A 70,790-nucleotide genomic window follows, 5' to 3' on the forward strand; every position below is an offset into this window, starting at 1 on the left:
TTTCCCCTTAGAACAGGCTGGGACAGGGCAGAAAAGGGACAGTTGATATCCTTCAGTTGCCAGGGTTCCCCTCCAGTTCAGGGTCTAAGTGGGTGGGGTTTCAGCAGCAGGGCCTGGGATGGAAGGAGGAGGGTCTCGGCCCTAAATAGTAGAAGTCGGGTGGTGGGGCCCTGGTGCAGCAGCTGGACCTGGCAGGTAGATGGGGCTCAGAGAGGCTACGGGACTTGCCTGGGGCCATTCAGGATGCACTGACAGAGCTGCTACCTGAAGCCAGGTCTCTGTGGTTCCTCAATCATGTTAAAGCATCCCCTTAGTGGGAGAAGTAACAGGCCTCGGCCTGCTATCCAGAATCTTGTTCTAGACCATTCCACGTGAGCCCTCCATCAGAACTTACTTTTCCTGTGATCATCTTGGGGTTCCCCCAGCCACACCCTCACATATGTGTGGCTGAGTCAGAAGCTTTGTTTTGTTTTATTTTATTTTATTTATTTATTTTTGGTTTTTTGAGGTAGGGTCTCACTCTGGTCCAGGCTGACCTGGAATTAACTCTGTCATCTCAGGGTGGCCTTGAACTCATGGCAATCCTCCTACTGTGCCTCCCGAGTGCTGGGATTAAAGGCGTGCACCACCACGCCCAGCTTGTTTTATTTTATTTAAACTTTAGGGCTGGAGAGATGGCTTAGCAGTTAAAGGTACTTGCTTGCAAAGCCTGACAGCCTGGGTTCAATTTCCCAGGACCCCGGATGCTCAAAATCATGCCTGTGTCTGGAGTTTGTTTGCAGTGGCGAGAGGCCCTGAAGTGCTTGCTCTCTTTCTCTCCTCCCAAATAAGTAAAAATACTCTTAGATTTTATTTTACAGGGTCTTATGAATCCCAGGCTGGCTTCAAACTCTTACCTTTGCATCTGGCTTACATGGGTACTAGGGAATCGAACCTGGTTCTTAGGCTTACAGGCAAGTGCCTTAACCACTAAGCAGTATCTCCAACCCCTCAAACTTCCTATGTAGCTGAGGATGACCTTGGACTCCTGATCCTCGGGTATATGCCATGACACCCAGTTTCTTCACTGCTAGGGATTGAACCCAAGGATTTGTGCATGCTAAGCAAGCTTTCTACCAATTGAGCTACATCCTAGCCCAGGAATCACATTTTAGAGTAAGGTAGCATTGGCGGGGGAGGGGAGGTACAAAGTGACAGAAGGTTCCTGGGACTGGCTGCAGGGCCAGGTGGTGCAGCCCCTGCCCTGCTCAGGCTAAAGGCTGTGCAGTGTGGTGGACCAGCAGGCTTAAGAAACAAGAAAGGGGCTGGAGAGAGGGCTCAACAGTTAAGGTGCTTGCCTGCAAAGCCTAACAATCCTGGTTTGATCCCCAGTACCCATGTAAAACCAGATGCACAAAGTGGCACATGCAGCTGGAGTTTGTTTGTAGAGGCTGGAGGTCCTGGTGTGCCCATTCCCTTTTCTCTCTCTCTCTGCTTATAAATCAATAAAATATTTTGAAAAAAAGCAACAGGAGAGCCAGGCATGGTGGTGCACATCTTTAATGCCAGCACTCAGAAAGCAAAGATAGGGGGGTCACTGGCGGTTCAAGGCGTGCCCTAAAGAAAACAGTAGCTGCGGGTGGTGATACATGGTGTCTGCGATGTCGGCACTCGGGAGGCGGAAGTGGGAGGACTAGGAGCTGGAGTTCAATGTCATCCTCAGCTACGTGGTGACTTTAAGGCCATCCAGGGATCCTGGAGACGCTGTTTGAAAAAGAATTAGCCAGATGTGGTGGCATACACCTTTAATCCCAGCACTTAGAAGGCAGAGGCAGGAGGATCGCTATGAGTTCGAGGCCACCCTGAGATTACATAATGAATTCCATGTCAGCCTGGGCTAGAATGAGACCCTACCTTGAAAACCACACACACACACACAAAAATTAAAAATGCAGGGGGTGAATAGAAAAGCACTTTCCCTGAGGGGCACAGCCCTCCTCCTCCCCCTCCCCCACAGGGGCTAAAGCCGGGCATCCGCAGTAGCTGTTAATAAAGGGCTGGGGAGCCCCAGACTCCCTTGGGAGGCTTTAGCTTCTGGGACAAAGACAAGAGCAGAGTCCCCCTTTGTGATGGAAGTGGGCGGCAAAGGAAGCAAGACAGCAGTAGCAAGCATCTGAGAGCTAGGTACTGTCCTCAGACCTCAGGCACCCAGACATGGCCAAGTCTGATGTGGGAACGTGGGCTATCTTTGAGGCCTAGGGAGCCATTCTCAGTTTGGGGTTGGGCCAAACCCAGGGGTTAGGGTGCCAGGCAGTCACAGTCACACAAAACTACTACTGAGTCAGTGGCCTCCAGGTTCTTGTCTTAACACAGAGGATGAAATTTAGAAAGTTTTTTTTTTTTTTTTTTTTTTTTTTTTTTTGAGGTAGGGTCTCACTCTAGCTCAGACTGACCTGGAGGCCTCGAACTCATGGTGATCCTCCTACCTCTGCCTCCCGGGTGCTGGAATTAAAGTCATGTGCCACCACACCTGGTTTAGAAAGATGTTTTTGAATTTATTTACTTGCAAGCAGAGAGAAAGAGAGAGAAAGAGGAAAGAGAAGACAGAGAGAATGGACATGCCAAGGCCTAATGTATGTGTACTGGTGGATCAAGAGAAAATCTGGGGGCTAGTCAGCTTGCCCCAAGGGTCTGCCTACCTTTGTCCCCAGTCCCCAAGTGCTGGGATTACAGACACACACCACCACAGCTGGCATAAAGGTGGGGGGCGTTCTGGGGATCCAAACTCAGGGCCTCATGCTTGCATGGCAAGTGAGTTACTGACTGAGCCATCTCCCCAGCCTCTCCTCCCCAGGGACTTATGCTTTAGGTACCTGGGAGGCCGCAAAGTACCTTTCCCTTTGGCGAGAGCTCAGCACAGACTTTTTTTTTTTTCCCTGAGGTAGGGTCTCACTCTAGCCCAGGCTGCCCTGGAATTCACTATGTAGTCTCAGACTGGCCTCAAACTTACAATGATCCTCCCACTTCTGCCTCCTGAGTGCTGGGGTTAAAGGTATGCACCACCACATCTGGTCTATAGACTCTTTAAATTTTTTTTTTAATTTCTATTCATTTGCTAGAGAGAAGAGAGAGTATGGGTGTGCCCGGGCCTCTTGGCACTGCAAAATCCATATGCATGCACCACTTTGTGCATCTGCCTTTATGTGGGTACAGGGAAATTGAATCCAGATTAGCAGACTTTACAAACAAGTACCCTTAACTGAAGAGCCATTTCTCCAACCCTCAGTGTAGAGTCTTTTTTTGTGTGTGTCTATCTGTATATGTGTGAGTGTGTGTGCTAGGGTGTGTGTGTGTGTGTGTGTGTGTGTGTGTGTGTGCAGACGCGTGTATGAATGGAGGCCAGAGGAAAACCCTGGGCCATCCTCAGGATCACTGTCCACCTTTTTTTTTTGAGACAGGGTTTCTCACTGGTCTAAAGCTCTCCAATTCGGTTAGAATAACTGACCAGCAAGTCCCGGGGGATCTGCTATCGCCACCTCTCCAGATCTGGGATTACAAGCATGGGCCACCACACCCAGCTTTTTATGTGTTCTGAGGATCAAGCTCAGGTCCTCACGCTTGCAAGGCAGGAACTTTATGACTCTGCCACCTCCCCAGCCCTGGCACGGACAGCGATGCGGCTATTCCCCTGCATCTGGGAACCTAGAGTCTGTGGCCAGTGTGTGGCGGCTGGTTAGGAGCCAGAGCACGGCTTTATGTGAGGCAGGCAGGGAGATGAGAGCAGCCCTGCAGTGCAGATCAAAAACGTGATGAACGCTCACTCAATTCCAGGCCAGACTTCATTTCCGGGAGGTGACACTATGGAAAGCTGTGATGGCAAGCAAGACAAGTCCATAATGTGATCACTTAAAGTAGAAATGAACCGGTGCTTTTCTCGCGGTTTTCCAAATAGATTCGTTCTGTCTGCAGGATGGGAACCCATGCTCCAGCTAATTACCTGGACTGTTGACTTTCTGACAGAACAGTTCCCAGTCATATCTGGTTAGCTCCTGTTGGCTTGCTGGGGCTGCAGGAACCATGGGGAAAGAAAGACAGTCATGGAGGGAGAACAGCTCCCACAAAAGCACTTAGGGAAAAGTACTTTAACCCCTCTCCCCTGCTCAGTAACCAGAACAGCTCCTCAAGTGAGTAATCAAGTAAAAAAAAAATTGAGCATATGTGTTTGTGTAAACCAGATGCACAAGCATGTATCTGGAGTTTATTTGCAGTGGCTGAAGGCCCTGGCATGCCCATTCTCCCTCCCTGTCTCTCAAATTCATAAAATAAATAAAAATTAAATAGATGTGTTTGTATATGGGGAGACACTGGAGGGGATGGCTCAGTGGATAAAGTGCTTGCCATAAAAACTGAGTCTCTTGGCTTAGCGGTTAAGCGCTTGCCTGTGAAGCCTAAGGACCCCAGTTCGAGGCTTGGTTCCCCAGGTCCCACGTTAGCCAGATGCACAAGGGGGCGCACGCGTCTGGAGTTCGTTTGCAGAGGCTGGAAGCCCTGGCGCGCCCATTCTCTCTCTCTCCCTCTATCTGTCTTTCTCTCTGTGTCTGTCACTCTCAAATAAATAAATAAAAAATTAAAAAAAAAACAAAACTGAGTCTCTGAGTTCAGATCCCTGGAACCCATGCAAAACAAAAGTTGGAGCCTGGGCTGGAGAGATGATTTAGTGGTTAAGAAGCTTGCAAAGCCCAAGGACACATATTTGACTCCCCAGATCCCATGTAAGCCAGATGCACAAGGTAACACATGCGCAAGGTCGCACATGTGCACAAGGTGGTGCATGTGTCTGGAGTTTGGTTACAATGGTTGGAGGCCCTGGCACGCCAATTTTCTCTCTATCTCTCTCGTTTAAAAAAAAAAAAAAGCTGGGCATGGTGGTGCACACCTTTCATTCCAGCACTTGGGAGGCAGAGGTAGGAGGATCACCATGAGTTTGAGGCCACCCTGAGACTACAGAGTGAATTCTAGGTCAGCCTGATCTAGAGTGAGACACTACCTCGAAAAACCAAAAAGAAAACGAAGCTGGAGGCTGCGGCAGCAGGAGCGTGGGGCAGCTGGTCACGTTGCCTCTACAGATAGGAAGCAGTGAGCGTGAACAGGAAGTGGGGTCTTGCTATAAAACCTCAAGGCCTGCCCTCAGTGACTCACTTCCTCAGCAAAGCTCTGCTTCCTAAAGGTTCCACAACCTTCCCACAGGGCCACCAGCTGGGAAACAAGCATTTGAACACATGACCCTGTGAGGGACATTCAAACCACAACAGGAGCCTGGAGGGAAGTTCCGAGGTCAGTGTGGGCATGCCTGTGGAAGTCATTGTGGGCCTGTTTTCTGTTTGCCGTCATCCACTGCAAACCATTGCTCCTTCAACCTGATCTTGGGCTTTGAACCTCCAAAATTATGAGCTGAACCAACTTTTTTTTTTCTTTTTAAATTAGCTGTCTCAGGTATTTCACTACAGTAACCCAAAACTGACAGCTATACTTAGTATCTTCAAGCCAAAAAGGCTCATTTCTTGGTCAGGGTGGATGTCCATCTGAGGTTAGGAGAATACTCATTGTAGCAGCCCAGGCTGATAGCGCTGTCCCCAACCCCAAACATTCCAAGTTGGCTATACCAGGAGCAACAGATGTTGGAGGGTTTTGTATTGACAATTCAATTCTTCAGCCCAGAGATTTTTTTTTCAAGGTAGGGTCTCACTCTGGCTCAGGCTGACATGGAATTCACTTTGTAGTCTCAGGGTGGCCTTGAACTCACAGTGATCCTCCTTCCTACCTCTGCCTCCTGAGTGCTGAGATTAAAGGCGTGCACCATCATGCCTGGCTCAAAGATGAATTTTTTTTTGAGACAGAGTTTCATGTAACCCAGGTTGGCTATGAACTCTTCGTAACCAAGGATGGACTTTGAGCTTCTGATCCTCTTACCTCCACTTACCAAGTGCTGAGATTACTGGTATGCGCTGCCATGCCCAGTTTATGCAGTGCCCAGGTCCACCCAGAGCACGCTAGCCGAGTGTTCTACCAACCGAGCTACATTTGCAGCCCCAGAAATGATCTGTGTGTCATTTCTGCTTCACACCTCATTGCTGGACCTCTCTACCCAGCCAGGTCCCATTCCTAGCATCACATAAACCAGGAGTGGGGGAACACGCCTGTAATCCCAGAACTCCACTCAAGAGGTGGAGGCAGGAGGATCATGAATTCAAAGTCAGTCTCAGCTACATGGCGAGTATGAGGCTCTACCCAGCTACAAGTAGCCAAGCAGTTCAATACGAGTGCCCAAGTAGTACCCTAGTGCCCAAGGGAGGAAGTAGAACTATGTGTTAAGACATTACAACAGGCTCCCATGCAACAAATATTTTTGGAGGAGAAAGTGTCTAGAATATTCTTTCCCTAGCTGCAGTGAATTAGATGGGCCTTACAGAGTCTTCCTAGGGCTCTTGTATTTCTGCTGCCCAGGCCCCCAGCTCTTCCATAAGGCACTGACAAGAACTGACAAGAGTCCACCTGGGACCTGGCAGGGGTCACCTCAGAGGCAGCTGAGTCAGTGGCCTCTCAGTGTCCTTACATGGTGGGACATACTTCTGGACCCGTGTCCTATGTGAGAGAGCCCCTCCACAGGGTACTTACTCCTTGTCTCTGTACTTCCTATTCTCAACTGGGGTCCTGACATCCTGTTGGTGGGGTCCCCCAGGCAGAGTGTGAAGCAGCCTTTCTGGGACAACCTAGTGCATTCTGGTTCTAAGAATTGACAGTCGCATCCTCCAGGAAAGGTGGGACCAATGGGGTGGGGGATGGAGGCAGATTCTGGCCAGATCCCTGACTCTGTCCAGTGAATGACTCATTTCACCTTCAGACAACTCTACTGTCTGAACTTGCATTTGATCCAAAGGTCCAGCTTGGGGAAGAAAGGCTGTACACATTGGTTGTAACACTCCAGAGAGGACATGGTCACCCCTCCTGCCAACACCATGGAAGGTCACATTTATGAGCACAGTACATTAGTCCACTTAAATTTGCACACCTACAGCTCAGACGTACTGCTCCCATTGGCCAGCCAGGAAGTTACTTCCTAATTAAGTCAGGCTAGTTATATGAGGGGCTGTCCTTTGAGCCTACGCTTCCTGACTCCAGACTATCATTAATGCCCAGGAATAGCTGGTGTGATTCCCCTCCTAGGTTATGAACCCTGCTGAAGCTCCCCTTTGGGAAGACTCCTCCCTCTTCCACCTTTAAGCACCATCAGGGTCCATCTGACAATCACCACCCAGTAAACAGTAAATCCCTTTCTTAAAAAAAAAAATTAGCTGGGCGTGGTGGTGCATACCTTTGATCCCAGTACTCAGGAGGCAGAGGTAGGAGGATTGTTATGAGTTTAAGGCAACTCTGAGACTACATAGTGAATTCCAGGTCATCCTGGGCTAGAGCGAGACCCTACCCTGAAAAAACAAACGAACAAAACCAAAATTGAGACAGGGTATCATGTTGGTTGGGCTGGCCTCAAACTCACTATGTAACCGAGGCTGACTTTGAACTCCTGATCCTCCTGCCTCCACTTCTCGAGTGGAGTACTAGGATTACAGTCGTGTTCCCCCACTCCTGGCTTATGTGGTACTGGGGATGAGACCTAGGGCTTTGTGCATGCTAGCCAAGCACTCTACCAACTGAGCTACATCCCATTTTCTGTTTATTTGCTTGCTTTTGAGGTAGAGTCTCACTCTAGCCCAGGCTGACCTGGAACTCATTCTGTAGTTCCAGGCTAGTCTTGAACTCACAGCAATGCACCTACGTCTGCCTCCCAAGTGCTGGAAACACTTGTTTTTGAGACCAGGTCTCATGTAGCCCAGGATAGCCTTTAACTGAGACTATGTAGCTGAGGTTGACCTTGCACTCCTGATACTGTTGCCACCACCTGGGATTACACTTCTGATCCTCCTGCCTCCACTTCCTGAGTGCTAGGATTATAGGTGTGTATTAGCACACTCGGCTGCGCCAGACTAGCATTAGGGTAGTCTATCCCATAGCAAAAAGGATGGAGGCTTTACCTATGCTAGGGGAGTCAGCGTGTGTCTGGGTCTGTTAGCTGCAGATACAAAGCCGTTTAATCAGCGTACAAAGCCTCTGATATAGTAATACATGTGTATCCTAATGTATAAATTATCCACAAGAGCTACACAACTTGGACTACTCTAAACACACTGAATAAGAGATGTTTCCCTTCCTTAGAGAATAGAACATTTAAACTATTCGTTGGCATACTGTGTATGGTGCAACAAGGTTTATTTATATCGAGGTGAGGATGGTCAGAAAACTTGTGGGGTGAGGTCACTAGTATTCAGTTCTAGAATGTGACAACTACGGGCTGGGGATGTGGCTCAGTGATCAATCGAGAGCTGGCCTAGCATGCGGGAGGCCCTGGATTCCATCCCTAATACCACAAAAATGTGTGGGTGAGGACTGGACATGATGGTCCACGCCTTCAGTCACCGCTTTTGGGAGACTGAGGTAGGATTGCTGTGAGTTCGAGGGCAGCCTGAGACTCCATAATGAATTCCAGGACAGTTTGGGCTAGGGTGAGACCCTACCAAAAAAAGGGGGGTGGGTGGGGGGAGAAGGAATTGCAGATAGGAAAATCAATCCTAGTTTAAGCCCTATTTGGATAGAAAATGACGTTTTTGGCCTTGTAGCATGATGGCAGTAGGGCACTTTGTGGATGATAACCTATGGGCTTGTGCTTGTCCACAGCCTCAGGCTATGTATGGCTGGGTTAGGGTTCTGGCCCTTGAATGTGTGACCTGGGTCAAGTGACAGCTAGGCATCGGTTGAATTACCCCATTACTGTTAGTAGGATGTCATTAGCTAAGACAGTGGCAGCATAATGTGGAAGCCCTTTGCCCGGGTCTCGCGAGCTGCCTGGCTCCTGGCACACGCGCACAGCAAGCATCCTGGGCCACGGCCACCTCTTCCTTTCCTACGGCTTCTGTACATCAGCTCTGTCCCTCCCTTTTGCTTTTCACTACTTTGGCCTGGCCTTGACTCACGCTGCACGCCCTGCCGCGCCGCTCCTCCCGCCCACGCCCGGCGTCCCCAGACTAGTCGGAGCTCCTCCACTGCAGCAGCGGTCACGTGCAGCGCGCCCAGCCCGGCTGGGAAAAGGAGGAACTGGAGGCGGGCGGGGCAGGCCCTCTGGCCACGCCCCTTGACCGGAGGTAGCTTCTTATTGGCCAGAATTCCTTAGATGGGGGCGTGGCCTCTGAGAGGAGGCGGGGGTAGCGGAAGGGAGGGCGCGCTCTCGAGAGGCGGGGTTGCCTGGACGACGCCGGGGGCGCGCTCCGGGGGGTGGGGAAGCGAGCTGGGGCTGCTCAATGACAAATCGGCTGGGGAAGGCTGGGGTCCGGCCCCGGGAGGGGGCGGGGCGCGCTTAAGAGCGGCGGGGCCGGGTGCGGACAGCCGAGGCTGCGCGCGCCGTGCCGGGTTCCCAGGTAAGGAGGGGTGCTGCGCCCCGCAGGGACCCGGGGGCCCGGGATGCACCCCGGCCGGGGAAGTGGGTGCGCTGGCTCGCAGGCCTCCTGTCCCCGTGCGCCCCACGCCAGGGACTCGTCGATCGCTCGCTCTCCGAGGCCGGAGGAGGGCGACACCCGGGCTGCGTCCCCACTTGGCTGGGAGGTGCCCCCCGGGAGGGCCCGGGGCCTCTCCCAGTTCGGCCTGGAACCGAGGAAATGGGGGCGGCGCCCCAGCCTCTCCCTTGTCGCCTCTCCTTCCCTTTTCCTACAAATGGCCACTTCCTGCCTGAAAATTCGGGCCTCCAGCCCGAGATGGTCCACTTCCTTGAGTCCCTTCGGACGGCGAAGAGCTCTAAAATGTTGCGAAAACTTCTTTTAACCGTAGCAACTTGTACCTGGGGTGGCTTGGGGTCGGGTTCCAAGAGTTTGGGTGTTTCGTTTGGGTGTAGTTTGTTGCTTATTTCTTCTGATCCCGTTTTGCACTGTGCCTTCCGCCTGCCGTTCTGGAAGGGGCTTGGCTGTAACCCACGCTGGCCGACCCGGCGTCTCGGTCGCCCTCGTGTCGTGCAGGGGCTGTTCCTGTGCAGTTCAGAGCCGCGGGCCCCGAGTGCTCGCTGGAGCCGGCGTCCTTCCTCTCTGCTCATTTTCCAGTGGGTACTAGAAACCTTGGAATTCTGATCTTATCCGGTGGTGTCTTCTAAGGAGAAGTGCCACTGGCCGCTGGTGGACTGATTGTTCATTGGAGTTTCCCATGACTTGCCTGCTCCGTCCCATTTCCCTAACTTCTTTTAAGTTTCGGGGATGGCTTGGTAGGCACCGATGGTCACAGCGGGCAGTGTATCTGGGTGACGTTCTAAGAAGAGCAAGATTCTTGGATGGAAACCTCAGGTGGTGTTGCTTAAGCCAGAAACACAGTATCAAAGATGTGAGAAGTGGTGTGACCAGGAGAGGCGTGGCTCAGTACTGAGAAGAAGGGGAGTGAGTGTTCAGTTGAAGGCCTAATTTGGATGCTGGTTTTTGAACTTTTCGTGCTGTGGTCTGGAGTATGTTTCTTCCAGGTCTCATATAGCCCAGGCTGGTCTAGAACCTGTTGGGTAAGCTCAGGATGACCTTAAACTTCTTCTGATACTCCTGCCTCCAAGTCCCAAGGGCCGGGGATTATAGGTTTGCACCACCACAGCCCAGTGATGCCATGCTGAGGATCAAACTCAGGGATTTGTACATGTTAGGCAGGCATCCTATCCACGGAGCCACATCCCCAGCCCTGGGAGCATAGTTTATTTGTTCTCTGAACTCCAGCATCAATAACTGTAAGAAGGTGATGATAGTTGTCTACACTGCATGGAGCTAATGCAGTAGGGAATAATTAAAGGGGCTCTGTGTGAGTGGGATTGGTGGGGTAAAGTGGTCCCATGATGTAAAAGGCTGTGGCATGCTGGGTGAGGCGGCACATGCCTTTAATCCCAGCACTTCTACCCAGAGGTAGAAGGATTGCCGTGAGTTCGAGGCCACCATGAGAAACAGAATTAATTCCAGGTCAGCCAGAGCTAGAGTGAGACTCTACCTTGAAAAGAAAAAAAAAAAAAAAAAAAAAAAAAAAGGCTGTGGCACTGTTGGGAGTTGGTGGGGCCTAATGGGAGGATTAAATCTCTGGAGCATGCCCCCGAAGAATATTTGGGGACCATGGCCTTTTCCTGCCTGTACTTCCTAGCCACCATGAGGTGAAAGCCTGCCTTTGTGGTGCACTCCCACCATGAAGTAGACACCTTCCTTCCCCTGTGGTGCACTCCCACCTTGATGTATTATGGCCTTGCCTCAGGTCCAGAAGCACCATGCCAATGGACCATGGACTGAAACTTTAAGCAAAACCCTTTTGTTTTTGATTGGTTTGAAAGAATGAGGCCGGGTGTGATGGCACTCACCTTTAATCCCAGCACTTGGGAGGCCTAGGTAGGAGGATCATCATGAGTTTGAGGTCACTCTGAGACTACAGAGTGAATTCCAGGTCCGCTTGAGCTAAAGCAAGACCCTACCTTGAATCCCTCCCCCCTCCAAAAAAATACTAAAGAACGAAGAGAATGGGCACACGCTGCAAACTCCAAACACGGCACATGGGTCGCTGTGTACATCCGGCATCATACAGGTACTTGGGAATCAAACCTGGGTCCTTAGGCTTTTCAGGCAAGTTTCTTAATCACTGAGCCATTTCTCCAGCCCGAAACTTGAAAAAAAAATATTTATTTGTTTGTTTGATAGAAAGAGTGAGGAGGCAAAAACCTTTTGAAGTGAAATGTCTCAGGTCTGTGTTACAGTAGCAACTAGGAAGAAGCCAGGGCACGCTCCTTTGTGTGTAGTTTTAGTTACATGAGCCAAGCTGCTTTATCCTGACCACATCTGAGTTTTTACTTTTTTTTGTTCTAGAAGTTGAACTTAGGGTCTGTACAGCTAAGCACACATTCTACTTCTGAGCTGCATTCCCAGCCCTTTTCCTTCCATTCTATTCACATTATTTCCTACTGGAAACCGTGGCTGCTCTTATCTGAGTTCCCAGCAAGGTTTTCCTGTGCCTGAGGAGATGTTTTTCCAGGATTCTGTGTGGAAAATGTGTGGGTGTAATTACTAGATACCTTTTTCTTTTGAAAATGGGACCTAGCTATGTAAAGATAAGAAAACAAGGAGCCTCAAGTGGAATCTGAAGAGGTCTTGTTAGAAGGTAGAGTAGAAGAAAATTTCGCAATTCTTTCCTGCTTCTTTTTCCTTTTTTGTCTATTTTATGTGGTGCTGTGGATGGAATCCAAAAGTTCTCAATTCTTGCCTTGAAGTTCTTGTTAAGTCTCTCCCTCTCTCTGTATATGTGGTTCATGTGTGGAGATCAGAGACAGCCTCAGAAGTCAGTCTCTCCTTCCACCTTGTTTGAGGTGGGGTCTCCTGTGTGCCTCTGGGTACATCACACTTGCTGGCCTGTGAGCTTGTGAGGATTCTCCTGACTCCGCCTCCTACTCCGCTGTAAGAATTTGAGCATTAGACCTGATACTGTGTCTCACTTTACCTGGGTGCTAGGGATCTGAACTCTGGACATCATGCTTGTGAAACAAATGCTTTGCCCACTGAGCCATCTCTGCAGTCCCTGCCTTGAAGCTCTTCAGGGTTCTTTCTCTGGCTGAAGATGGCTTGAGACTCCATGAAAAGTTTTAACTCTTGCTGGGCGTGGTGGCACAGGCCCTTAATCCCAGCACTTGGGAGGCAGAGGTAGGAGGATTGCTGTGAGTTCAAGGCCACCCTGAGACTACATAGTGAATTCCAGGTCAGCCTGGGCCAGAGTAAGACCCTACCTCAAAAAGACAAAAAAAAAAAATAAATAAAAAAATTCAACTCTTGAGAGCTGAAATAATCCTTTGTGTCAAGTCACTCAACCCCACACTAAACCTCTGGATTCAGGAACTAAATTCTTCCTCACTCATTTCCCTAAGTCCTATCATTGGATTGGCTTTTTTGAAAGCTAAATTTGGACATTGTAACAACTTAGAACTATACTATTGAAAAATACCATCAGGGCTGGAGAGATAGTTCAGCAGTTAAGGTGCTTGCCTGCCATGCCTAATGACCTGAGTTTGATTCCCCAGTTCCCATGTAAAGCCAAGTGCACAAAGTGGCACATGCAACTGGAGTCCATTTGTGGCAGCTGGAGGCCCAGCATGCCCACTGTCTCTGCCTGTCTCTCTTCTGTCTATCTCTCTGCTTGCAAATAAATAAATAAATCTATCTCTATGAACTGCAAGGCAGTTTCCAGTAAGATCACATATAACAGCATCACTTTTTCCTTTTGTTGTGCTGAGGATTGAATCCAGGACCTCGTGTTTACAAATGCTCTGCCACTGAGCTACATCTACATCCCTCTCCCCAGCCCAAGAGCCTGACTCCCACTTCTTTTTTAAAAAATATTTTTTAATATTTAGAAATATATTTAACATTTAAAAAATATTTTATTTATTTAAGAGAGAGAGAATGGACATGCCAGGGCCTCTAGCCACTGCAAATGAACTCCAGACGTGTGCGCCACTTTGTGCATCTGGCTTACGTGGGCTCTGGGGAATTGAACCAAGCTCCTTTTGGCTTTGCAGGCAAACGCCTTAACTGCTAAGCCATCTCTCCAGCCCTTAAATTTTTTTTATTTGTTTACTTCACACACACACACACACACACACACACACACACACACACACGGCATCCCAGGGCCCCTTGCTGCTACAAATGAACCCCACATACACCACATGTGCACCTGGCTTTATGTAGGTAGTAAGGAATTGAACCTGGATGGCAGGCTTTGCAAGCAAGTGCCTTTAACTGCTGTGCCATCTCCCCAGCTCAACTTTTTAGCATCTATATATGTGTGTGGTGTGCATGTTCATGTGGTAACATAACAGAAGTCGATACTGGGTCTCTTCCTCAATTGCTGTCCACTTTATTCTTTGAGTCAGGGTCTCACTGAAGCTCACTGATTCAGTTAGACTAGGTTGTCAGTAAGCCCTAGGAATCCTCCTGTCTCTACCTCCCCAGCACTGTGTTTGCAAGTGTGTGCTGACACCTGGCATTTTTACGTGGGTACTGGAGATTTGAACCTTGGTTCGTGGCAAGCCCTTAACCCATTGAACTATCTCCTCAGCCCGAGTCCCTCTTTTTTATTGACTCCAATTATTTCTTCTCCCACACCTCTGCCCCACTGCTGGGGCCTGAAGCTGGGGCCTTCTGCATGTTAGGCACGCTCTCTGCCACTGGTCTCCACTACCAACACGGCTGTGGCTGCTTTAAACAGCACCTCCTGGGCCATGTGCAAGAAAGACACTTGGTGACTGAAGTTCAGGAATCTGGGAAAAGTTGACTGGGTGGCTCGGGCTCGAGATTGCTCCTGAAGTTGCAGTCATTTGAAGGTTTGGTGGGAGAGTCTGCTTCTAAGATGGCACACTCCGTGGCTGTTGGCTGGGGTCCTCGGTTCTCAGTTCCACACCCAAGGGTGCTCTGTCATCCAGTTACCTCACAAGGTGGCAGTGTACATTCTCCCCAGAACTAGAGAGAGAACATGTGAGAATAAATATGATACCGGTCAAGATGGAAGCTGCGATTTCTTGGCATTTAATCTTGGAAGTGACCATCATTCAAAGTACCAGTACATAGACCAAGCTGGTGTAATGGGGATGGGACAGCGCGAGTGACGTGAGTGGAGGGCTGTTGGCAGTCTGTGTGTGTATGTATGCTTGTGTGTTGAGATGGGGTCTCGTGGTCCAGGCTGACCCCAAGCTATCTATGTAGCCCAGGATGATCTTGAACTTCTGATTCTCCTGCTTGCATCTCCTGAGTGGTAGGACTGCAAACATGTGCTACCACACCAGGTTGATATAGTGCTGGGGTCCAACCCAGAGCTTCGTGCATGCTAGGCAAACATTCAGCCAAGCCCCGAGTAATCTGTTCAACACACATGTCTAATCTTGTCACCCAGTTTTTTTCTGGGAGCTCTCCATTGCCTTTGCAGCAGAGCACTCCAATATATGACATGGCTCTTACTCCAGTCTTATCTCACACTGACTCCACCTCTCTCTCTGCTACATGGCCTCAAAGGTCGGTGCAGAAAATCTTGTCTGGACTTTGTTTCCTTTTGTTGTTTTGCATGTGTATGTATGCATGTTCATATGTGTGTGAGCAGACATGCGTGCTGGTGCACACAGATGTGTGTGGATGAGTGTGTGGCGGCCAGAGGTTGATGTCAGATGTCTTCCTCTATCACTTCTCCACTTTATTTAATTATTTATTTTTATAAAAATATTTTATTGATTTGAAAGGGATGGGGGAAGAGAGAGAAAATAAGTGTGCCAGGGCCTCCAGCCACTGCAAATGAACTCCAGACACATGCACCACCTTGTGCATCTGAGGAATTGAACCTGGGCCCTTTGGCTTTGCAGGCAAGTGCCTTAACCACTAAGCTATCTCTCCAGCCCTATTTTTTTTTTTTTTTTTTGAGACATGGTCTTTTATCACGAAATCCAGAACTTATCAATTCGGCTAGACTAGTTAGCCAGAAAGCCCTGGAGCTCCCCTGTGTCTTCCTCCCCAGCAGTGGGATTACAGGCACATGCTGCCACTCCTGCCTTTTCCGCGTGTGCTGGAGATCCAAACTCAAACTCAGGTCTTCATGCTTGTGTGACAAGCACTTTACCCACTGAGCCATCTCCCCAGGCCTTGCTTTTTATTTTTTTTCCTTTTCCTTTTCCTTTTTTAGAGGCAGGGTCTCACTGTAGCCCAGGCTGACCTAGAACTCACTTTGTAGTCTCAGGTTGGCCTTGAACTCACAGCGATCCTCGTACCTCAGCCTCCTGAGTGCTGGGATTAAAGGCGTGCACCACCATACTTGAATTGCTTTGCTTTTGGAGACAAGATCTTACTGTGTAGTCCTGAGTGGATTTGAACTATGTAGATAAGGCTAGCTTTGAACTTGCAGTGATTCTCCTGTCTCTATATCTTGAGTGCTGGGGTTAGAGGCAGGACCCACCATGCCCTGCTGAGACGCCGAATTCAAGGGGATGAATGAAGAGATCCATTTCAGGACCGCTGAGTCTGAGGTTCTTGTGAGGCAGCCAGAAGGCCCACTCCAGCAGGAAGGCCGAGGCGTTTGGGCTCTGTCCTCCAGGTTGACAGTGCAAGGGAATGCACTGGAATGGATGTGCTGCCCTGGGAAGGGCGCTGAGGGCTAAGAAGGTTGCCAGCCTGAGCTTTAAAGCCTGGCAAAGGACAAAGAGCCTGCAAGCCCAGAGAGCTGCGGAGGATTGAGCTGAGGGGAGAGGAGCTCCCAAATCTAGAAGGGCAGGCATTGCCAAGAGGCTTTCACAGTGGGATCTGGGGCCCCTGCTCTCACAATTGCTGCGCATGCTGTTTAAAGGGGAGGGGCTTGGCATATAGCTCAGTTGGTAGCATGCTTGCTTGGCATGCACAAAGCCTGCTTGGGATGCATGAGATCCCATCTCAATAAGTGAATGAATGAATGAGTGCAGACAAAAAGGGCCTTCATTGGAGCTAATCTCATGAAGTTTGTCAGTGACACTGATGTGATCAGTTTCTGGGAAGTTTTGTGCAGTCTGAAGATCTGAACTCAGGTCCTCATGTTTGCATGGCAAACCCTTTAGTGAATGAGCCATCTCCACAGCTCATAAGTACATAAAAAAAAAAAAAAAATCTGAGCTTTCAGATTCCAGATTCCTTCCACTATTTCTTCTTGCTTTGTAGTCCAGATTACCAGGTAGTGAACAGATCAGAGCTGGCCTGTCACTCAGTCTCCCGAGGCCTCAAACCAGAGGGAGAAGCTGGCTCTTTTTTTTTTGTTGTTGTTGTTTGTTTGTTTTTAATGGTTCTGGTTTTTATCTATCCAGTATTGAGCACCCCTAGGCAGCAGGGGGTCAGGAGCTCACAAAGATGAATGGGGGTGAGAGACAGGCCCTGTCTGGGAAGAAATTCTCCACTTCCTGTCGGCATGGTGTCTTGGGGATGTGTCTCAGCAGAGTGTGAATTTTCAGATGCTCCTGTGGAGGAAGGGAGTCCTGGCGGCCGGATGCGTGTGCAGAGATCCAGAGTGGAAAAAGTACTTTGTTGTTTTACCTTTTTGTATTTTGAGTGTCTGTGGGTGTTTACATGTTATATGTGTGGGTGACTTTGAGTGTGTGCATGTGTGCATGCGTGTATGGGTGTGTGTGTTTGAAAACAAGAGGTAGACCTTGGGTGTTATCCTCAGTCCATCTTTACCTTATTCTTTGAGACTGGCTCTCTCACTGATCGGGCTTGACTAGCCAGTGAGCCCAGGGATCCCCTGTCTCCACCTCCCCAGTGCTGGAATTCCAGGTGTTCACGACCATGCTTGGCATTTTTATGTGGGTTCTGGGGGTCAGAACTCTGGTCTTCATGCTTGTGCAGCAAGCACTTTACCATACCCCCGTAGCCATCTCCCCAGCTCTTGCTTATTTCCACACCCAAGACAGGGTCTCACTTTGTAGCCTAGGCTGACCTTGACTTCCTGATCCTGCTGCCTCAGCCTCCAAGTGCTGGCATTAATAGGCATGCGTCACCTACACCAGTCAGAGTGCTTACAAGATGAGGCTTCAAAGTTTGTGTTCTGGTTTTGTTAATCTAGGTATTTGGGGGTGGGTATTAGTTGTGGAGCAGAAACCCCTAAAACAAATTTCCTCAGCAACATAGCAGTGCTGATTTGTTGCAGATCTAATTTTAGGGGACATTTTTATTTGAGAGCAACAGAAAGAGAATGAGACAGAGAGAATGGGCTTACCAGGGCCTCCAGCCTCTGCAAATGAACTCCAGATGCATGTGCCACCTTGTGCATCTGGCTTACATGGGTACTGGGGAATTGAGCCTCAAGTGGGGATCCTTAGGTTTCATAAGCAAGCATTTAACCACTAAGCTATCTCTCCAGCCCCTAAGGGAATTTTTGTGTTTCAAGGCAGGGTTTCACTCTAGTCCAGGCTGACATGGAATTCACTATGTAGTCTCAGGGTGGCCTTGAACTCATGGTGATCCTCTTACATTTGCCTTCCAAGTGCTGGAATTAAAGGTGTGTGCCACCATGCCCGGCCCATAGGGGAATTTTTTTTTTCTAGGTAGGGTCTCACTGTAGCCCAGGCTAACCTGGAATTTACTATGTAGTCTCACGGTGGTCTTGAACTCATGGCTATCCTCCTACCTCTGCCTCCTGAGTGCTGGATTGCCGGGGAAGGTTTTTTTTTTTTTTTTTTCGAGGTAGGGTCTCACTCTAGCCCAGGCTGACCTGGAATTCACTCTGTATTCTCAGGGTGGCCTCGAACTCATGGCGATTCCCCCTACCTCTGCCTCCTGAGTGCTGGGATTAAAGGCGTGCACCACCACGCCCGACTGGAATTTTTTTTTTTTTTTTTGTATTGTTTTGTTTTGTTTTTCGAGGTAGGTTCTCACTCTGGTCCAGGCTGACTTGGAATTAACTATGTAATCTCAGGGTGGCCTCAAACTCTTGGTGATCCTCCTGCCTCTGCCTCCTGAGTGCTGGGATTAAAGGCATGTGCCACCACACCCAGTAGTTTATGTAGTCCTGGGGATCAAACCCAGCACTTGATGCTAGGCAAGCACTTTACCAAAAGAGCTACATCTTATCCCTGTTTTGTCTTTTAATGTGAGAGGAAGAGAGAGAGAGAATTGGTGTGCAAGAGCCTCTAGCCACTATAATCAAACTCTAGACACCTGCGCTCCCTTGTGCACCTGTGTGCTTGCATCATTGCGCATCTGGCTTATGTGGGACTTGGAGAGTCGAACATGAGTCCGTAGGCTTTACAGGCAAGCGCCTTAACAGATAAGCCACCTCTCAAGCCTCTCAGGCCCTATTTTGGATATTGGAAGGTGTATTAACCTTCTATTAATATTGAATAACCATTATTATTGATTATTTCTTTCAGAGAAGCATCGGATGTGTGCTTGTGTTTAAAAGGACTTCCCACCCTCAGCCTGAACAAACCTTTGTCTAATTTCCCAAAGTTCACAGAAACAAGACTTTCTCCAAGGAGGTAGGGGACATGTTGATGGCCTGGGGCTGCAGTGCCATTGCCAGTCCCAGCTCCATAGGAAATGCCTAGTAGCCAGAATCGAGGACAGCGTAGCTTCTCATTCCTACCCCGAAGCCTTAGGGTCAGACCTATTCCTCGTTCCACATACTCTATTTTTGTCCCCATTCAAATGCACTTAATTATCCAATTAATTGCTTAGCTCACTCATTAAAAGGTACATAATTAGCAGCGGAGGAGAGGGGCGAGTGTTTGGTGAAGGCAAAGGTGGGAGCAGATGGACAGACCTACAGCCTTGGCTCCCGCAGGCCGAGCTGTTGGGTGAGTGTGAGGATCGTTGTGCCTCATCAAGAAAAGGATGAGCTACATCCAGCTCTCCTGCTTCAGAAAAAAGACCTATTTTTTTCTGTACATTTGGTTTTGCTTTTCAAGGTAGGACCTCATTTTATCCCAGGTTGACCTGGAATCACTCAGTAGCCCCGGGCTGGTCTCAAATTCATAGCCATCCTCATTCCTCGGCCGCCTGAGTGCTGAAAGTTCAGGCGTGCGCCACCACATCTGGCTTTTATACATTTTTATATAGTGAAGGAGATTTAACATACAATCTCAAATAGTTTTTAAATATAGGGATATCTAAATGGAAATACCTGCAAGGAACACACACAATGAATGATGACTATTGGGGCCAGGCCTGGTGGCCCATGCCTGTAATGCCAGTGCTTGGGGAGCTGAGGCAAGAGCACTGTGCGTTCAAAGCTAGCCTGGGCTACAGAGCAGGTTCCAGGCTCACTTTAGTGGTACATTGAGACCCTGTATCAAAAAAGAACAAATTCAACATCAGAATACAGTGACAATCTTGGGGTGGCAGGATCATAGGTTTTTTAAAAACCTATGATGTATGTGTTCGTGTGTGGGCACGTGTGTCACGGGGCATGTCTAGAGGGAAGAGGACAATTCTCAGATGTTGGTCCTTGTTTGACGTGGGGTCTCTTGTTTACCACTCTATTCTCAAGCTTCTAGAAAGGCTCCTGTTTCCTCTCTTCTCATTGTATATGTGCCCTGAGATGACAGAAGCCCACTACAGTGTTTACATACAGTTTGGGAGTATAAACTCTGCTGTTCAGAGTTGCATAGCAAGCACTTTACCCACCAAGCTATCTCTCCAGCCCTTGTCTTTCTGTCGGTCTGTCTTTCCTAAATTATTTATTTATTTATTTGGGAGTGACAGACAGAGAAAAAGACAGAGAAGGCCGAGAGAGAGAGAGAGAGAGAGAGAGAGAGAGAGAGAGAGAGAGAGAGAGAGAAAGAGAAAGAAAGAAAGAATGGGCACATCAGGGCCTCCAGCCACTGCAAACGAACTCTGGGTGCATGTACCATCTTGTGCATCTGGCTTACGTGGGTGCTGGGGAATCACGCCTCAAACCGGGATCCTTAGGTCTCAAAGGCAAACGCTTAATTACTAAGCCATCTCTCCAGTCCCCCCTTTTTTTGAGATGGGGGGGTCTCATAACTGTATAGGCTAGCCTTGAACTCACTGTCCTCCTACCTCAGCTCCCTGAGTGTGGGGATTACTGATGTGTGCCACCATGCCCAGTTCATAGGTGCTTTTCTTTTTTAAAAAATTATTTGTTTAATTTCAGATATTTATATTTATTATATTATTTGGAGGAGAGAGATCTATCGGGCTCACTGGTGAGCTAGTCTATCTTCTTTGGCATGCCACTGAGAGATTCTATCTCAGCAAAGGTAGATGGTGTCTAAGGGTGATGCCCAAGGTGTCTAGCCGCCACACATACACACAAAGGAAAGAGAGTTCCCTCTTAAAAGTAGACAGATGCACAACCCTTTCATCCCGTTCCTCTTGTGTGCAAGGCCCATGCTGGGCCTTTCACATGTTCTCAGAACTGTCCCTCATGGTGGGTGGTGTTCGATCTTTGCAGATAAGAAAACAGACTTGGGCCCATGAGACACACGAATGCACTGGCCTTTCTTCTTTGGGTGAGGTGTATGGGAGATAGCCCCACCCCCTAAATTGGTTAAAGGATTACATGTGGGTTAGAACAGGGTCCAAGTTCTGTTATATTTACCTCCTGGGAACGCTTGGTCTCCCAGAAGGCTCAGTTGTGCTACTCATTTCATTCTACTGAGGAGGCCAAGCTGACTTGGACTAATAAGTTGTTCCTTATCTTTTTTCCAAACTAATTTTAGTGTATTTCCTTAAATATATCTGGAGTAGTAATTATGTGTCTTTTAATTCTGTCCTTTGTCACAAAGTGATACTTACTATAAAAAAAACTCAGCTGGGCGTGGTGGTGCACGCCTTTAATCCCAGCACTCGGGAAGCAGAGGTAGGAGGATCGCCGTGAGTTCAAAGCCACCCTGAGACTACGTAGTGAATTCCAGGTCAGTCTGAACTAGAGTGAGACTCTACCTTGAACAACCAACCAACCAACAAACAAACAAAAAAACCTCATTGTGTGTTCCTCTTCACTTTACCTCCTCCATCTACATGGAGTATGTGAGTGAGGGAGAGACAGAGGGAGGGAGGGAGAACAAGAAGGGGTGAGGATCCAGAGCCAGGGGTGGCGGGCTTCAAACTGCGCCTCCTGTGGCAGTTGATTTGGAAGTAGTAGGGAATGAATGGGACTATGCCAGTTACTTTCCTCACACTGTGACCAGTACCTGCTAAGAAGCAGCTTAAGGAAGAAGAGCTTATTTTAACTTTCATGTTCAGAGGGAGACAGTCTATCTTGGCAGAGAAGGTGTGGTGATAGCAGGAGCTGGAGGTTGGCCAGCCACGCATACTCAGGAAGCAGGGGGCCAACAAGAAGTTGGGTCAGGCTATTAAACCTCAAGGCTAGCCCCCAGTGACCACTTCCTTTAGCAGAGCTCTCCTATCCAGATACCACCACAGCTGGGGAACAAGGGTGCTTACATACGTGAGCCCATGGGGAAGTTTCACATTCAAACCGCAGCAGGGCCCGGGAGGTGGCACAGTGGTTAAAGGCACTTGCTTGCACAACCTGCCTGCCCAGGTTCAGACCCCCAGTACTCACGTAAAGCCAGGTGCACAACTTGGCACTTGGGTCTGGAGCTTCCAAAAGTAATTTTTAAAAGCACACGGCATGTAATTTGCAGTTTGGTCCCTCTGCTTCTAAGAGACTGTGTGGTGGAAGAATAGACTTTTAGTAACAGGGTCCTCACATGACCCCCCCCCCCAGTGATATAGGCGTAGGAGGAATACTCCCATTTCTCCTTTAAAAAATTAATTTATTAGTTTGACAGAGAGAGAGAGAGAGAGAGAAAGAAAGAAGAGAGAAAACGAAAGAAAATAGGCAAACCAGGGCTTCTAGCCACTGCAAATGAACTCTAGATGCATGTGCCACCTGGTGCATCCAGTTTTATGTGGGTACTGGGGAATCAAGCCTGGGTCCTTTGGCTTTGCTGGCAAGTGCCTTAACCATTAAGCCATCTCCCTTGTCCCCGTTTCCCCCTTTTTCATCTCTGCTTCACTCTGACCTAGATTCTGCTTGAGTAAGTGACTTCTGGAGGGTTCTGAGGATCAGAGGGTCTTTCTGTCACCTGCAGCCTAAGCGGATTCCTTTTCTGTTGGAATGTCTGGGCTGGGCTTTCCCAAAGTGCAGGGATGTCATTGGATTTCATTTGGGTGGAAGGCACACCACCTCTAACTTTCTGTGTGTCACCAGCAGCTCTCCGTCCGGGTCTTTTTTTCTGTGTCACCTCCTCCGAGGACCAGCAGGATGGCTGCAAACAAGAGCAAGAGCCAGAGCTCCTTGGCGCTTCACAAGGTCATCATGGTGGGCAGCGGAGGCGTCGGCAAGTCAGCCCTGACGCTGCAGTTCATGTACGACGAGGTAAGATGCACCAGTGGGGACTGCCAGCGTGACCGCATCTGCAGTGTCCATGGTCCCTCCCCACCTGTACTGTGTCCCGTGTCTTCCCCGCACGGTCAAGTGACTTTACAAATAGCTGCTGGGGAGACGTCTCAGCAGCATAAGGTTTATGTTGCTGGTTTCAGCAATAACTTCAGCTGTGGTACTGATGCAAGGCATCTCTGCTCGTGTTATTCCATTGTTATTTACACGTTTCTGGTAGGAAGGAGAAAGAGGCCTCTTAATAGGATCTTCAGTGTCACCAAAAACCCATGTGTTGAAGGTTTGGTCCCAGTCTCTGATGCCTTAGGCGCTAGGGCCCAGCGAGAGGAAGTTAGGCTGTTGGGCGCTAGAGGAAGATATGATTGGAGCCCCAGGCCCTTTCTGTTTCTTGACTTGCTTCAGGCTGCCTATACTCCTGCCTGTGCTGCCTCCCCATGGGCCTGAAGCCATAGAGATTACTGACCCTGGCCTTGAAACCATGAACCAAAAATCAACCTTTCCTCTTTTTGCGTGGGCCTGTGTGCGCGCACGCGTGCGCACGTGCATGTGTGTGTACAGGTGTGCCTTTATATATGTGAATATGTGTGTGGAGGTCAGAGGATAACCTTGGGTGTCATCCTCAGGAACAATATCCATCTTTTTGAGACAGGATCTCTCTTTTCTTTTTTTTTTTCGAGGTAGGGTCTCACTCTGGCTCAGGCTGACCTGGAATTCACTATGTAGTCTCAGGGTAGCCTCGAACTCTTGGCGGTCCTCCTACCTCTGCCTCCCGAGTGCTGGGATTAAAGGCGTGCGCCACCACACCCGGCATTGAGACAGGATCTCTCATTGGCTTAGAGCTCACTAAGCAGGCTAGACTGACCATGGAGCCCCAGGGACTGCCTATCTCTACATTGCCAGCATTGGAATTACAGGCATGTCACCACATTCCGCATTTTACATGGGTACTGGGGATCAAACTCAGGTCCTCATGTTTGTGTGGTAAGCAGACTGAGTTACCACAAACTGACTGAGCTATCTCCCCTGCCCCTTTTAACCCTTTCTTCTTGTTTTATTTTTTGGTCGTGTGTATGTATGAGTGGTGTGTGTATGTGTTCATATGTGTGTGGCTGCTCGTGCACATGTATATTCATGTGCATGTGGAGACCAGAGGTCAACATCAGGTATCCTCCTTTGTTGCTTCCCGCTTTTGGGGGGTGGGGGTTGAAGTAGAGTCTGGCTGTAGCCCAGGCTGACCTGAAATTCACTATGTACTCTCAGGGTGGCCTCGAACTCTCAGAGATCCTCCTACCTCCTTCCTCTGCTGGGATTGAAGGTGTGCACCACCAGGCCGAGATGCTTCCCACATTTTTTTGAGAATGAAGTCTGTCACTGAGCCTAGAGATGGAGGGTTGAGCAGACTAGCTTGGCAGTTAGCCTTAGGGATTCCCTGTCTCCGCCTCCCCAGCACTGGATTTCATCCATGCATCACCACATCTGGTTTTTTTTTTTTTTGAGGTAAGGTTTTACTCTAGCTCAGGCTGACCTGGAATTCACTATGTAGTCTCATGGTGGCCTCGAACTCATGGTGATCCTCCTACCTCTGCCTCCCAGGTGCTGGAATTAAAGGTGTGCCACCATGCCTAGCTGGTATTTTATTATTTTTTTTTAATGTGGGTGCTGGGGATACAAATTAGGTCCTCATGCATGCATGCATGGTAAGCACCTAACCCACTGAGCCAGGCCCTGCGTCTTTCCTCTTTTAAGCTAATTGTCTTAGGTGTTTTGTCACAGTAATGGACCAACACTGATAACAGCAGGCATTTCTAAAGCTGCCAGATGCTGGCCTTATGAGGACAGGGAGCTGAGTTGTCATAAGAGCCTCATCTTTTCCCATCGATAGACATCGAGTTCTCACTGACTCTCCAGGCAGCCAGGTAAAGCTTGCGCCACCCTGGCCCCAAATTGCCATTACTCAGTGTGGAAAATGTTACCGGCTTTGAGTCCAGGTGACACACAGCTTCCATTCCTGTGGCGACTAACGTCCCTGTCACACAGCTACTTGCTTTGGCTCTCAGCTGAGGGAGTGTTCAGAGAGGCATTTCTGCCTCAGGGCCACACTGCCACTTCCCAGAAGAGCACCAGTCTTAAACCTTCCATTGCTAGTTGTGTAATGTAGCTATAAGAGAAGTTTCTATACCTATGCCCCGCTTATCATTACAGTGGGTGCTGCTTGGGTGGCTACGGGCATCTTGGCACCTAGTTGTGGCAGTAGTGGTGTGTATCTGTGTGCATATGGGTGTGGGGATTGGAGTCACCGTGCTGTGGAGGAAGTTTTTGCCAGCTGTAGGAATATTCCTCCCGCCCACTGCACTCGCAGTGACAGGGCTGGGGGCGTCCCCGTGTGACGGTCCTGTGGAAGCTGGCATTGCCCGTGTGGGGGTGGTGGAGGAGAACCGTGTGGAGCTAGAAGTCAGCATACAGTGACATTTGATGGAGGATTCCTAATGTGACAGCATGGCCTCTGTCCCTTTGTGTCTGTGAGGAATTGGGCCCATGCCCCGCCGATACCAAATCCAAGGATTGTACAGCTCTCATGTAAAATGGCGTGACGTTTGCACATTCCCTCCTATAACTTACCTCTACTTGCAATATGTAATGTACTGTAAATAGCATGGAGTAGTTATGTTGTGGTGCTTGAGGGATAACAAAGAAAAAGACGGAATATTCATGTTCAGTGTAGGTTTTTTTCCTAGACATTTTCAACTATGGCTGGTTGAATCCACAGGTGTCATACTCATGGATATTCATGGAGAACCAAGTAGAGTCCTAACATTTGCATTATTAGAAATGTCATGTGGTTGTGAAATTTTTCTTCTAGAGGAAAGGATATTATTATGTTTTGTTTTATTTTCTCTCTCTCTCTCTCTTTTTTTTTTTTTTGAGGACGGATCTCACTCTAGCCCAGGCTGACCTGGAATTCACTATGTAGTCTCAGGGTGCCCTTGAGCTCACAGTGATCCTCCTACCTCTGCCTCCCGAGTGCTGGGATTCAAGGAGTGTGCCACCACGCCCCCCCATGCTTTGTTTCTATAGAAGCTATTTCAAAGTCATCGGTCATGACAAGAGTATACACAGCATGTCTGGGCTGTAGCCCAGTTGGTAGACTGCTTGCTTGGCATGCACAAAGCCCTGGGCTCCATCTCCAGCACAGAATGAAGTGGATACAGTGACCTGAAACAAGTGTGGTAGGCATACTGGTCATCCTGGCGTTTGGGAGGTAGAGGCAGAGTTTGATGTCAGCATGGGCTACATTAAGACCCTGCCCCAAAAACAAGGTGGTGGGGCCGGGTGTGGTGGTAGACACCTTTAATCCCAGCACTCGGGAGGCAGAGGTAGGAGGAGCGCTGTGAGTTCGAGGTCACCCTGAGACTACATAGTGTGTTCCAGGTCAGCCTGGGCTAGAGCGAGACCCTACCTTGAAAAAAAAACATAATAAATAATTAGATAAAGTATCTTAGGCTGATGTTGTAGTCAGTCAGCTCCATGTTGCTGAGATGATCATCCATCCAGACCCAGCTTATGGGTCTCATTCTAGCCCAGGCTGACATGGAACTACCAATCCTCCTCCCTTAGTCTGAGATTGAATGTGTGAGCCACAATGTCAACTAAGAGCATGCATTTCTTATCTCATAGTTTGCATGGGCAGTTCTGCTGCTGTAGGGCACAGGTCTTTGGGGATTTCAGGTTGCCTATAGTTCCTTGCCCCGTGGCCCTGTGCGTGGACAGTTCAGACCATGGCAGCTTGCTTCTTCAAGCTAATAGGATTCTGGGCTCTCAGCAAAGGCAGAGTTTGATATAGTTGTCTCTTGGTATCTGCAGGGGAGGCTCTCCCACCAAAATTCATGGGTGCCAATGTCCCTTATAAAAAAATGGCATGGGTTTTTCTGGGGGCATAGCTCAGTAGTGGAGCTCTTGCCTACCATACGTAAGGCTCTAGATTCAATTCCCAAAGTTGAAAGGGAAGGAGGGAGGGTAAAAGGAGAAAGGGAAGGAAAAAGGGAAGGAAGGTTGGAAAGAAAGAGCAGGACAGAAGGAAAGACAAGAAAAGAAGAATCAGGAGACATGGCTAGATGGCTCCATGGATAAGAGCATTTGTTGCACAAACTTGAGAACCTGAATTTAACCCCCAGCACCCATGTAACAAGCTGGACGTGGCCACACATGCCAGTGAGCCCAGTGTGACAGCTTGCAGGTCTGCCAGCCCAGCTGGAAGGCAGTGCAAGACTGAGCAGAAGAGAGGTAGAGGAGGACCCCGAGGTGCTTTGACTCCACACATGGACACATGGGACACGTGCGTCAGCTCACATGCATGCACCACATACACACCTCAGAGAAAACGATTTTGCATATACCCTTCACAATTCTATTGAAATCATCTCTAGTGACTTAAAATTCCTGATACAAAGTCACTGCGATGTAACGTAGTGCCGTGTGGTTGAAGGAATAATAAATAATACGGAAGGGAAAGTGTGTGTTTACAGTTGCAACCACGGGGGTTGTAGCTCTACTTCGCATCTGTGGTTGGTTAACTTGGGAAGGTGTCCATGGATACAGAAGGTTGACTGTATAAGAAAATGTCACCATTGCCATATTCTGTGCTTAGAAGCTAATCCTGGTCTGTTTGCCTTCAGGAAGAGGTCATGACAAGGACATGGCTCACTGAGGGTTGGCTAAGCATGTGTGTCTTCCACAGTGACTGTGTGTGTCTTTGAAAACTTAAGATGGCCATGACCTCACAGTGACTGTTGTTGCCTGCACAAGATTGAGCTCATTGCCATTCTATCATGGAAGGTAGAGGACGGCATGAAGCTCTAACCCCTTCCTAAGGAGTTGTAGACAGTGAATGGTTACTGAGTGAGGAAGAGTCATGTTCTTTCGTAATTAAAAAAAAAAAAATATATATATATATATATATATATATATATATATATATATATATATATATATATATTTGAGAGAGAGTAGAGAGAATAGTGCACCAGGGCCTTTAGTCACTGCAAACGAACTCCAGATGCATGTGCCCCTTCTGAATCTGGCTTAGGTGGATCCTGGGGAATTGAGCTGGGGTCCTTAGGTTTCACAGGCAAACGCCTTACCTGCTAAGCCATTTCACCAGTCCCTTTTTTATGATTAAAAAAAAACTTATTTACTTGAGAGAGAGAAAGAAAAAAAGAGGCAGATAGAGAGAATGGCCATGCCAGGGCCTCTAGTCACTGTAAACAAACTCCAGATCTGTGCACCACATTGTGCATCTCACTTTACATGGCTACTGGAGAATCAAACCCGAGTCTCTAGGCCTTGCAGGCAGCCCAGAAGTCATGTTCTTCAATGGTGTAGTCACTGGTAATTTGCCCGTTCTCCAGCAAATCGCCCATTGCCCATGCTTATGCAAGCAACCCTAATTTAAATCAGTGGGTCACCAAAAAAGATGGGGCACAAGAGAAGGCCACGGGGTCTGACTATGATAAAAATACATCATATACGCGTACGTGACTGATATATTAGGAAGTGAATTTACACACAGTGTGCAAGACAGTAGGCATGCGTATGAGTCATGTTCCCAGAAACAAAGACTCAGGTGTTTCCTGTTTCTACCTGAGAAGCTGGAACCCTCAGGGCTGCGGCGGAGTGTTCTGTTAGTGAGCTCGGTATTCACTTGGCACGGAGCTACACCGGTTTACCAGATCCAGGGACTCAGTGGGGCTCCGGCCAGCTTTCCTTGTGGAAACCCTAACACATGGTTAAGATGCTGTACAAGGGTGGACAGTTTAAACCATGGGGCCGAGGAAGCAACCCAGTCGATACTGTGCTTGCCCTGTAAGCATGGACACCTGAGTCCAATCTCCAGAACCCACTCTAAAAAGCCACGTGTGGTGGCACACACCTAGAAACCCATCCCAGGGGAGGTGGAGACAGGCGAACCCCTACGGCTGACTGGCCCGCCCTAGCCTAGCCTATTGGGTGAGCTCCAGGCCGCTGAGAGCCCCTTATTAAAATCAGAGGTGGACGGTGTTCCTGAGGATGACACCTGAGGTTGTCCTCTAGCCTTCACAGGTGCACACGTGCCTGCACCCCCCCACATGAATGCACACACACAAACACACAAAGGTACTGGGGAGGTAGCTCAGTTGCTAAAGCGCTTAGCTTGCCAGAAGTCTGAGTCCCCAGACCCTGCATCACAACAGCCCCGTGTCTAGCCGGGAATGGTGGCGCACGCCTGTAATTGTGGTAGTGCGGCCTTTTGTCCCAGCACGAGGGAGGCAAAGGTAGAAGGATCATCATGATCCTGGGAGTACAGAGTGAGTTCTCGGTCAGCCTGGGTTAGAGTAAGACCCTGCCTCAGAACACCAAAAAAAGAAGTGATTCATATAAAGTTTACCTTCTTTTTGCCTGTGCATGTGTGGAGGCTAGAAGTTAAGGCTGAGAGGCTTCCTCAGTCACTTTCCGCCTTATTTCAGGAACCTAGAGCCCATGGTTTGGCTTAGACTAGCTGGTCAGCTTGACCCCCAGCCTCCTTAGTGCTGGGATTACAGGTGGGCACCAGTGCGCCTGGCCTTTCCATGGGTTCTGAGGGTTCAACTTTATATCCTCCTGTGCTTGTGTGAGAAGCACTGGGTTGACTGAGCCATCCTTCCAGCCCCCAAATTTACTTTAAAGTTGACAGTTTGGTGTTTTTCTCGAATATCCATAGAGTGGCACAATGTCATGTTATGTAATTCCAGAACCATGACATCACCCAAACAGAAGCCAAGTACCCCTCATCACCCACTGCTGACTGGATGTCCCTCCAGCCAATTCAGATGCACTTTCTGAGAGCAGACGAGACTGGGCATGTTTGCGGTGTATGGCTTTAGACTCAGTACAAAGCTATTTTCTCTCCGTAGAATCATCTTTCAGACTTCATACAAATAGGTTCACACAGCATATGGCCTTTTGTGTTTGCTTTCTTTTACTTATTCTAGTTTGGCAAGGTTCACCAGTGTTGTGGAATGCCTCTGCTCTTTATTCCTTTTCATGACAGAATAGCGTTCCGCTGTCTCGGCAGACCAGTGTGTCCGCTCGTGAGGTGGTAGACGCTTAGGTTTGTCACTGTTCTTTGGCTGCTATGAGTAAGTTGCTAGAAATGCTTGTGCAGATGGCTGTCTTATGTCTCCTGGGGGATAAACCTAGGCATGTGAGTGATAGATAAGTCCTATGGTAGCTTGTTTTTTTTTGTTGTTGTTGTTTATTTGTTTATTTTTATTTATTTGAGAGTGACAGACAGAGAGAGAAAGAGGCAGAGAGAGAGAAGGAGAATATGGGCGCGCCAGGGCTTCCAGCCACTGTAAACGAACTCCAGACGCATTCACCCCGTTGTGCATCTGGCTAACATGGGTCCTGGGGAATCGAGCCTCGAACTGGGGTCCTAAGGCCTCATAGGCAAGCGCTTAACCACTAAGCCATCTCTCCAGCCCGGTAGCTTGGTTTTAAACCCTTCGAGGAACTCCCAGACTTTGCTGTAGCAGCTGCACCATTTACCCTTGAACTGGTTGTATTGGATCATTCCAGTCTCTCTATATCCTATCAACACTTGGCATTATCTATTTTTTTCAAGGACGGGTCTCACTCTAGTCCAGGCTGACCTGGAATTTACTATGTAGTCTCAGGGTGGCCTCAAACTCACAGTGCTCCTCCTACATCTGTCTACCAAGTGTTGGGATTGAAGGCATGTGCCATCATGCCTGGCTTTTTTGGTTTGTTATTGTTCTTTAAAAAATTAAAAAAATTAAAAAATTCAAAGGGGAAAGTGTGGGGGGTGGGGAGGGAGGGAATTACCATGGGATTTTTTTTTATATAATCATGGAAAATGCTAATAAAATTTTAAAAATTAAAAAAAAAATAAAGACACAAAAAAAATTAAAAAATTTTTTTTTGCCCATTTAAAAAATATTTTATTTATTTCTTTGAGAGAGAGAGAAAGAGAGAGAATGGGTATCGCAGGGTCTCTAGCCACTGCAAACGAACATCAGACACATACACCACCTTGTGCATCTGGCTTACATGGATACTGGGGAATCAAACCTGGGTTCTCTGGCAAGCTCCTTGACCACTAAGCCATATCTCCAGCCCTAATGTCCACATTTAAAAAAAAAAAAAAATTGTTTTTTTACTCAAGCTCAGGCTGACTTGGAATTCACTATGTAATCTCAGGGTGGTCTCGAACTCATGGCGATCCACCTACCTCTGCCTCCTGAGCTCTGGAATTAAAGGCGTGCGCTACTATGCCTGGCTCTAATGTCTATTTTTTATTTTATTTTATTTTTAAAAATATATATCATTTTTATTTATTTATTTATTTGACAGAGAAAGAGGGAGAGAGAGTGAATGGGCATGCTAGGACTTCCTGCCACTGCAGATGAACTCCAGATGCTTGTGCCCCCTTGTGCATCTGGCTAACATGGGTCCTGGGGAATTGAATCTGGGTCCTTGGGCTTTGCAGGCAAACATCTTAATAGCTAAGCCATCCCTCCAGCCCTAATGTCCATTTTTTAATTGGTAGTCATCCTTGTGGTTGTGACTTGCATTTCACCAATAATGAATGCTATTATTTCTCTGTATATATGTTTATAGGCTGTTCATATGTCTTCCTTAGAGGATTGTCTGTTTAGATTTCTCTGTCCTTTGTTCTTCTGTTTCTTTTTCCTTTTTTTTTGGTCCTGGAAATTGAACCCAGGACCTCACACATGCTAAGCACCTGGTACACTGTTGAGGTTTGTTCCTGGGCCTCTTTTCACATATTGAATTGGATTACTTCTCTTTATTGTTGAGTTTTGTGGAATGAACTCTAAGAAGTTCGTTCTGATAGTTCAATCTTACAAAGGTTTACAAATTATTATTTAAATTTTTAAAAATTCATTTGAGGGCTGGAGAGATGGCTTAGCGGTTAAGCGCTTGCTTGTGAAACCTAAGGACTCCAGTTCGAGGCTGATTCCCCAGGACCCATGTTAGCCAGATGCACAAGGGGCCGCACGTGTCTGGAGTTTGCAGTGCGTGCCCATTCTCTCTCTCTTTCTCTCTCTCTCTGCCTTTCTCCCTGTGTCTGTCACTCTCAAATAAATAAATAAAATAAAGAACAAAAATATTAAAACATTTTTATTTGAGAGAGATTGGGAGGGAAAGAGAATATGAGAATATGGTATGGGTGCTCCAGGGCCTCTAGCTACTGCAAATGAACTCCAGATGGATGGCCACCTTGTACATCTGGATTATGTGAGTGCTGGGGAATCATACCCATGTCCTTAGCCTTCTCAGGCAAGAGCCTTAACCACTAAGCTATCTCTGCAACCCCCACAAGTTCTTTATATATTTTGTAAATAAGTCCTTACTAGCTGTGTAATGTATAAACATTCTGTCCTATTCTCTTAGTTAACTTTTTCACTTGTTTTGATATTGCCCTTTGAATTGTGAAGCTTTTATTTTATTTTATTTTTATTTATTTATTTGAAAGAGGAGCTGTCCAACCCTTGTGAAGCTTTTAAATGTCAGTAAAGCCCAATGTATTTTTCTTTTGTCGCTTGTGTATTTGTTACCATACTTTCATTCATACATTCATTGCCAAATTCAAGGTCATGAAGGTTACTTAAGCGTATAGCTTTAATTATTGTCAGTGTCTATGATCTGTTTTGTTGGCTGTTGTGTTTTTACACGTGGTATGAAAGAAAAGTTAAGTTATACCAACAAATTTATTTTCAAATGTACGCTGTTGTTACTAGTTTAGGTCTTTTTCTGTTTCTTTTTTATTCTTCTTTTCCTCTACCCCACTGTTCTCTCTGTCTCTGTGATTTCTCTGATTAAACCCAGGAGCTCACACATGCCAGGCCAGCACTGAAGCACTGAGCTGCCTCCCCAGCCCTTTTTAAATTTTGTACTTTGAAACAGGTATCACTATGTCACCCAGAGTGATCTTTGAGCTTGCCCTGTAGCCCAAGCAGGTTTCGAACTTATTTCTTCTGCCTCAGCCTCTGAAGTGCTAGGATTACAGGCCTGTGCTTCCCCACTAGGTCTGGGTAAATTTCTGATTTTAGCATTGTTAAGATTGTAATCCCAGCACTGGGAGGCATGTAGGAGGATCACTTTGAGTTCAAAGCCACCTTGAGAGTACATAGTTTATTCTGAGTCAGAGAGAGACCCTACCTCGAGAAAAGAAAACAAAAACGATTATGAATGGGGCTGGAGAGATGGCTCAGTGGTGAAGTGTGCTTATTGCCCAAGCATGGGGACATTTGGAGGATGGGGCAGAGACTGCTGAGTCTGATTCCCCATGATACCATGTAGGGTGCGGGTTTTTTTTTCTCTCCCAGTTAAATACGTAAAAGATTGGAAAGTGTTAAAAGAATAAAGTTAGCCGGCATGGTGGCACACACCTTTAATCCCAGAGCAGAGGTAGGAGGATCGCCTTTAGTTCAAGGTCACCCTGAGTCTACATAGTGAATTCTAGGTCATCCTGGGCTAGAGTGAGACCCTACCTCAAAAACAAACAAACAAAAAAGAATAAAGTTGGGGGCTGGAGAGGTGCCTCAGTGGTTAAAAGCACTTGCTTGCAAAACCTGATGGCCTGGGTTCAGTTCCCCAGTACTCACAAAAATCCAGATACACAAAGTGGTGCATGCATGGGGGGAAGCCCTGACACACCCATATTCGTCCTCTCTCAAGTAAGTAAATTAAAAAAAATTAAACAAAAATAAAGTTTATTTCATAATAAAAGAATAAAGCTTATTTCAGAGTAAGAAGGAAAGAAAGCAGACTCCTCTGGGAGGGGATTTCCAGGGCTGGAAAATCCATAATCCCAAGGGGAACTGACCTTTTGTTGAATGGGGGAAACCAGCCCATCCAGGGTCCGTGATTGGTCAGTACATGAAGGGGAAGGCGCTGGTTGGTCCATGATGCAGCCAGTTCTGTGCAGTTCTCAGTGTAGCAGACAGCTTCAGGTTCGCTGAGATGAACTTCCAGACCAGGCACAGTTATGGAGGAAGGGATATTTATTGAAGCCTACAGATCCAGGGGAAGTTCCATAATGGCAGAAGAAGCTGGCCTGCCTTCACAGGCCCAAGCAGAGAGAGAGAAGTACAAGCCAAAAAGCCTAAAGCCACACAGCACATTTCAGGAACACTTTGCATATCTTTAGATTGAAATCGGAAACCCATCACCACAACTTAAGATCCACCCAGTGACATTGCCTCCAGCCAGGTAGCCAGCAGATGCAAACTACAAACAAACAACTGAATATAATGGGGGCCACCTATTCTATTCAAACCACGGCAGTCAGTGTACTGAGGGGGAAGGCGCTGCTTGGTCCACGATGCAGCCAGTTCTGTGCAGTTCTCAGAAGGCCCAGCGCTCCAGCCCATTGGTGGGAAAATTCACCCAGAACAGGAAGGAGGAGGAAGTGGGGTGACCCTTCTTCACCATCTTGTGTTAGAATATTGTCACCTACCAAGGGCCCTTTCTTCCTATCTGTCTGCCTAGCCAAGGAAATTGTCTCGATCCTGTAGTGTTTGACCCAGAACCCAGCTGGGTGTGGCCACCCATGTCTGTAAGCCCAGTCCTATGGGGAACAGAGACCTGAGCATCGTGGGGGTTCACAAAGGCAAGTTCCAGAATCCGTGAAGACTCCTTCTCAGAGAAACAAGCGGTGAGCAGTGGAGAGGGTCAGCTGTGTTCTCCTCTGGTCTGCGTGTGTGCATGCGTGTGGTACTGCATCTGCCACACCCACCCACACCAAACTTACCACACACACACACATTTACCCCCCCTTAATTTTTCTTGAACAGAAGGGCATACTATCATATTCTGGAGCTTTCTACATATCTGCATATTATTACACCCCGCATTTTACTTATTTATTTATTAGAGACAGAGAGAGAATGACAGAGCGAGAGGGAGAATGAGCACGCCAGGACCTCCAGCCACTGCAAACGAACTCCAGATGCATGTGCCACTATGTGCCTCTGGCTTATGTGCTACCTGGAGACTCAAACCTGTGATCTTAGGCTTCACAGGCATGTGCCTTAACTGCTAAGCCATCTCTCCAGCCCACGTTCCGCATTTTTTTTTTTTTTTTTTTTTTTTTTGAGGTAGGGTCTCACTCTGGTCCTGGCTGACCTGGAATTCACTATGTAGTCTCAGGTTGGCCTGGAACTTATGGCGATCTCCTGCCTCTGCCTCCCTAGTGCTGGGATTAAAGGTGTGCGCCACCACGCCCGGCTCCACATCCCACATTTTAAGTTACTTATTTAGTTGCGTGTGTGTGTGTATGGGTGCGGGGCCTCTTGCCTCTGATGCTCATGTTGCTTTTTGTGTCCAGCTTACATGGGCAGCTGAGGAATTGAACCAGGGCCAATAGGCTTTGCAAGCAAGCACCTTTAACCACTGAGCCATCCTCAGAGCTCCTACTGTCCTTATTTTTGTTGCTATACATTGTCCATTATGTAGGCAGCTACTGGCTGACATTTGGGAGGGCCTTAATCTTTTTGTAATGACAGAGCCGTGGCGAATCTCTTTGTAGGTTTTTGTGCAGGTGTTTCTGGATACTGGATTCCTAGATGCAGGTAAAGCGCTTCCATCTTATCAGATGTGAACAGATTCTTCCCTGCGGGATGTCAGGCTCTCTGCTCCCATCAGCAGCTCGCAAGATTCTTTCTTCCAGAGCATGTTGGCAATCACTAGATGATATCTTGGTGTGGTTGTCAGGTTCATTTCTTTTATTTTTTTAAATTTATTTTATTTATTTGAGAGAGAAAGAGGGACACACACACACACACACACACACACACACACACACAGAATGGGCATGCCGGAGCCTTCAGCCACTGTAAATGAACTCCAGATGCATGTACCACCTTGTGCATCTGGCTTATGTGGGTCCTGGGGAACCGAACCTGGGTTCTTTGGCTTCACAGGCAAATGCCTTAACCATTAAGCGATCTCTCCAGCCCACGTTCATTTCTACACTAGTAAAGAGAACACCTTTTCATGTGCTTATCATCATGCATCTCTGTCTGGTTTTTGGGAATTGTGTCTGTTGGGTGACTGGCATTCTCCCTGTGTTCTGGGAGCTCCTGCTGTGTTAGAGATTAGGCCTTTGTACTGTGCATCCAAATATTTTTTCTTTGTTTGTCACTTGCCATCATTTATGGTGTGTGGTGGTGTGCTTTTTTTTTTTTTTCTGATATGGAGTCTAATTTATCAATTTTTTTCTTACATGGCTTCTGGATTTTGAGTTATAGTTAAAAACGCCTTCTCTACTTCAAGGTAATAAAAGGATCTTACCCATGTTTTCTTTCAGTACTTGAATGGTTTATTTTTAACTTTGTGTGTGTGTAGTTTTTAGCTTTGTGGTGTGAAGTGTGCATGGTGTGAGAGTGTGTGTGCAGATAGACGCGCCCATTGCACATGTGTAGAGGCCAAAGGAAGTGTCCTCCTCTCTTGCTCTGCCTGTTTCCCTCACCCAGTCTCTCACTGAGCCTGGAGCTCTCCTTCCTCCCCACCTCCCAGTCAGACTGGCTGTCCCGGGAGCCCCAGCCATCCTGCTGCCTCTGTGCCTCTCAGTGCTGGGGCTCTGGCATGCACAGCCCTACTGATGGTTTTTAAATTTTTTTGTTTTTTGTTTTTTTTTCAGGTAGGGTCTCACTCTAGTCCAGGCTGACCTGGAATTCACTATGGAGTCTCAGGGTGGACTTGAACTCATGGCAGCCCTCCTACCTCTGCCTCCTGAGTGCTGGGATTAAAGGCGTGCGCCACCACGCCCAGCTTAAATTTTAATTTATTTATTTGAGGGGGAGAGAATGGGTGCACCAGAACCTCCAGTCCCTGCAAATGAACTCCTGATGCATGTGTCACTTTGTGCATCTGGCTTACATAGGTCCTGGGGAATCGAACCTAGGTCCTTTGGCCCTAACAGGCAAACACATTAACTGCTAAGTACCCAGCTTTTTTGTTTGTTTGTTTGTTTTTGAGGTAGGGTTTCACCCTAGTCTTGGCTGACCTGGAATTCACTATGTAGTCTCAGGGTGGCCTTGAACTCACGGCGATCCTCCTACCTCTGCCTCCCGAGTGCTGGGATTAAAAGTGTGCGCCACCATGCCCGGCTTACCCAGCTTTTTGTGTGGGTACTGGGGACTGAACTTGGGTCCTCATGCTTGTGCAGCAAGTGATCTTACCCACTGAGCCATCTCTCTAGTCACTTATCTTTAACTTTTGATTTTTGGCCCTTTGGAATTTTATTGCGATACATAGTTACTTAAGCCTCAAGCTTCTTCTTGCCAAATTACTTTTCAGATGGTTTTTATATTTCTGCTCATTATGAATAATAGCTCCTGTGTCTCATCCTTTCACAGTGTTTATATTATAGTTTTATACTAAACTGACAGTATTACTGCCAAGTGTTCTCCTTGGTACTTGGTTTTCTCACTTGTGAAATAAGGCCTTCTGCCCCTGTAGTTTGTAGAACTTAGAGCTCTCAAGAGATGAAGGGTTATTGACAGAGTGCCTGGCTAATGTACAGGAAGGACTGGGTTCCATCCCCAGCACTGCGTAAGCCAGGTGTTCTGAACCAAGAAGGTCAGGCTGGAGAGATGGCTCAGAGTTAAAGACACTTGCTTGAAAAGCCTGAAGGCCAGGGTTTGATTCCCCAGTACCAAGATGCATGTGTGGTGCATGTGTCTTGAGTTTGTTTGCAGTGGCATTAAGCTCTGGTGTGCCCATCTTGCACACATAATCTCTCTCTTTATAAGTAAATAAAATTATACACACACACACACACACACACACACAGATATATATCAAAGTTAAGTCCAGTGTCTTCCTTAGCTACATACCAATTTTAAGGCCAACCTCGGCTACATAAGACCCTGACTCACAAAAATTCAAACAAACAAAAGAAATGAAGGGTTACATAAAGTGTTATTTTTTTCAAGATAGGGTCTCACTGCAGCCCAGGCTGATGTGGAACTCACTCTGTAGCCCCAGTCTATCCTTGAACTCAGCCTCCCCATTGCTGGGATTAAAGGTGTGTGCCACCATGCCTGGAAAAATGTTATTTTATTCAAGTGTGCCGTGTTCTACACAGTGTGGTAATTACAGGCACTCATTAAACACTTAGCTGGTTCTAAACAAAGACCCCAGTTTGGGGGGCAGATTTTATCCCTTACAGTTCTGTTCAGCGCTGGTCATGTTTTTTTCCTCAGTTTGTAGAAGACTACGAGCCTACCAAAGCCGACAGTTACCGAAAGAAAGTGGTTCTTGACGGAGAAGAAGTCCAGATAGACATTCTGGACACCGCTGGCCAGGAAGATTATGCGGCCATTCGGGACAACTACTTCCGCAGTGGGGAAGGATTTCTGCTGGTGTTTTCTATCACGGAGCACGAGTCCTTCACTGCCACGGCCGAGTTCAGGTGTGCTTGACGTGATGGTTCAGGAGTGGAGCATGGTGGAGAGGGTTGAACTGGTTATCAGGAAGAACTCTGTCTAGAGGGCTCTCTGGAACTTTCTGAATCTTGGCACATGATAGCCACCATTGCTGTCGTCTCTTTGGGTGTCCCTGCTTTAGAATTCCTGTACACAAATTATCTTAAGAATCATGTTGTCTCTGAAAAAGGCAGTCTATTCTATATTCAAGAGTGTGTGGTTTTGGATGGGTAGATGGCTCAGTGGGTCAAATGCCTGTAGAGTGTGTGTGGTGTGGTGTGTGTGGTGCAAGCTTGTGTGTGTGCAGATGCATGCCCTGTATGCGCGTGCATGCAGCAGCCTGGGGACAACTTGGGGCGCTCTGTTCTATGGCTTACCCACATTCTTCTTGAGACAGACTCTCCCTCATCCTGCACCTGTGCCCCAGTGATTCTCCACCCTCCACAGACTAGATATGTGTGACCACACAGCTTTTTTTGTTGTTGTGGTTGGTGAAATAGGTTCTCGCCCTAGCCCAGGCTGACCTAGAATTCACCATGTAGTTCCAGGCTAACCTTGAACTCACAGAGCTTCTCCTACCTCGGCCCGCAGAGTGCTGGGATTAAAGGTGTGTGCTACCATCCCCTAGCTTCTTTTTTTAGACGTGGTTTTAGAGGACGTGAACTCAAGCAGTCTCAGGCCCTTATGCTTGAGCAGCAAGGACTGTTAAGCACTAAGCTGTCTCCCCAGCCCTCCACTTGGCTTTTATTGTGTTAATGCACATATAACATAAAATTGACCTATTTCCTGGTATGTGTATATAGTGTGTATGTGCGCACAATTATATTTGTGTGATGTACATGTGTGCAGGTGTGTGTGGAGGCCACAGGTGGAAATCAGATATCTTCCTTAGCCACTGTCCACCTTATTCTTTGAGACCTAAAGTGAGTGAACTATTTTGGCTAGACTAGCCAGCCAGCAAACCCCAAGGATCCTCTGTTACACTTCTTCAGTGCTCGGATTACAGGCCATCATGCCTGGCATTTGATGTGTGTACTGGAGATCCAGGTCCTCATGCGGTGGGGTTGCTGGGTCTTGTGGCAGATCTATTTTAATTTGTTGAGGAGCTGTAGTGGCAATATTTCCCAGCACAGCGATCTCCCTTTCGCCTCAGCAAAGCCTTTTACTTTAAGGTGCGCTGGGGAGGCGGGGTTCTCACTGTAGCTTTCTTAGCAGCTGTATTGTTCATGTGACTCCCGTAGGGAACAGATCCTCCGAGTCAAGGCTGAAGAAGATAAAATTCCCCTGCTGGTCGTGGGAAACAAGTCCGATCTGGAGGAGCGGAGGCAGGTGCCTGTGGAGGAGGCCCGGAGCAAAGCGGAGGAGTGGGGCGTTCAGTACGTGGAGACGTCAGCAAAGACTCGTGCAAATGTGGACAAGGTAGACCACACTCTTGAGTATTTCTGGGGAAATGGACGGTGTCAGTTTTCTCTATGCTGTGAGAAATACAACTTAACTAAAAAAGTTTTTATTTGGGCTCACGGTTGGAGGGGACCCAGTTCATCCCAGCCGGAAGGCATTGTGGCAGGATCATGGTCACACTGCATCCACAGTCAGGTCGCAGGGACAGGCGCGCTAGTGCTCAGCTCATTTTCTGCTTCCTCTTCAGTCTAGAAGCCCAGCCCACGCAGTGATGGCACCCCCACTGAGGGTGGGTCTTCCCACTTTGGTTAGCCCAGTCTAGAAACTCTTCCATAGACGTGGCAGGAGAATTGTCCCCTAGGTGTTTCTACATTCTGTCAAGTTGACAATCAGACGTTACCATCGCATGGACTTTGGACCCCTCAGGATTTAGCCTGAGTTGCTTGGTTTTAACAGAACAGTTTCCAAGAACTAAGCAAGGTTCGTTTCTGCAGGTTTCCCAGCTGTCCTAGAGAGAAGCAGCAGGTGGGTTTGGCCTTGTGTTAAAGCAGCCCATGAAGATCTGTCACCTCACCACAGGCTTATGGGCTGGGGGGATGCTCAAGGCTGCTATAGTCTTCAGAAGTGCGGAAGGCGAAGCTGGGCATATACAGGGCAGTGGGTGGAACACTGCCTAGCAGGCAAGAGGCCCCCAGTTCCATCCCCAGCATTGCATTAAAAAACAACCAGCCAACCAAAAAACTGGGTGTGGTTGTGCATGCTTGGAATTGGGAGGTAGAGGCAGGAAGATCAGAAATTTGTCATCCTCAGCTACACAGCAAGGCCAGCCTAGGCTACGTGAGATTCTGTCTTAAAAAAAAAAGTGGCAGGATGAAGATGAGGGTGTTGGTTTGTGAAGGCAGCTAGAAGGACAGATGGCCTGGGCTTCCCTGTACTCTCCTCTCCCACAGGCTGGCTCTTCCACAGCAGGGCAGACCATGTCAGGCTGCCGCTCCACTGGCCTTGAAGGAAGCATGCCTTTTTTTTGATCTTGCTCCTACGGGGTTATTGCTAGATTCATTATTGTGTGTGTGCATATGCACAGGGGCCGGAGCAACCTAAAGTGATCTGGAGAGATAGCTCAGCAGTTAAAGGCACTGGCTTGCAAAGCCTGCTGGCCTGGGTTTGAGACCCCAGTACCCACATAAAGCCAGATGCACAGAGTGGCACATGCATCTGGAGTGGCAAGAGGCTCTGGTGTGCCCATTTTCTCTCTCTGTTTCCTTGCAAATAAATAAATGAATAAGAAAACCTTGTTAAGCCGGGTGTGGTGGCACACACCTTTAATCCCAGCACTCAGGAGGCAGAGGATCACTGTGAGTTCAAGGGCACCCTAAGTCTACATGGTGAATTTCAGGTCAGCCTAGACTAGAGTGAAGCCCTACCTTGAAAAACCAGAATAAACAAAAACCAAAAAAACAAAACTTGTTAAAATAATTTATATATTTACTGAACCCCCTCTTTCTCTGTCTTTTCCAGCTATACCCTCTTCTATTTTTTTTAAATTATTTATTTATTTATTTATTTGAGAGCAACAGACACAGAGAGAAAGACAGATAGAGGGAGAGAGAGAGAATGGGCGCGCCAGGGCTTCCAGCCTCTGCAAATAAACTCCAGACGCGTGCGCCCCCTTGTGCATCTGGCTAACGTGGGACCTGGGGAACCGAGCCTCGAACCGGGGTCCTTAGGCTTCACAGGCAAGCGCTTAACCACTACGCCATCTCTCCAGCCCCCCTCTTCTATTTTGACATCTTTTTTTTTTCCTCTTCTCCATCATCTATGACAAGATGTACATGTGCAGGTAATGACATTCACTTGTGAGGTCATTAATGCAGCAACCACTCTGTATCTGAACGACAGTATTACAAAGCATTCGTCCCCATCCCTGGGCTCTTTTATACATTCTGTCACCTCTTCTGCAATTGTGGTTGAGCCTCACAGGGTGAGGTCATCCCTTTTTTTGAGATAGGGTTTCTCACCAAGTAGGCTAGACTGGCTGGCCAGTGAGCTTCTAGGATCTGCCCGTTTCTGCCTCTGCTACACTAGGATTATAAGCATGTGCCACACCAGACCTGGCTTTTGCTATGTGCCTTCTAGGAATCAAACTTAAGTCCTTTTTTTTCTTCTTTTTTTTTGAGGTAGAGTCTCCCTCTAGCCCAGGCTAACCTGGAATTCCCTATGTAGTCTCAGGGTGGCCTTGAACTCTCTGCAATCCTCCTACCTCTGCTTCTGAGTGCATGTGCCACCATGCCTGGCTTTAAGTCCTTTGTTTATTTATTTGGGGGAGAGAAAGAGAGACACAGAGAATGGGCACACCTCTAGCCATTGCAAATGAACTCCAGACACATGTGCCACCTTGTGCATCTGGCTTATGTGGGTCCTGGGCAATGAAACCTGGGTCCTTGGGCTTTGCAGGTGCCATAACCACTAAACATCTCTCCAGCTCACAGTTAAGTCTTTCATGCTTGCATGTTAAGGACTTTCCTGAGTGATCTCAGTTCTAAATTTATGCATCTTCCTCCTTACGCACTGACAGGGCCAGGTGCTGGCCTATTTGTTTAGTCTCTAGCTAGGACAACTGTCAGGATATCTCTCTTCCCTCTCTTCAGCCATCCTGGCCATTCATTCTGCTTTTGGAAGAAAATGGCTGCAACTAGAATCAGTTGTAACAAAAATCCACTCTCTAGGGATTGCTACTGTTAGGATCCTTTCTCTCCATTTTATTTCTTTGCTTTTTTACATTTATTCCGAGATAGCACCTCTCTGTGTAACCCAGGCTGGCCTTGAATTCTCATCCCTCCTGCCTCAGCCTCAGTGCTGCGACTACAACCCAGAATCCCCACACCTTGCTTGTCTTTTTCTTTTCTCTCTCTTTTTCCTCTACTTTTATTCTTTTTTCCTGTTTTTTTTTTTTATTTTTTTATTTTTTATTTTTTGAGGTAGGGTTTCACTGTAGCCCAGACTGACCTGGAATTCAGCATGTAGTCGCAGAGTGGCCTCAAACACACAGCCATCCTCCTACCTCTGCCTCCCCCATGCTGGGATTAAAGGCCACCATGCTCAGCAATTTTTTGTTTTTTTTTTTTTTTTTTTTTTGGTTTAATGAGACAAGGTGTCTTGTAGCTCAGGCTTGCCTTATACTTCCTATGTAGCAGAAAATGACCTTGAACTCCTGATCCTCCTGTCTCCAGTACATCTCTGCAGTACTGGAATTATAAGCATTTGCTGCTATGCTGTTTGAGCAGAACTAGGGATTGAACCCCCAGTGTCTTGCACAGTAGGCAAACACTCTACCAACTAAGCCCCCCCCCCCAGCCCCGGCTTCTTTTACACCGGGGTTCGCAGTGCTGCCTCGCAGTTGAAGCGGACACCTTACAGCCGAGCTTCCCTCTGGCTTCACTCGCACGCGGGCTCTTACTTTACGTCCTGGGCTTGTGAAGCCGAGCTGCAGCAGGTGGACAGACAGCTGTGGTTGTGCCCCGTTGTGCACATCAGCAGCTCCCCTCTTGTGTCTCTTAGGGAGAAATCCCCCCTTGGTTCCCACCTGACAGGGAGAGCTGTTTGGCCAGCAGCAGTGGTCAGGACTTGGATGTGGTGTGAGGAGGGCTTTAAGCAGGGGTAGCATGCTTCTGTGGAGCCTGAGCTGTAGTATGAACTGTGCTCTGTTGTCAGCTGCTTTTTCTTGGTGTTATCATAATGGTCGTCTATTCTCTATTCTGTGGGAACACACAGGAAATCCACAGACATGCTTTGTCTTGTAAAAGTAAGGGAAGGGGAGCCGGGTGTGGTGGTGCACTTCTGTAATCCCAGCACTTGGGAGACAGAGGTAGGAGGCTTGCTATGGGTTCGAGGCCACCCTGCCACTACATAGTGAATTCCAGGTCAGCCTGGGCTAGAGTGAGACCCTACCTTGACAAAACAAAAACAAAAGTAAGGGCAGGGGCTGGAGAGATGGCTCAGAGATTAAGGCACTTGCCTGCAAAGCCGAACAATCCTGGTTTGATTCCCTAGTACCCATGTAAAACCAGATGCACAAAGTGGTGCATGCACCTGAAGTTCGTTTGCAGCGGCTGGAGGCCCTGGTGTGCCCATGCCCTGTCTCTGTTCTCTCTCTCTCTCTTTCTGCTTGCAAATATTTAAAAAATAAAAGTCCAGGAAGATGGGTCATGGATGTGGCTCCCTGGGTAGAGTGTTTGCCTGGCATACATAAAGCTCTGGGTTCCATCATCAGCACTATGCAAGCTGGATTTGGTGGTACATGCCTGTAATCCCAGCATGTAGGAGGTAAAGGAGAAAGAATAGGAATTCAAGGTCATCTTCCGCTACATAGTGAGTTCCAGGCCAACTTAGGATATACAAGATCTGGGTTCAATTAAAAAATGAAAAGAATATACATATATATATATAAGGGAAAAATAAACATCAGGAAGACTTTCTCAGCACGGAATTGCTGGTGTGCTTTTGATGGGATGAGAAACAGCTCTCCGAGGCCTCATGGGGGGTGGGTATTGTACACGCTTACCTCCCCCTCCTCCACCGTTCCAGCTTGACCTGCCAAACAGGAACCAGCAGAAACTTGTGCCTGGCGGCATTGTATTAATTTGTAAACAATTTCGTGGAGGAAGGTAGTTGATAAGATCAGAGGGCGAACAGCTTGGTCATCATTTTAAGTTGGACACAGTCCACACTCTCCCCTGCCTCTCACTGTCAGGACAAAGAGAAAAGCCATTTTTACCATGGCTCTTGGGGCCCTGTGCTTTCCTCAGAGACGGACACAGGGTATGTAAGTCAGCCTGAGCCAATGGAGGGGTTCCCTTTCCTGTTCCTTGGGCCCGTGTAGTCCCCTATGCCAAAGCGGTGGTCCTGCGGTCCACCGTGAAGATCTGTCAGTGAGGATGAGTGAGAGGAGCTGGTGATCTGGTGCAGTTGTCCCAAACAAAAGATTGGGCTCTTTGGCCTGGAGTTGTAGCACAGTTAGTGGAATACTTGCTTGGGCCTGGATTCCATCCCTAGCACTGCATACATGAGATCTGGCTGTGCACACCTGTAATTCAGCACTGGGATGATGGAGGCCGGAAGTTCAGGTCATCCTTGGCTATGTAACCAGTTTGAAGCCAGCCTGGGCTACATGAACCCCGTCTCAAAAAAAAAAAAAAAAAAAAAGAAAAAGCTAGGAGTGGTGGCGCACAGCTTTAATCCCAGCACTCAGGAGGCAGAGGCAGAAGTAGGAGGATCACCATGAGTTCCAGGCCATCCTAAGACTACATAGTGAATTCCAGGTCAGCCTAGGCTAGAGCCAGACTGTACTCAAAAAACAGAAAAGCTGGGCTCTTTGTCACACTTCCAGTTTCAGTAGGAAGTCCTCAGTGTGTCGATGCATATTTTGTCTACTTGGGTATAAATAGGACTCTGGCATGGTTGTCAGAAGCAGAGGGCAAAACCCAAACCGAGGTGCCAAACAATAATGCCGACTAGAGGACACACTGGTGTGAAAGGCCAAATGTCATCAGCTCTTGATCAAGCTCCTCCTGGCTGACCTGACAGGTTACAGAGAAGGGGGTCTGAGTGTGTGGGGGAGGGACACTGACTAGGGGCTTTACTCCCTCTCCTCCCTAGTTCTGCAGGGCAGGGACTCCCCCTTCTCCTCTACCTACCACCTTCCCAGATCTGCTGCTGGTGGCATTTATCAGGATGGGGGGATGTCATGCATGACAGTCCAGGCTTTGTGGGGTCCTGGCAAGGATTCAGTGAGATATGGGGATGTCCGACTAAGCACCCGCCAGCAGGGACTCAGCCCTTCTCTGCTCTTCTGGAGGTTGGCACTGCTAGACACTTGGTAGCCACTGTCACTCCCAATATTTGTTAACTTCACACATGGCTGTTGATCTGTTCCCTGTAAAAGCATATTTTACCCTTATTATATTTGTGAGGAAAGATCTTCCCACTTTGAGATGAGCTGTAGAATGACAACTGACTAAATCTGGCCTTGCATAACAGTTTCGTGGCACAGCAGAGCTGTCAGCACGCAGGGGGAGGCTGGGCCTGTCAGGCGAATTCTTACTTGCTCTAGATGCCTTGTGTGTACCTGGGCTTTGGTGTGTGTGCAGATGTGTGCTGGACACTGGCTCTCCTCCTCTATCATTCTTCTGCCTTGTTTCCCCAAGACAGTGTCTCACTGAACCTGGAGCTTGATGCCTGACCAGGGAGCCCCAGCAGTCCTCCGGTCTCTGACCCCCTCATTGCTGGGGTTGCAGGAGTACATGGCCATGCCTGGCTTTTTATGTGGGTGCTGAGGATCGAACACAGGTCTTCATGCTTGCTCAGCAAGCACACTTACCTGCTGAACCATTCCCCCCAGCCCTGCATTCATGCATTTGTGTGCGTGTGTGTTTGAGTGTATATGTGTGGAGACCACAGAGAAACTTCACGTTTTGTTCCTCAGGAGCAGTCCACATATTTTTTTGAGACAGGGTTTCTCATTGGCTTAGAACTCACCAATTAGGCTAGACTAGCTAGGATCCACCTGTCTCCACCTTCCCGGCTGTGGTGGTTTGAATGAAATGTCCACCATAGCCTCACATGTTGTGTATACTTGGTTTCCAGCTAGTAGCAACTGGGGAAAATTTGGGGGTTTTGGGGGAATGGAGCCTTGCTGAAGGAGGTGTGTCTTAAAGTTATAGTGAGTTCCCTGCTACTGCTACCTCCCAGAAGATGTGACATGATGTGATGCCCAGTGGTCTGCTCTCCCATGTTCCCCCTGCTATGGTGCAGCTCCCCTAAGATTGTAAGGGGAAGTAAACTCTTTCCTCCCAGGTGCTGCTTCTAGTTGGGTGTTTTCTCCACCATGTCCTGCTTTTTTATGTGGGTTCTGGGGATCAAATTTGGGTCCTCATGCTTACCAACCCCCTGCATCCTCAAGCTCCTAGGCACTTTATTTTAATTTCCTTCCTTTCTTCCCTTCCCTTCCCTTTCTTTTGAGGTAGGGTCTCACTCTAGACCAGGAGGACCTGTAACTCACTCTGTAGCCCCAGGCTCGCCTCAAACTCATGGTAATCCTCCTACCTTAGCCTCCTAAGTGCTGGGATTAAAGGTATGTACCACCATGCCCACTGGTGCTTTGTTTTTTAACAGCATATGGTTCATGAAAGTGGGGCATTATGCCATAAAAATGTAATGTAAAAATGCAATGTCTAGTAGCGTTGTCTCATTTGTCATTAAATGGCCTTTTCCTCTCTTCTTTTCTCCCTTCCTCTCCACTTCCAGGTGTTCTTTGACCTAATGAGAGAAATCCGAGCCAAAAAAATGTCAGAAAACAAAGACAAGAATGGCAAGAAAAGCAGCAAGAGCAAGAAAAGTTTTAAAGAAAGATGCTGCTTGCTGTGAAAGCCAGGCGGTGATGAACTCCCTTGGCACTGAGGACATAGGGCTGTGCCCAAAACCAGGGGGCTGGAGGTAGTTCCGGGCCCTTCCTGCTCTCCCCAGCCTTATTCACCTGCACTTCTTTAAATGGGGACAGATAGTTGTGAATTGTGGCTGGCAGAAGACTAACCCTTATCCAGGCAGTGGCTCTACTGCTGGCAGGAGCTTTGATGTCTCCCTCCCCACCCCCAATAGCTTAGGTATATACTGCTGGAAGAGGACGTAGTCAAGTGGTGATTAGGAAGAAAAAGTGTTTCTCATAGAATATTAATCCTTCCCTAGCATTAGAACATTATCTGCCATCGTTTCCCCCCAGGTAAAAATGTCTTATTTCATAGCCGGGCGTGGTGGTGCATGCCTTTAATCCCAGCACTCGGGAGGCAGAGGTAGGAGGATCGCTGTGAGTTCGAGGCCACCCTGAGACTCCATAGTGAATTCCAGGTCAGCCTGGGCTATAGTGAGACCCTACCTCGAAAAACCAAAAAAAAAAAAAAAATGTCTTATTTCAGCTGGATGTGGTGGTGCACGCCTGTAAGCCCAGCACTCAGGAAGCTGAGACAGGCTAGCTGTGAGTTCAAGACCAGCCTGGGCTACCTAGTAAGTCCATGTCTATTTTACTAGGTTTTAGAAGAGGGTCTCAGGCAAGACGATCCCAATCCTTATCAGTTTAGCACTATTCAGAAAAATCCACTAAGCTTTAATAACACTGAAAAATTCCAAGGTTTTCTTTTCTTTAAAATAAGCTTCTTAGCCAGGCGTGGTGGCGCACGCCTTTAATCCCAGCACTCGGAGGCAGAGGTAGGAGGATCGCCATGAGTTTGAGGCTAGCCTGAGACTCCATAGTGAATTCCAGGTTGGCCTGAGTAGAGTGAGACCCTACATTGGCAAACAAAAGAACAATAAAACAATAAACAACAACAACAAATAAGCTTCTGTGACAGTACCCTATAGATTTGAAGCCAACTAGAAAATGAACTTGAATTGGACCAAATGGGCCAATGCCAAGTGCTGTGAGAAGTGAAAGTCAGAAGCTGTGTTCTTCGCATGGCCATTGCACGCTGTTGGCTGCCTTTCTCCCCAGCGTGGGGGTTTACTTGTGGCACTGGGAATTGGACCTGGGGCCTTTCGTATGCTAGGCAGGCAATGGACCACTGACCTTTGTCATCGGCTCCAGCATCCCACTGGAATTTGGTAGTGTGGAAACTTCCTTTTGGGAAGGCACAGGAATATACTTCATAGATGGCATGTTTCTTTGATCAGCTTGTTTTTATGTACCGTGGAAACATCCCTTTACATGCCAGCCACGGAGCCTCATTCTCTAGGCAGAGGTCCAGGGAGCCTCTTTTTCTTTCTTTTGAAAAAAGTGATGAGTTAAAATTGTGTCCCAGAATCATGAAGCCAGAGCCAGCCCATTTGCTACCTCTCCTGGAATTGCTTGGTAACTCCCAGTTTAAAATTCGAAGAGGGGAAAGACAAGCTAGGCTACCCCTTCCCCCTCGCCTCTGAGAGGCACCTGCTCTCTTGATGTGGCTCTTGTCTGAGGAAGTGGTGTAGTCAGAAAAAGATGTATCCTGGCCACCTCTTGGCCATCCAGGTTAAGTGACCTGAAGTTTCTCACCTGGAAAAGAATGGTGTGGCTGCAGCCTGCTGTTCAGCATATTTCCCCCATTTTTCAGAAGTGAACATTTATTTCATGTTTAGGTGCCAAACGTGAATTGGGGTGGGGAGAGCAGGAGCCTTTGGAATGGATGCTTTTTACAAAGATACGGGAATTGGGATCTGACTCCTGGAAACCAGGCTTGTATCACCTCCCAAAGAATCATGGGCTTTTTCAAATATTAAAAAAAAAAAAGGCAAATACACTTTTTTAGGATTTTGGCCTGTTGTACTCTCTTGTCATACATGTGAGATGCACATAGTAAAAGAGTTAACAGTGTTACTTCTCATTCTTGGCAGATGTTCTGCAGTGTCAGACAAGCTGAATCTCAATGAATCCTTTGAATTAAGAGATAAAATTATAAAGATAAAGCAATAATTTCAGCTTCGTCTTTCCTTTTAGAAAGATTACTGTTCTCTGTCCTTAAAATGTAAAATGTTGAAGATAATTACATTCTATGTACTGCTAACAAAAAACCCTGCCAATTAAAATCCATCCTGGTTTCACTGACCTCAAAATGTGTATGTCTTCGATGAATTAGGGTATATAAATCTGGTTGAAATGGCAATAACAAATACAAAATGTTGATTTATAAGCTGCATTGTAATGAAGCACCATGTAAAAGCAAATGGGGAGATGGCTCAGTGGTAAAGTGCTTGCCAGTAAGTGTGAGGGCCTGTGTTCCACTCCCCAGTGCCCACATGAAATGCCAGGTATGGTGGTGCACACTTGTGATCTCAGCTCTGGAGGTGCCCAGAGAGGAGGATCCCTGGGGTTTGCTGGCCAGCTAGGCTAGCCGAATTGGTGAACCCTGGTTCAGTGAGAGACCCTGTCTCAGAAAACAAGGTGCAGAATGATTGAGGAAGACACCTGTGATGGTTTATGTTGACTGTTGACTTGATAGGACTGAAAATCACCAAAGAAACTAGCCTTGGCAAGCCTGCTAGCAATTATCGTGATTCACATATTTGGGGTGGGATGACCCATCTTAGCTGTGGGCAGTACCATTCCACGGGCTGGAGTCCTGAACTGTGCATCAAGGAGAGAGAGTGGCTCCTCACTGTGAGCAGAATGGGACCAGCTGCCTCAAGCTCCTGCCATGCTCGCTTGCTAGGAATGGGCCCACAGGAACTTGATGCCACCCTGCCTGCCTTGGTAGGACTAAAACTTGCATCTGATCCACTCTCATTCAAGATGGCTGAAAACAACAGTCTCCTAATCCTTTCTCAGCAACAGCTTCCTGCTTCTTCCTCAGTTTGGAAAGCTGAGCCTCCATGGGTGGGCACTTCCTGAGTCAGTGTTCTTCTTGGGCCCACCAACCAATCAAGTTTCTCCTTACCTGTCACCTGAGCCTGGTCATGAGGCTCATTCTAATTAGATGTCTGGTTCATATAAATGGGTAGGGACAGGTGTGTAAGTCTCCCCTCCCTCTGCCCTTGTCCTTCCAGTGAGAGACTTCTCCTCCTGTGAGGGACATCTCCATCGTCTCCTTCCACCAGGCTTGGAAGGGAGGGGGAGAGTTTTTAGCTTGGCACTTTTTTTTTATTTTTAATTCATTTTTCTTTATTTATTTGAGAGTGACAGAGAAAGAGACAGATAGGGAGAGAAAGTGAGAGAATGGGTGTTCCAGGGCCTCCAGCCACTGTGAATGAACTCCAGATGCGTGTGTCCCCTCGTGCATCTGGCTAACGTGGGTCCTGGGGAATCGAGCCTTGAACTGGGGTCCTTAGGCTTCATAGGCAAGTGCTTAACCGCAAAGCCATCTCTCCAGCCCAAGCTTGGCACTTTCTTACTTTGTTTAGTTTCTTTAACTCTATAATTTACTCTTCTCTGAGCCCATGTGTTTTTTTTTGTTGTTTGTTTGTTTGTTTGTTTTTGATGTAGGGTCTCGCTCTAGCTCAGGCTGACCTGGAATTCACTATGTAGTCTCAGGCTGGCCTCAAACTCACTGTGATCCTCCTACCTCTGCCTCCGAGTGCTGGGATTAAAGGCGTGTGCCACCATGCCTGGCTTGAGCCCATGTTTTTAATTGTTTGATAACTTAGGCAAGGATCCAAAGTTGGTTCACAGGGGGGTCTCTTGAATCTATATGAATATCTAGTCTCTTCCAGGACTCTGATCGACCTTACTATCCCACCGTGATGGACTGTAATCTTGAGCTGTAAGGTAAAATAAACCCTTCCCTAATTTGCTTCTTGTCAGATATTGGATCATGGAAACCAGTAAAGCAACTAATACAACAGGGGATGTCCACCTCTGGTCTGCATACGCTCGTGCACACAACACATGCAACAAAAAAAAAAAAAAAAAGGTTAACAGGGTATGTTAACTGTGGAAAGTACTAATATGTTGATAATTGTAAGCTCAAATTTGGTATTTTTATTTATAAAATCAATGAAAATTATAACCACACATACTTTTACACTTTGATGTGTTAGGCGAACTTTTCCTGGGCAGATCTGAGCAAAGGTTTGCTCTCCTCAGATAGGTCACCAACCACAGACCAAAGTATAATTCCACCAAAGTCCAACTTGGTTAACCAATGAGTTTAATGGACTTATTTGCAGAGCATGGACTAGGGGTCCCTTCTGGGAGCGTGGGTGGCCTCAGAGAAGCTGTGTCACCAGAGGTGTCCCCCAGCATGGAGATGACTGGATGACTTCCCCAAAGCTGCTACACGAAGGTCTCTCCTTCACTTGGCCTTCCGCACACTATACAATCTAGCATCTCCCTAGATCACAAGACCATGGGCAGCCTGGGCAGAATTGCAGACATCTGGCTGGGAGGCATGGCGGGGAGCGACTCACGCGTCCCAGGTGGGGGCCTGTGGCCTTCCTCACCTCATCCTGTGAGCTAATGCCTGTGACAGGCCCAGTCCAGGCGATCGCTTGCTAGTTCTAGCTGCTTCCCATGAAGACGCCCCTATACCCAGGAGATGGCACTCTTCTAGAAGTTCTCGGAGGGCAGCTCTTCAGTCTTGCTTCTCCCTACCTCAGCCTCAGTCTTCAGGTCTCACAGAACCATTTCTGCTCCCAGCTCTGGCATTCTGGTCTTCTGAGAGATATTCTTAGATGGCTACTTTGGGTTCTCAACCTTAGATGTTGGCAGTGTCTAAGGACTTCCCATGAGGGAAGGAGGGCTAGCTCCTTGGCCCTCCCCCTCCTTACTATCCTTAGCAGAACGCTGTTGTTCTTAATCTCTTTTTGGGTGACTGCTATACCTTTTTAGTCTGTGTGCATGAACTTCTGCTCAGCATTCAGTGTCTGGGAGAGAGGCATTTGACAGCTCAGCCTTCCCCCGGCCCACGGCCACCTCTGCCTTAACTCCACCTCCCTTGTGAATTCAGCAATTTCTATTTGCCACACTCTCCAGCTAGTGGCCTTTTGTGTCACTCCCCTCATGGCTGTAACAAAATACATGACAAAAGCAACCATAGAGTTTGAGGGGTTACAGTCCTTTGCCCAGGGCAGGCATAGAGGCCAGAGCGTGGAGCAGCTGGCCACATGGCATCTGCAGTCAAGAAGCTGGGAGAGGAATGCAGGTCCTTATCTTGCTTTCTCCTTTAAAAAAAAGTTTATTTTACTGGGTGTGGTGGCACACACCTTTAATCCTAGCACTCAGGAGGCTGAGGTAGGAGGATCTCTGTGAGTTCGAGGTCAGCCTCAGACATAGTGAGTTCCAGGTCAGCCTGGGCTAGAGTGAGACCCCACCTCAAAGAACAACAACAAAAGACGCCTATGCTTAGCAGTTAAGCGCTTGCTTGTGAAGCCTAAGGACCCCGGTTCGAGGCTCAATTACCCAGGACCCACGTTAGCCAGATGCACAAGGGGGCACACGTATCTGGAGTTTGTTTGCAGTGGCTGGAGGCCCTGGTGCACCCATTCTCTCTCTCTTTCTCTCTCTCCCTCTTTCTCTCTGTGTCGCTCTCAAATAAATAAATTAATTAAAATAAATTTTAAAAAAAGATGCCTTTGACATGTGCTTAGATTTTTTTTTACTTTGTGTATAGTGTACATGAGTGTATGCATATTTGTATTGATGCAGGATTTAGGGGTTTAGGAGGTATCTCCCAGAATTTATAAGCCCCAAGTTTTGGGTTCTGTCCTATGTTTAGTAAAGAATTAGTAAAGATGGACTCAAGAAGGATAAATTATGAATTATTATATTTATTAAGGGCAAGTCACAAATTGTGGGTTTCTTTAAGGGAGAAACCACAAATTATGGGGACTGGGGAACACATTCTTATGCGGAAACATTACATAGTTTATAAAGTTCATTTATGAGAAATTGAGGTTTTGGGGGGGAAATTAGAGGCACAAGCATATGGATTTAAGATTTGAAATTGGGCTTTTAAAGAGAAATTAGAGCAAAGCTTCAAACATGTGGACTTGAGAGAAACAGAGACTTAAAGAGCGATTGAAGCTGCTGGTGCATGGAAAGCAGAATCTAGGAGCATGTGTAGGGAAACTTGGGAAGAACCCGCTCGGAAACCAGAAGGAAATCATGTGTGCAATCAAAGAGAGAAGTTTCCCCAAAGTATAAAACCGAGACAAGCAGAAAAGCCATCCAAACCAAGAAATAGTTTTTGTATTGTATTGTTTTGGTTTGATTTGATTTGATTTTAGAGATAGGGTCTCATTCTAGCCCAGGCTGACCTGGAATTCACTATGTAATCTCAGGGTGGCCTCGAACTCACAGTGATCCTCCTACCTCAGCTGGGATTAAAGGCATGCACCACCATGCCCGGCGGCCCAAGAAAGTTTCATACTCTTCCTCCTGGCAGGGGGAAGCTGAACTCAAGTGTATCCTGTGGTCCTTGAGAAAAGAGGTTGGCAGGCCAGGCTGAGCTGAACTGAGCAGACAGGAGCAGGGCAAGGCTTAGCCACCAGAAGGAGACAGGAGCCTTTCTAGGGAAGGGGAAGACCCTGCTGGTTGGTGATTTTGAGGGCAGATCCCCAGGCCAGCACATCCAGGCCTTCTTTCCGGGCGGCATGGTAGACTGCTCAGCAGAGGGCGCTGTAGATCAGTTTCAATCAGACACAAGTTCCATTTCTGCCAAGTTTCTTTTTGTTAGGACAAGATGGCATGTAGGGTGGCACCTCATGGTTCTGTTTGAGCCTCAATCCATAAGTGAAACTGCCTAACATGCTAGCTTTCTCCTGTCTTCCTTCAGTATGTTGGTGCACACCAGCATGTGTTTATGCAAGTACATGTGAACATGTGTGTGTGTGTGTGTGTGTGTGTTGGATATATTCCTCAATCATTCTCCAACTTATTTTTATTTTTATTTAGCTAAACTGACTAGGCAGTGTGTCTGCCTCCTCAGCACAGGGGTTACAGGTACATGCCACCACTTCTGGCTTTTACATGGGTGCTGGGGATCCGAACTCAGTACTCGTGCTTACATGATGGGCTGAACCAGCTCCCCAGCCCCATGCACTTAGATTTTTCCGCTTGCAGAGAACCTTAAAATGCATTGAAAAAAAAATGGAGCCCCCCACCACCATTCCCTTTTTGTTTTCTGTGGCTATACCACATTACGTACCTCAGGCGCATTGGAGGGGGCTTCACGGTATACAATTGGCGAGGGTGGCCGCTGCAGTGCCATTCCCATTGTGACTCCCTCCGGCTGGAGCAGGGCCATTAGCAGTCTTCGTGGGATATGGGAATGGCTTGCCTTTCGCCTGCTTCTCACATCGCCTCACTGACTCTTTTTGGGGTCTCGTTTCTTTTCTGCTTTCATTCCCTGCCCTGAAATTCAGATTAATTAAGGATTAATACACAAGCAATGAAATACCGTCACAAAGCCTGGTCTCTCTCCTCACCCCAGCTAGCTAGCATCCTTAGCTCCACGTACCCCACAACCCCAGCATCCTCTCAGGCATCCCTCCCAAGCTGTCTTCCGCTCCTGGGCTCCCTGGTGCATGTGAGCCTCCAGAGAGCTAGTGGCTTGCTTTGAACTTCCTCCCCAGTTGTCAGCCAGCTCCTTGCTGATCGCCTGTTCTGCTTAGTGCATCCCGTTTGTCCTGGGAGCCTCAGTGAGCCTGTCTGTCTCCAGAGCCAGGCATTGTCTTGTACTTAGGGCAGGACTGCAGGTGTTTGCTGCACTGACATGAGTAGCTTACACACAAGTCACATAGCGTTGAAGAAGTGCTTAAGGTATTTTTTGCTTCTTTGCAGAGCTGAGGATGGAGCCCAGGGTTTTGCCATTGAGCTATATCCTGCGCCTAAAGCGTCTTTCCCCCTCTTATGGGTAGTGTGTGTGTGCGCGCATGTATGTATGTGGGTGCATGTGCACTGACTGGCCAGTGAGCCCAAAGGATCCTCTGCCTCCCTAGGGCTGAGGTAACCATGTGCCCCCATGCCCTGCTCTTGCATGAGCACAGGGGATTAAACTCATGTCCTCAGGCTTGCAAGACGAGCACTTTACTGACAGACTGTCTCCCAAGACCTGTTTTTGTTGTTGTTGTTGTTGTTTGTTTTATTTTATTTTGTTTTGTTTTGCAATAAGGGCTCATGTGGCTCAGGATGGCCTAGAACTCCTGATTCTCTGGCTTCCACCTCCCAGTCACTTTTCTTTTCTTTTAACCCTTTTCTCTTTCTTCTCAGTTCACTGCTAGAGCCCCTGCCTTGGGCAGCAGCTTCAAGGACCACCCAGACCAGCCCTGCCTTTATCTGCAGAAGTGAGCTGAAAAGATCTCACCAGCACCCAAAGCTAGCGATGGTGCTGCCTCAACTACACCAAAGCTGTGAAAACACCGCTTCAGTCAGGCATGGTGGCACATGCTGTTAGTTCCAGCTTCTGCCCCGGGAACTTGAATACCTCTGAGTTCTGGCTGTACCCCGCCCCCCGTGGGCTCTGGGAGCTGAGCATTCTGTGAAGGACAGAGGGGCAAGATCATTGTGAGGGGAGTCTTTCTCCAAGCAGATTTCCTGCTGGGCAGACATCACTTAATTCCTGTGCCCACCTGACACCCCACACCATACCAACATGCTGGAGTCCTCATGGCCACCCTGAGTGGGTTGCTGTTGGAAGTCCTTTGGGGGGTTCCTACACCATCATCTTGCTTATCCTCTCTCCTGCACATCGGTCTTTCCCCTCTGACCACCTTCCAGGCTGTCCCTTGTGTCTGTGACACCTGACTCCATGCCTTCCACAAAGCAGCCTTCTAGGCTTCTGTCTAGGGGACACGGAGGCCACAGTTTCTTTTATAGAAAAATGACAAATATTCCATGTTCTGGCTGCCTTGTGTGCATGTTTTCCAGCAATCTTTCTGGGGTGAAGGAACATACTTCATCTTTTCGTATGTGGATGAGAGTGTGGTGTGCATGTATGTGTGATTTCATTCATGTTTGTATTTGTGTGGGCACATGTGTGTGCTGGTGTACATGCATGTGTGCCCATGCATGTGGAGGCAGGTCAATGTCAAGTGTCTCCTATCACTCTTCAGCTGATTTTTCATTTTTATTTATTTATTTATTTTTGTATTGTTTTTTATGTGTGTGTGTGTGTGTGAGAGAGAGAGAGAGAGAGAGAACTGGTGTGCCAGGGCCTCCAGCCACTGGAATTAAACCCCAGACATGTGTGCCAGCTTGTGTACACATGCATCCTTGCGTACTTGCGTCGCCTTGTACATGTGGCTTACGTGGGGCCTGGAAAGTCAAACATGGGTCCTTAGGCTTTACAGGAAAGCATCTTAACCACTAAACTATCTCTCCAGCCTTATTTTCTTTATTTTTAGATATACTTTATTTGAGAGAGAGGTAGACAGAGAGAGAACGGGCATTCCAGGGCCTCCAGACACTGCAAATGAACTCTAGACATCTGTGCCACCTTGTGCATCTAGCTTACATGGGTACTACGGAATCAAAACTGGGTCCTTAGACTTCACAGGCAAGCTCCTGAACCACTAAACAATCTCTCCAGCCACCACCCAATTTTCTTTAAATATTTGGTTATTTTCTGTCTACTTATTTGAGAGACAGACAGACTATAGGTGCACTAGGGCCTCTTGCCACTGCAAACGAACTTCAGATGCATGCACCACTTTGTGCATCTGGCTTTCCCTGGGTCCTGGGAAATCAAACCCAGGCCAGCCAGCTTTTCAAGCAAGCACCTTTAATCACTGAGTCATCTCCTCAGCCCTTCAGCTTATTTTCTGAGACAAGGTGTCACTTAACCCAGAGCTCACTGATCTGGCTAGACCAGCTAGCCAGCAAGCCTTGGGAATCTCCTTTCTCTGTCTGTCCAGTGCTGGTATCATAGTCACAGCCATTGCACCTGACTTGTATGTGGGTGTCAGGGATTAGAACTCAGGTCACTGTGCTTGTGCAACACGTGCTTTACTGGCTGAGCCATCTCCCTGGCTTAGGATCTGCATGTTTCAGAGGTAAAAAAGCAGCCAACCATGGCTGACAGCTTTATTTTTACCAAAAATTCTTTCCAGTGTTGCCCTGCAGTATATATGAAAAGCACGCATCTAACACAAGAATAAACCAGCAGAGGGCTGCACATCCCAGGTTTGTGAGGTTACACCAGCAGAGGGACACATATATGTGGGATGTGCATCAAAGTCACAAGTTAGCCTCAGGCACAGCGTGCCCACTGGATATCTAGATGAATTACTACATAGACTTTGGAGGTGTGGAATCCAGAGGGCACCCTCCCTCTGCAGCCTGGGACTACATTTTCCCTAAGGCTCAACATTTGGTGGGACTGGGCTTCCAATGTGGGCTGTGTCTGCAGCAAGCAGCGAATCCAGGCAGTGCCAGTTTGTCGCTGGGGTGTGGGCACTCCAGACAGCGGGAGCCCTCTGGGTTTGCAGCACCAGCTTAGTGGATAGCCATGGGAGTTCAACATAGGTCTGGATGTTACCACGAAGCCGCTAAGTGCTTTGGTTCTGTGCTAATGCTAGGAACAAGCAGTTCTGGTGGAACTTCTCTTTAGCAAAGAGAAATAAACTAGTTTTCTACTCTTCTTGTCACTTGGTAAAATAGTGCCGTCTTCCTGCTTCTACGGAAATCAGACCATCCGCTGAGGAAATGGGCCTGTTACTGATGAACGCTGGAGGGCCATTGCCGGTGGAGAGAAACACATGGCAAGATGGGTTGGATTTCTAGTCTATTCTGAGAGGTGCTTGTAAATAAATACACACCAGTCCTTGCACGGAGAGCTGGTTTGAATCAGATGTCCTCCATAAACTCATGTGTTTGGCTTGCTTGGTCCTCAGTTGGTGGCAATTTGGGCGGTGGAGACTTGCTGGAGGGTGTGTTGCTAGAGGGTGGGCTTAGGGGTGTCAGAGCCCAGCTTCCCCCTTGCCAGAGCTCAGCTCACTCTTGATGCTCTAATCCACCTGTTGTGGCAAGATGTGATGCCCAGCCTCTGCTCTTCCATCCTATTCCTGCCACGATGAAGCCCTTGAGACTGTAAGTCAAAACAAACACTCCCCCCGTCAGCTGGTTTGGATCAAGTGTTTTGTCCCAGCAATGCAAAGGTAATCTGTAGAATAGGAGTTTCTGCATTTTTTTTTCCAAAAACTTACTGCAAAACAATAGTGATTTTCTGGTGTAGGGGTGGTCGTGGTTGATAAACGTTGTTTAAGAGATTTGCTAGGGCTGGGGACATGGTCGAGTGGTTAAAAGTGTTTGATTGTAGCCATACATGCATGGTGGTGCACTCCTTTAATCCCAGCACCCGGGATGCAGAGGTAGGAGGATCAGAGAGTCTGAGGTGCACCCTGAGACCACATAGTGAATTATTTTAGGTCAGCCTGGGCTAGTGTGAGACCCTACCTCAAAAAACAAAACAATAAAAAAATGGAAAGAGTAAAGGATGCCTGATTGCAAAGCCTGACGGCTCTAGATTCAGTTCCCTAGTACCCATGGAAAGCCAGTGCACTAAGTGGTGCATGGAATATGGAGTTTGTTTGCTGGGGTGAGAGGCCTTGGCACATGCATTCTTTTTTTTTCTCTCTCTCTCTGCTTGCAAATAAGTAAATGCATTTTTAAAAACTTATTTTTATTTATTTATTTGACCAGGAGAGAGAGAGAATGTGTGTGTGAGAGAGAGAGAAAGAGAGAGAGTGTGTGTAATAGAGAGGGAGAATGTGCACACCCAGGCCTCTTGCAAATGAACTCCAGACACATGAACCACTTTGTGCATCTGGTGTTACATGGCTACTGGGGAATCAAACCCAGATCAGCAGGCTTTCAAGCAAGTGTTTTTAATCACTGAGTCAACTCTCCAGCCTGAAAACAACTTTTTGTTTAGTAAAAGGTAAGCTGAGCCAGGCATGGTGGCACACGCCTTTAATCCCAGCACTCACTCAGGAGACAGAGGTAGGGGGATTGTTATGAGTTTGAGGTCACTCTGAGACTACCTTGTGAAGTCCAGGTCAACCTGGGCTAAAGTGAGACCCTACCTCAAAAAACAGCAAAACAGGGCTGGAGAGATGGCGTAGCGGTTAAGCGCTTGCCTGTGAAGCCTAAGGACCCCGGTTCAAGGCTCGGTTCCCCAGGTCCCACGTTAGCCAGATGCACAAGGGGGCGCACGCGTCTGGAGTTCGTTTGCAGAGGCTGGAAGCCCTGGCACACCCATTCTCTCTCTCTCCCTCTATCTGCCTTTCTCTCTGTGTTTGTCGCTCTCAAATAAATAAATAAATAAAATTAAAAAAAAAAAACAGCAAAACAAAACAAATAAACAAAAGCTATGCTGAGGGCTGGAGAGATGGCTTAGCGGTTAAGCGCTTGCCTGTGAAGAAGCCTAAGGACCCCGGTTCGAGGCTCGGTTCCCCAGGTCCCACGCTAGCCAGATGCACAAGGGGGCGCACGCGTCTGGAGATCCTTTGCAGAGGCTGGAAGCCCTGGCTCGCCCATTCTCTCTCTCTTCCTCTATCTGTCTTTCTCTCTGTGTCTGTTGCTCTCAAATAAATAAATAAAAATAAAATTAAAAAAAAAAAAAGCTATGCTGATAGATGGTGCAAACCTGAAATCACAGCACATAGGAAGCTAAAGGGGAGGATCACAAGTTCAAGGCCTGGACTTTATAGATAAGATTTATTATTATTATTATTATAATTATCATCATCATCATTATTTGGTTTGTTCGAGGTAGGGTCTCACTATAGCCCAGGCTGAGCTGGAATTCACAAGGTAGGCTCAGGGTGACCTTGAACTCACAGCGATCCTTCTACCTGTCTCCTGAGTGCTGAGATTAAAGGCGTGTGCCACCACGCCCAGCAACCCTCTTTTTGAAAACAGGCTTTTGAGAAATATTCAGTCCAATATACCTGTGATATGTATTTAACTTGTTTGGAATGTTCATGTGAGCTTTTTTTTTTTTTTTTTTCATGTGAGCTTTTTAAAGCATTTATCACACTGAAAATTTCATACCACTAAGAGAGGAAGTCCATGTTATGTGCTGCTGTCCTAGATGAGTAGGTTGCCAATAACCACTCTGAAGTTCTGCCCCTGGCTTTTTGCGTTTGTTTCACTTCTCAATTTTTTTTTTCCATGTGTGTATAGGCATGTTTGTACATATGGGTGTATGTTGGGGGGTTGGCATTTTAATGTCTTCCTCAACTGTTTCTTTCACCTTATTTGTTTAGATAGGGTCCTCTCCCCGACTCTAGAGCTCATGGATTGCACTAGACTAGCCAGCCAGTGAGCCCCAGGGATCTTCCTGTCTCCACCTCCCGAGTGTTGGGATTACAGGTATACATGACCTGCCCAGCTTTCACATGGGTGTTGGAGGTCTGGGCTCAGAGCTTCATGTGTGTACAGCAAGCTCTTTACCTGTTGAGATATCTTTTCAGCCCCTATTTATTTTTCATTTGTCATTTTTCACACTCGTGTGTGGTGTGGTGAATGCATGCATATGTGGAGATGTGGGCGCTTCATGTGTGCTCATATGGAGACCAGAGAAGGATGCTGGCTGACATTCTCTTATTGTTCATTTGTGGATTTCCTTAAAATGAGGTTTTCTTAAAAAATATTCATTTATTTGAAAGAGAAAGGCTGTTGCAGTCAGCTTCTCATTGCTGGTAGAAAATGCTCAACCAAGAGCAGCTTGTGGGAGAAAAGGGCTTATTTTGGCTTACAGACTCGAGGAGAAGCTCCATGACAGGAGGGGAAAATGATGGCCTAAGCAGAGGGTGAACATCACCCCCTGGCCAACATCAGATGGACAACAGCAACAGGGGAATGTGCCAAACACTGACAAGGGGAAACTGGTTATAACACCCATAAGCCCACCCCCAACAATACATCACCTCCAGGTGGATTCAATTCCCAAGTTGCCACCAGCTGGGTACTTACCATTTAGAACACATAAGTTTATGGGGGACACCTGGATCAAACCACCACAGAGATGGAAAAAGAGGGAGAGAGAGAGAGAGAAAGAGAGAGAGAGGGAGAGAGAGAGAGAGAATGGGTGCACCAGGGCCTCCAGCCATTGCAAATGAACTCCAGATGCATGCACCACCTTGTGCATCTGACTTAGGCGGGTACTGGAGAATCTAACCTGGGTCCTAAGTCTTTGCAGGCAAGTGCCTTACCACTAAGCCAGCTCTTCATCCCTGAAATGGGGTCTGTCAGCAGCCCAAGCGTTTCTCCAGTCTCCAACCACTGTGGACTGGGGATATAGATATACATGGCCACTCCCAGTTTTTTACGTGGGTTCTAGGGAGTTGGACTTGATGGTCTTCTGCCAAGAGGCCCTCATACTTGAGAGGCAAGGCTTGTACCTACTGCGGCATCTCCCTGTTCCGGCTTCAGTGATGTTAAGCATCACTTCTCTAGGATCGCATGCTTACTTGTTTGTGATGCTTTTCAGAAACCTGTTCTGTACAGTGAAATTCAAACACCATTTATTTTTATATTTATTTATTTGTTTACAAGGACAGAGAGATATCAAGAGAAGGTAGATAGAATGGACACACCAGGGCCTCCAGCCACTGAAAACAAACTCCAGATGCATGCACCACCTTGTGCATCTGGCTTATGTGGGTTCTAGGGAGTTGAACCTGGGTCCTTAGGCTTCACAGGCAAGCACCTTAACCACTAAGCAATCTCTCCAGCCCCTCTCTCTTATTTAATATATTTATTTATTCATTTGACAGAGAGAGAGAGAGAGAGAGAGAGAGAGAGAATAGGTGCACCAAGGCCCCCAGACACTGCAGGTGAAGAACTCCAGATGCATGTGACTCCTGTGCATCTGGCTAACGTAGGTCCTAGGGAATTGAACCTGGGTCTTTTGGCTTTGCAGGCAAACGCCTTAACCACTAAGCAATCTCTCCAGCCCCCCTCCCCCTTTATAAAATATTTTTATTTCTTTGTGAGGAGAGAGAAAGAGAGAATGAACAGGTACTCCAGGGTCTCTTGCTGCTGCAAATGAATTCCAGACACATCACTTTGGGTTACTGACCTTTAACTGCTCAGCCATCTCCTCAGCCCTAGTCTCTATTTTATAGTAAGTTATTTTTAGCCAGTGCCAGGAAGACATTGGTACAACCTGATTTCTATTCAGCATTGTTCCAACTAATTGATGGTGTGCTCCCCAGAAAATGCTACCCAAAGCATTAGCTTTCAGAAAAGCAGTGATCCTCCTACCTTGGTTTCCCGAGTGCTGGGGTTAAAGGCATGCGCCACCATGCCTGGAGGCGTTGGTGTTTGCTTGCTGCAGCTGTTTCTCTCTGCTTAAATCTATGGCAGTAAGCAATTCTTTCCACCACTGATGGAGTCTCCCCTGGATTTGTAAGCTGCAATAAACCCTTTCTCCCATTAACTGGGTCTGGTTGGATGATCATCTCAGCAACATAGAGCTGACTGACTACAACACTAGCCTAAGATACTTTATCTAATTATTTATTATAGTTTTTTTTTTTTTTTCAAGATAGGGTATCGCTCTAGCCCAGGAATGCACTATGTAGTCTCAAGGTGGCTTTGAACTCATGGCTATCCTCCTACCTCTGCCTTCTGGATGTTGGGATTAAAGGCGTGCACCACCATACCCTGCTCTGGATATTTTATTTCATTTTTTTTACTATTCTTTTTTAAAAAAAATTATTTATTTTGTTTATTGAGAGAGAGAGAGAATGGGCACGCCAGGGCCTCCCGCCACTGCAAACGAACTCCAGATGCATGTGCCCCCTTGTGCATCTGGCTTATGTGGGTCCTGGAGAGTCAAACTTGGATCCTTTGGCTTTGCAGGCAAGCTCCTTAACCACTAAACTATCACTCCAGCCCCTACACTACTTTTTCTAAGTAAAAACGTTTAAGGGGGCTGGATAGATGGGTCTGTAGTTAAAAGTGCTTGCTTGAAAGCCTGACTGACAGTGTTTGATTCTCCAGTACCCATATAAAGCCACATGCATAAAGTGTTGCATATGTCTAGAGTTTGTTTGCAGTGGTGGGAGGCCCTGGCCTCTCTCTCTCCTTGAGAATATAAATGAATTTAGGCTGGTGTGGTGGTGCACACCTTTAATCCCAGCACTTGGGAGGGAAGGGTAGGAGGATCACTGGGAAGATGGCTACCCTGAGTCCACTTGCTTTTTTTTTTTTTTAGAGAGAGAGAGAGACAGAGAAAGAGAGAGGACCTTAGCCACCGAAATCAAACTCCAGACGCTTCTGCCACCGAGTGGGCATGTGCTACCTTGCTTTTGCCTCACCTTTGTGTGTCTGTCTTATGTGGGATCTGGAGAGTCAAACATGGATCCTTAGGCTTTGTAGGCAAGCCCTTAACCGCTAACCCATCTCTCCAGCATCCCCCCCCTTTTTTAAAGCACTAATAACCTTGTCACTTGTTACTTTTTCATGGTTTGCTTTTAACAAAGAGCTTTCCTTTTGCAGCTCATGATTAAGCCAAAACTGGACCCGAGGTTCCTAAATCAAGGCTGTCTGGGATCATCTAGTCCTTCCTCTTGACCTTGCAGACAAATGCCGCTTGGCTGCTTCTGCAGAGCCTGGCCTTCCCCCCGCTGGTCTGGTTACAGCTGGTACTGGGGAAGGAACCCAGGGCTTTGTGCATGCTAGGCAAGCACTCCAACAACTGAGCCACATCCAAGCCACCCTGTTCATATTTATGTGGACAAGATAGTTACACAGAAAAGTGACATTTAGGGGCTGGAGAGATGGCTTAGCCGTTAAGGTACTCCCCTGCAAAGCCAAGGGATCCAGGTTTGATTCCCCAGTACCCACATAAAGCCAGATGCACAAGGTGGCACATACTTCTGGAATTTTTCTGCAGTGGCCAGAGAACCTGGTGTGCCCATTCTCTCTCTATATTTTCTCTCTTAATAAACAAACAAACAAATAAAAATGTAAAAAATAAAAGTGAAATTTATTAAGTCACAAACTGCACCAAGCTCATCCTGCTCTTTTTGCAAACATCTGGCTCCACCTAGTGGCCACGGGAAGGTCCGCTTCCTGGGGAAAACGCCCTGTGGCTAGTCCTTGCCCCGTGTGGTAACATCCTGGAAGCTGATTCCTCCTGAATCACTCCCTTGTAAAAGGTCCAAACGCAGTTGTTGAATTTAATGACCTGTGTGTTATTATAGACTTGGGATTGCGTGCGTGTGCCAAACCCAAGGATGAACAATACACAAACTTCAGGAAAAACGCCGGCAGAGAGCGGGGGCAGACAACCTAAGCCCACTGTCTCTGAGCGCTGGTGGTTTCACTTGCATTTTTACGGCATTAATCAATTTGCGTTGCACTGCCTAGGAATACCGTTCCCACACTGAGCTCTGTTTACTGAGAAAGGATTGGGAAAGTACAGGGGAGCCCTAATCCCTGACCACAATCTCAGCATACTCTGTGCCAAATGGAAGCAAGGCTGCGACTCTGCCCCACAAGAAAGGCGTGTGGCCTTGGCAAACCTTGGAGAGCCATTCCCCCGCCCCCCAGGGGCATCCAGACCTTGCCTATGCAGACACATTCCTGCTGCCCACCAAGCAGCTGCTCGGCCCTTTCGCCTGTGTCAGATGGCATGGCCTTTATTTCAAGGGCTGTACTCTCTTAGCCCAAACAAGCTGACTTGAGAGGCCTGACCCAGCCTGAAGTGTACCCTACTGCAGGCAGGCAGTCTGGGCAGACACTGACCTTGGCCTGGGAGCTACTGCTTGGGAGATTGACGGGCCAGAGGACGCTGTCTTGCCTCGCAGGGGCATGTCTTACTTTTCCGGAACACTGAGTCGCATGTACGAGGTTTTGAACCGTGGTATGTGTTCCCAATGGTGGTCCTAGGAAGTGGGTTCAACTTGCATCCCCGCAGCTCAACCTCGCCTTCAGTAGTTCAGCATGTAGCAGACAGGAGAAAGCGGCACAAGATGAAGTGGTGACCATATGCTGTGTTGAATTTTAATAGCAGTTTCATGTTACCTAGCTAAAAGTAGCTATATGTGCCTTGCCGTACACTTTCACACCTTTTTCTCCCTTGTCCTGTATCATTTGTTCTGTGCTCCCTAAATTACCCATCCTTGCTGGGTTTAAACAGAAAAAAAAAAAAAAAAAAGTATCTCTTAGCTTCTGCTTTCAGGAACAAAGGTGCTTATGTCAGCGGATTGTTCCCCTGCCCTGTTCCCTTCCCAGCCCCTCGCTTTCCCCACCTGTATGCCGTGGTTCCTTGGATTAGCTCCAAAGATACTTTCTTTTATCCCTTGATTGGGATTTTTTTATTTTTAAGAAGAAAGCCAAGCACATTTTTAACAGCCACAGCCAGATGGAGCAAGCTCTTCTGCGGCAGCTCAGAGGCAATAAAACCTTATGAGCTGATGTGGCCTACCTAATGAAAGGTGCCCGGGCCTCCTGCCAGCTCGCACCAGCCTTGCAGGATACCTGCGCCCGCCATGTAGGACGCAAATAACCTAGGGCAGTGTTTTCCTAACTTTTCCCGACCTTACGCAGCGGACCGAAGCCTGCACCTTCCTATCCCCGAGGCCACATCTGCCTTGGACAGTCCCCGCCCACGTGTTTCACGGTGATGTTTGTGTCTTGTCCCCACTCTTAATTGTTGCTCCACTGGGTCATTCACTTCCTTTGAACCATCATCCTTTCCTTCCTCCTCCTCCAGCCGACCTTCTGGAGTGGACTCTCATGCGCTGGCTAAGGACAAGCCCTCGGTGGGTGAGTGCCACAGGGGGAAACTGACCCTCCAGTATGGCCACCACAGGTGTCCTCACCCTGCCCTCGGCCCAGCCCCTGGTGACCATCACTGCCCCTGGCTGTCCTTTCCCTTCGTCTCCCAAGTGCCTTTTCTGTCAGCAGCCTTCACTGTCCCCAGATAACACGGGGCCATTCCACTGTCTCTGATTTCCTTCTTCCCTTCCCTTTTTTTTTTTGGTTTTTGAGGTAGGGTCTCACTGTAGCCCAGGCTGACCTGGAATTCATATGTAGTTTCAGGGTGGCCTTGAACTCACAGCAATCCTCCTACCTCTGCCTCCCGAATGCTGTGATTAAAGGTGTGCGCCACCACGCTGGGCTAATTTCCCTCCTGTCTTTGTCTCTGGGCCAGTCACAGATATTGATACTACTGAGCTCTTTGTGGCAGAGGAGCTGAAAGTGTCACTCCTTAGCTGGAGCTTTTCAGAGCCTTTGGCCACACAGTTCCTGGAGCCAACTGGGTGTGTGGCTGACGGAGTTGCCGTCAAAGGGCGGCACCTTCCTGGTCCCTAGGCTTCCAGCCCGAGTGTTACTTTCTGGTTGCGGCACGCAGCAGTTTGCTGGTTCCCAGCCACCCTTGCTGAGCCCGCCGCAGGCCGGGCCTCTGTGCTGGAAGCATGGAATTCAGAATGCAGGGGGTTTCAGATGCCACGTCCTCCAGTCCTCATGGCAAAGGGAGGCATGGACCAATATTATCACCATTTTAATCTGGGCCAAGCACAATGGCACATGCCTTTAATCCCAGCACTCGGGAGGTCATGAGTTTGAGGCCAGCCTGGGGCTACAGAGTGAGTTCCAGGTCAGCATGAACTTGAGTGAGACCCTACCTCAAAAGAAGAAAGAAAGTAAGAGAGAGGGGAGGGAGGGAGGAAGGAGGGGAGAAAGAGAGAAAGGAAGGAAGAAAGGGAAGAAGAAAGGAAAGAAAATGAATAAATAAATGAAGGAAGAAAGGAAGGAAGGGAGGGAGAGAGGGAGGGAGGGAGGGAGGGAGGGGAGGGAGAAATAGACCATGGGTGGTGACGTCTTTAATCCCAGCACTCGGGAGGCAGAGGAAAGAGGATAGCCATGAGTTCAAGGCCACCTGAGACTACACAGTGAATTCCAGGTCAGCCTGGACTAGCGCAAAAACCCCGCCTTGAAACATGTCTCCCCCCCCACACACCCAAAAAAAAGAATAAATAGGAAAGAAATGAGTAAACTGAGGCCTTGAGGGCTTGGATAACTTGCCCAATGTTTTGTAACTTTTGTCTGTCCCCAGAGCCTCGGCTCAGAGCATATTCTGTGGAAAGCGGAGCAGAGCCAGTGTGCTGGTGCCAACGGATAACCCCAGTACTGGGAAGGTGGAGGCAGGAGAAGTAATTCAAGGCCAGCCTGGGTGATCTAAGACTCTGTTTCAAAAAATTAAGAAATAAAATAAGATAAATAAGTGGATACAGGCTTGGTTATGCTGTGGAGGCCAGGAAGCGTCAGCCTTAATGCCAAGTCCAAAGACACTGGCTGGGAAAGAAGCCACCAGGAGCTGTGGTCTCACCAGATGTGTGTGAGGTGTGAGCGCTATTGGAGGAAGTCTCTGTGGGAAGGGAGACCTTGGACAAGCTGGCCAGAGCCAGGAAGAGGAAATTGAAACTTACCGTAGCCCCACTTATCTTTGGACAGATACCATCCAAGCCCTCCTATCCCCAGTTTTAGAACCTGGGATCTGTCTGAAATTGGAACTTAGGTAGCCCCACTTACCTGTGCAGAGATGCCATCCAAACCCCATTCTCCCGCCTCCACACACACAGTTTTAGAATCTGGGTTATCTGAAATTGCAGGTTCTGCTGACTCTTACACACAGGTGCCTCTCTACCGAGTCGGTTTGCCGTGACCGTCCTGAGGGGCAGGTGCCATCCACGTACAGCGTGGGTGCTACGGAACAAAGGGTGCTTGGTCTCCCAGGTGCGACAGAGCAGGGTGGCGTGAGGTTTCGTGGTGCTGCTCAGAGCGGCAGGCAGTTTAAATCTTATGGATGATCACTTGTTTCTAGGATTTTCCACATGATGTTTTTTTTTTTTTTTTTTTTTTTTAATCGAGGTAGGGTCTCACTCTGGCTCAGGCTGACCTGGAATTCACTATGTAGTCTCAGGGTGGCCTCGAACTCTCAGAGATCCTCCTACTTCTGCCTCCCAACCACATGATGTTTTTTTGACCATGGGTAACTGAACAAGAGGAAAGTGAGCCATGGGTAAGAGGACGCTGTTGTGTTTCGGAAGTGGAGCCAGAGGGTGGATTTAATGTTCATGGGAAGACCCTGAGATGTCGTGTTTCTGACTCGGGGACTCACAGTGGATGGCTCCCATTCCTAGAGGAGTGTGGGGTGAGGTGACAAGTGAGGGTGTGGAGGGACAGGCTGACCCTTCAGGAAGGACTGGGTGGCAACAGCTTCTATTTCAGCAGCGGGGAAGCTGTAGAAGGATAAAGTGCCATGGTGGGCAGGGCATGAGAAGAGGCCCGCGCTGAGGGAGACGCTGGGGGATGGGGCTGAGGACAGGGCCCCTGGTCACCTGCAGAGTGGTCTTCATTTCAAAACAGCCTTGAGGCCAGGACCTCTGCTTTAAGGAGGTCATCCTGCCGTGGCTGCGTCAGCCAGGAGTAGTCACAGAGGCGCACTAGCTGTCTCCTGTCCTTCCCAGGGCCATGTCTTGGCTCTGGGTTGCTTCCCGACTTTGGAGATTCTTGGTGATAGGCAAGGGCTCTTTTATTTTATTTTATTTTCCTGCCTCTTCAGATGTTTGATCGCCTCTCCTGAGCTTCATTTAGATCCATCCTGGCTCCGGCTCTCAGAAGCATGTATCTCACCAGCTGCTTTTCTCCACTCACCAAGGAAAAGGGTAGAAAGTACAGTCCTTTCTTAGTCTCTAAACCAGGGGTTGATGGGATTTTTCTATAAACCTCCAGATGGTGAATCATTTTGGTTTTATAGGGCACATGGTCTTTGTCACACTACGTAAAGTGAGAAAGCAGCCCTAGACAATATGTAGAGGAACCAATATGATTATGTGTCAATAAAACTTTATTTTAGAAAAACAAGTCAGGGGCCAGGTTTAGTCTACAGATCATCTTTTGCTGACCCTGTTCTTAGTCCTTCTTCACCTTTGTGTTACACAGGGGTCAAACCCTTTATAACTGATAAGGCTAGCAGTGGAAAGAGGGTCAGTGCTGTTGGGGCAGTGGTGAGGAGAGGAAGAGGAGGGAGACCACAGAGAGCCATCTGCTTAATCACTCTTTCTCTGCTCTGAGAGAGCTAGGCAGTCTTGGTCCTATTACTTTGTTGTCCATCATTCAGAGTCTATCAGTTCCACAGTGGAGGTTTGCTTCCCTTTGAATTTGAATTCTGGCTCTGCTCCATCCTTCCTATCTGTCTCCTCTTCATATTAGCTCAATACTTCTCTCCAGGGACTTTTTAAAAAAAAAAAAATTTACTTAGATAATTGAGTGAGAAAGAGGGATGCAGATAGAGAGAATGGGTGTGCCGGGGCCTCTAGTCACTGCAAACTCTAGATGCATACACCATCTCTCCAACCCATCAGGGACCTTAAAAACATATATTTTGTTTATTTATGAGGAAAGAAAGAGAGAGAGAGAGAGGGAGAATTGGCACACTGGGGCCTCTAGCCTCTGCAAATAAACTCCGGATGCATGCACCCTGTGCATTTGGCTTAAGTGGGTCCTGGGGAATCAAACCTGGGTCCTTTGGCTTTGCAGGCAAGTGCCTTAACTGCTAAGCCACCTCTCCAGCCCAACCAGGGGCTTCTTAAACAACACATGAGATGAGCATCCTCCATCCTCTTTCTAAGAAGCTAGTGTTAAAATTGGGTGTGGTGGTGCATGGAAGGCTGAGGCACAAGGATTGCTGTGAGTTCAAGGCCAGTCTGGGCTATAGTGAGTTCTAGATTAACCTGAGCTACAGTTAGCCCCTAAAAGCAAAGCAAAGAAATATGAAAAAGAAAGTAGTGTGAAATTCCAGCAGGAATGGGTGCAGTGTTGTGCACCTGTAATCCTAGCACTGGAGAGACTGAGGTAGGAGGCTCACCATGAGTTTGAGGTAAGCCTGGGCTACAGGGAGACCTTGCTTAAAAAAAAACAAAACAACAGACACACATACTACAACAACAACAAAAACAGTTCAAAGTGGGGCCGGAGACATGGCTTAGCAGTTAAGGGCTTTGCCTGAGAGGCCTAAGGACTCATGTTTGACTCTCCAGGTCCTACATAAGCCAGACATACAGTGACATGAGCATGCAAGGTCACACGTGCACACAAGGGGCACATGTGTCTGGAGTTTGATTGCAGTGGCTGGAGACCCTGACACACCAATCCTCTCTCACTACCCCCCCCCATCACTCTCTTGCATAAAGAAAAGGCCAATTTGTTAGGCTTGCCTCAAAAAAAAAAAAAAGTTCAAAGTCATCTTCAGCTATATAATGAGTTGGTTACCTGAAACCCTGTGTCAAAACAAACACATCAGGAGGTAGAGGTAGGACGATTGCCTTGAGTTCAAGGCCACTCAGAGACTACATGGTGAATTCTAGGTCAGCCTGAGCTAGAGTGAGACCCTACCTCGAAAAATACTAATAAAACACAAA

At 47.8% G+C, this 70,790-nt stretch overlaps 1 protein-coding gene across 3 annotated transcripts; it reads left to right on the plus strand.

The window, feature by feature from the left end:
* The first annotated feature begins 9,401 nt into the window (after positions 1-9,401).
* Positions 9,402-47,807, plus strand: Ralb (RAS like proto-oncogene B). 3 transcript variants are annotated; one of them, XM_045149882.1, is made up of 5 exons: positions 9,402-9,506; positions 22,816-22,983; positions 38,271-38,479; positions 39,734-39,911; positions 47,196-47,807. In XM_045149882.1, the coding sequence occupies exons 2-5, from the start codon at positions 22,870-22,872 to the stop codon at positions 47,313-47,315; spliced, it is 621 nt and encodes a 206-aa protein (XP_045005817.1). In that variant the 5' UTR covers positions 9,402-9,506; positions 22,816-22,869; the 3' UTR covers positions 47,316-47,807. The 3 variants fall into 3 exon arrangements, with proteins under 3 accessions (XP_045005817.1, XP_045005815.1, XP_004659799.1); XM_045149880.1 differs by having other exon boundaries at positions 9,404-9,506; positions 22,819-22,983; XM_004659742.2 differs by lacking the exon at positions 9,402-9,506 and adding an exon at positions 19,041-19,111 and having other exon boundaries at positions 22,819-22,983.
* The last annotated feature ends 22,983 nt before the right edge of the window (positions 47,808-70,790 follow it).

The sequence above is a fragment of the Jaculus jaculus genome, chromosome 5, assembly GCF_020740685.1.
Source record: "Jaculus jaculus isolate mJacJac1 chromosome 5, mJacJac1.mat.Y.cur, whole genome shotgun sequence".
NCBI lineage: Eukaryota > Metazoa > Chordata > Mammalia > Rodentia > Dipodidae > Jaculus > Jaculus jaculus.

Coding starts and splice junctions, on each gene's coding strand:
- Ralb (XM_045149882.1), top strand. CDS start 22,870: ATGGCTGCAAACAAGAGCAAGAGCCAGAGCTCCTTGGCGCTTCACAAG. Junction 38,480..39,733: donor ACTGCCACGGCCGAGTTCAG/GTGTGCTTGACG, acceptor TGACTCCCGTAG/GGAACAGATCCTCCGAGTCA. Junction 39,912..47,195: donor CTCGTGCAAATGTGGACAAG/GTAGACCACACT, acceptor CTCCACTTCCAG/GTGTTCTTTGACCTAATGAG.